General features: G+C 44.2%; 1 protein-coding gene across 1 annotated transcript; it reads left to right on the forward strand.

Moving 5' to 3' along the window:
• Window positions 1-9,226: 9,226 nt before the first annotated feature.
• On the forward strand, window positions 9,227-44,076 carry KCNJ6 (potassium inwardly rectifying channel subfamily J member 6). Its single transcript, XM_066314178.1, has 2 exons — window positions 9,227-10,175; window positions 43,662-44,076. Exons 1-2 carry the CDS (start codon window positions 9,278-9,280, stop codon window positions 43,985-43,987), a joined length of 1,224 nt encoding a protein of 407 aa, XP_066170275.1. The 5' UTR covers window positions 9,227-9,277; the 3' UTR covers window positions 43,988-44,076.
• The last annotated feature ends 16,872 nt before the right edge of the window (window positions 44,077-60,948 follow it).

Consider the following 60,948-nt stretch of genomic DNA (forward strand, 5'->3'; position numbering starts at 1 on the left):
CATGCACCAGCCTCACCACCAAGCTGACTCCATCTACAGTGTTAAATAAAACCAGGAATTGTTCTGCAGCCTTGAGACCGAGCAGTGCAGGATGTTCATGGCATGCTGCAGAACACCTGGCCCTTGTTGGAGTCCAGGACATCCCCTTGGATGGCCTGGGACCTGAGGAAAGGAGTTTGAGCCCTGGACAGGGGGGTGTGGAGACGGTCCAGGGGCTCGGAGACCTTGGCACAGAGCCCAGGAAAACACTGGGTTTGATTTTGATCCATGGGAAAAGCTTTCAACATTGCAGAAGTAATTACAAACTTCCAGGATGTGAAAATTGTAGTTTAGCACAGTAGATGATGTAGAATTTAATAGTTTTGGAATTTTTAGAATAGAAGTAAATGGGGACAAGATGGTGGAATTTGGGTGGTACCTCATGTACTTCTTCTTCCTCGTCCTCCATCTTTTGGGGTGGTGATGGCACAAAGTGGTTAGAGTGGATTGGGCAAAGTAGAATGTCACTTCTGGTGTGGGCACTGGGCATTGGCACAAAATAGTAAATAACTAGTACGTAATTATCTGTATAAATGTTAGGGGACATCCCATCTGTGGGCAGTGACCTCGTGTCCCAGCTGCTGTCCAGATCTCAGCTGGGAGCAGAGAAAATTTTGAGATACCAAATAATAAACAACACGAGAAACCTGAAAACAAACCTTGAGGACTCTGCTTTTTTACACCGACACGACTCGGGGCTTTTAGAGGGCCAAGGACTTTAAACCATCTGAGGAAACCCCCCCGACAGCCCTGAGTCTTGTGGGGACTTTCTCTTGGTTTTAAGACATAATTAGTTTATTAACAGTCATTTTTTGCCACTTCAAATTATCTGGAACGAGGTGAGGGCTGTGTTGCAGCCCAGGGGTTTAATGTTGCTTTAAGCAGGGGTGAGATGACAGCCTGTGGAGGTGTCTGAGGGAGCAAAGGTGGAGCTGTGTTGGCAGAGAAGAGTGAAAAAAACCAAATCTGATTCAATCTCATCCACACTGCTGAATGGGAGCACGTCCTGTCTCACAAAACAATCCCAGGTATTTGCTCGGAGCATTAATTGGGCCAAAGCCAAAATATCAGTTTGCTAAATTAGCGGTGCAATCACCACTGGACAGGGCAGACAAACTCCTATTTACACTTCCAGAAACAACCAGGAGAACTCCCCAGATATCAGAGATATCACATAGTGAAGAATTAAATGAGTCAGAATTATCTGTGTGAGATGTTTGGGCCAGAATTATCTCCACAAAATAGCTCAGCTGATCAGCTCATTTTTGTTCCAAGACTTTTCAGTTGGGAAAATTGTAATGGGAAAAAAAAAATCTTGAGAATCTCTTCTCACAAAAGTTGGGAATACTCTTTTTCCATGTAATCAGTACAGAGAATACATGGAGAAATCAGGATGTAACCAACCCTCGTGTAACATCTCTGGAAGGCTGAGCCCAGGTGCAAAAAAGAAGCTGCAGAGAAGATGAAGCTCTGCTCTTCTCAGAGGTGCAGTGGGAAAAACAAAGAGCAAAGGACAAAAGCTGCAGGGAAGGGAATTCCAACAGGATGCAAACAAAAGAAAAGAAGAAGAGAGAAAGTGCTGGGACAGGGCACAGAGAGGCTTTGGACGCTTCCAACCTCATCCCTGAGCAGGTTAATCCAGAATCCCTGAGGCTGGAAAAGCTTTCCCAGACCATCAAATCCCAACTGTGCCTGATGCCCACCTTGTCCCCAGCCCTGAGCACTGAGTGCCACCTCCAGACTTTCCCTGGACACCTCCAGGGATGGGCACTCCAAAGCTCCCTGGGCAGCTCTGTAGAAGTTGGTTCTGTGTTGAGCAGCACATTGAAACCTTTAGAGGTCCCTTACAACCCAGAATATTTACTGATATAAGCAGATTTTGTATAAATTTATTATTTCTAGCAGTTAAAGCATATCAACACAGTTTAAAATGAATAACAATGTCCATACAGGTGTTTCATGCTTTCTCCTTTTCCTGGTACACCCCACGGAGAAGAAAAGCCGAGTTCTTTGGAGACTTTTGAAGAAATTTGTTAACTCACAGAAAATTCTGGCATTTAGATGCCTGATAGCAGCTGGCAGAAATAATTGGGGTTGAGTAAGTGGAAAAAGAAGTCTCGGGGATCATGTAAGACAAGGACACCTTGCAGCAACTCAGGGGACACGTCAGACCCAGAGGCATCAGAAGGAAAATGTGTGGCCAGGATTTGCAGCTGCTGAGGCTTGGCAGCACCACAATCCATCAGTGATCCCTGTTATCCCTCTGGCAGCACCTAGCACTAGTTTGGCACGTGGAAATACCAAAGGAGAGCCCAGCTCTGGTGTTGCCAGGTGGCAAAACTCAGGCTGGGACACCTGGGCTGTCTCTGCTGCTGTCCTTGTGCCACTTCTGGCAGCAGCACTGACAATATTGAGCATTTTTCCAAGTGCAAGAAATGCTTTATAGTTGGAAGCCCTGCAGGCTGAGAATTTCAGGCCTTCTGTGCTAAAAGGTGCTGACCCTCAGGCAAGCATCACATTTTTTGAAGTCATGGAACAGGCTTCCAAAATTGAGTGACAGCACTGGGGTTGTGGGTGTGTGGTTTGGATAGTATTGTGTGATCTCACAGGGTGGAAAACTTAGATTTAAGAATTCAGTATATAGTAATACATGTGAGTCAAGATGGAGGGCTTTGGGCATTGTCTGAGTCCTTCTTCACCTTCTTCTTCCTTTTTCTTCACCTTCTTCTTCCTTCTTCTTCTTGGCTTTGGGTGGTTTTCTGTAACTGGTTGGAAAAGTTTTGCATTGAGGACTTTGGGTGGTCATTATTGGGCCAGAAATATAAATAATACAGGTGTCACCTCGTTATTGGGTAATTAGCACTTAAATAACCTTGGAAAGAGTTAGAAGCTCTGCATTTTACCTGTTCTCCAACTTGCTAGTTAGAGCTCACAGCTCGTGAGTCTGTAAATAGATAAGAAATAATAAATATCCAAGTCCAAACACAAGACCTACATTTCCTGTGTATTAATCCCGACCTTGGCAAGGAAAAAAATAGGCCAGAACCTTCACATTTTATCTCAGCTTTGTCACCTTCTCAGAGGGAGCAGGGCTCTGAGGAGGCAGTGGTTGTGGATAGGACAAGGATATTTTGGAATCATGGAATCACAGGATAGTTTGGGTTGGAGGGGCTTTAAAGATCATCCAGTTCCAAGGGCAGGGAACCTTCCACTAGACCAGGCCCTGGACACAGAAATACCTGCTTTGAAGCTCGAGCTTTTCTGGGAGCCAAAAACCTGCTAAAAGGCTAATCTGACAGCAAACCTCTCCTCATTCCAGAAATCTGTGCTCAGTGCCACCATTTGCTCTGGCTCTGAACAAACACTGACTCCAAGAGCTCAGATTTCAGGTAGCAAACAATTTTCATAGTCCAATTTGGGACCCACAGCCTCGTGAAAGGCTGAAAGTGTCAATAATCAACTTTGTCTGCACATCTTTGCAGGTTCACAACCTTCTTTGAAGCCAGGTGCAGCCTTCTAATACTGCCCCATAAAGGCTACCAAGCCAAGGCTCTTTGGCTCCCCCGTGATTCAAACGAAGATAAATTTAGCAAAGCAGATGTAAAAACAGCATTCTGGAGCCTTCAGTGGTAAACTCTGCAATGGAGTTGGTTAGAATCCAAGGCAAAAAACTACAAGGTCAAATGACTACCAGAAATGGAGCCGTGTGTTTTTCAATTTGAGTTGTCAGATTCATTTTTCCACCCTCCATAACGAAAGGGCCAAGAATCAGGAATGAATGGAAATGTTTGTACTGCGGAGACACAAAGTGTTACTCAGACTGATTTCTTGCAGCTGTACAGGCTTAAAAGAAATGAAAACAGTAGCACAGTATTTTTATCAAGTTGGATTAGAAGGCAGTCATGAAGCAGGTAATGTGAAAAAAACAAAATATCATCCTTACAGTCTCTTTTTTAATCATAAATATATCTCATTTCATGTCTCTTTTAGTGAAAGCTGCTGCTGAAATAAATCTCAGCCACACGCATGCTCCCTCTGAAATTAGATTTATGATTCCATGGGTGCAAAGAAGCAATTTGGGTCTTGAAGAGATTTGCCAATTCAGTGTTTATTGAGCACTCCAATATTTCAGAGTGAGACCTAGCAATGCTTCCAGCTGAGTGAAGAGACAATCTTGCATTGATTTCAACAGCACAGGACCAGATCCTAATTCCTTTCTTTTTGAGCAAAAAGGATCTGTGCTCTGTGATAATGACTGCTTACAGTTGTTAGCTGATCATAAAAGACTCCACTTTTGGTTTTTTTCTCTAAACAAGACTCTTTCTCCTCATATCGTGTGGTGATGATGGCACCTTGCACTGTGGATTATCTGGCGGGGCTCATCCCACAGACAAATCCCCCTCTATTCCCAGAACTCCTGTGCCCTCTGTGCTCATCACAAACGAGATTTTGCAGAGTTCTGAAACAAAAAGCCAGCCAGAGATGGGGCAAAGCATTCCAAAAATCTCCTCTGATTCTTCCATTGCAATCAAGAGAGAACAATGGGGATTTAGGATGTTGGAGGCTACAAGGAATTCCTTGTGCAAAGCCCAACAACCCCCAGGAATATACAAATATCCCACAGATGGATGCAGTGCCAGGGAAGCTGGAGACCCCAGCAAAGGAGAGGTAAAACACTCAAGACTTGCCAAAAGCCAAACTTGGAGATGCAAACACCTGCTTCACTTAAAAGTGGCCTCATCCCACCAGGAAAGGGGAGAAATGCAGGCAGGAATCACAGTGTCTGCTCAACACATTTCTCTACATGCATTGAAGCCCACAAGAGCAATTTCTAGACTGTAAATGATTTTAGAAATTAGGACGTTTCCAATGGATTTTGCACACAAAATGCTCACAACTGTGTTACAAGAGTTTAAAATCACTAAATTACAGTGAGGCACACACTGAACTTTCTAGGTCAGCTTCTGGCACAAAAAGGTCAGTTATAATTTGCAGCATTCTCTGTTGAAACTCCTCATTATCTGGCAAACCCTACACAACCAAAATAGGCTTAAACTGGGTTTTCAGCCCCTTCATATCCCTCCTTTTGCTTTGTGTTTGCACAGCACCGCAACAAGTTTTCTGCAGCACTACCAAAATACACCAAAAAAAAAAAATCCCACTGTGGATGATAAAATGATTGCTATGGGGTTGTATTGATGTGTCACATTCACAGCCTCAAAGGGAAAGACCATGAGAGAATGTCCTGTCCTGTTTTGTTGTTGACATCGGTTTCGTGTTGTTCTACAGGTTCTAAATAAAAGGATGAGCTTGGAAAATCAGGACTGTGCCTTTTCCAGGGCTGCTTTGGAATAGACAAGAACATGACAACAACATTTGCTGCAATTTAACTAGGAAATAAAATATTCTGAGTGCTGGCACACAAGCCCCTGCAGGGTGAAATTTCCAGAAAAGCTCCCCCTGGCATAGTTTGGACCAGTGCAGAACTGAGCACACACAATTCCTGGCTCCATCTCAGGACACAGGTTATTCCTGTTTGGCAGATTGTGTGACACTAACCTGGAAAACAATTGGGGTTCAATAATCCAACAGTGGGCTGCACCACCCTCCAAATATAAATAATAGGCTTGGGCACAATTAATTTGCTAATTTGGCCACAGCCAGGACACGAGTGAACTATTCAGGGACTTATTTAGGAGGACTCCTTGTCATTTGCTGGGAAATCAAACAAATCAATGGAATCTCATATGTCTTGTAGGTTTTGCCTAAGAGAGTAACCAAAGCAGATCATTTGAACAGAATTCTCTAAACTGGCCTGAACTGGCTCGTTACCTGGCTGTTGTGTTCAAACAAACATAATATTTACTAGGAGAGGAGGAAGAGTTCAGAAATACCATTTCTTTTCTTTTTTTTTTTTTTTTTTTTTTTTTTTTTTTTTTTTTTTTTGCAGTGCAGATTAATAATGTGGGTATATTTTTTGCCAGGGAGAAAAGCAGAGGGAGCAAAAAATAGCTCCCAAGTGAGGCTGCTGCTACTCACTCCCCTGTTCCTGGATCCAAGACAGCCATTATGTAACCGAAAGGAAAATTAGACGAAATAAACAGCAGAAGTTAATTGGGTTGATAGCGAGTAAAAATATAATTAGTCAAAGTATTTTGTGGCAAAGGCGCTGACAGTATGTGGCTGTTCCCCAGCCTCAGTGGTGAGCAGGGATCCTGCCATGTGTTTAAAACTTATTCATCAAGCATTTCCATGGAAACACACAGATGCATAACCTTTGGATCACTTATTTCGGGAATTGCTGCTCCCAAGGCTCTCTCTGGAGTGAAAACTCAGTCCAGGAGAGGGTAACAAACTGTGATACTCATCTAGAAACTTCTCCACAAAGGAATTCATTCATTGCAGGATTGGGTGAGGGAAAGAAGGAAAGGGCATCTTGCAAAAAAAAAAAAAAAAAAAAAGGAGAAAAAGACAACAAACCTGACCTTAATTTTTCCTCTCAGAGACTGAGAGTTGAGAAATGACAGCGCTGGGAAGAGCCTGGAGAGTTTATAAATGGCCAGATGCCCTCAGGAAGATTGAAATGTCTGCGAGAATGTCAAATAAATGCTGTAATGAGAGAGACCTCAGTTGAACACTGGGTTTGTTGTCCAAAGCTGCCCCCTTACAAAACCAGACAAGAATCAGCTCCACTACAACTTCTCCAGGTCAAGAAAAACCCTCCCACGTTGGAATTGTCACATCCTGACCCCACTTACTGTGACAGCAGCTCCCTGCTCCTACAAAACCTCTGGATACCTGACAAAATGTGCCCCTTCCCTCACGCTGTGAAAGACAAATCAGGCTGGTTGTGAGGCACAAATCCACTAAAAAAAAAAAAAAAAAAATTTGGAAAGAGTCAGTAAAAATTTTCTGTCTGAATAAAAGGTGCTTCACTGCTCAAAGTGCTTCCACAGCAAATGCACACTGTGTGGAAAGCAGGAGTGGTGTGGTGCCAGGGATAAAATCAGCACCTGGGTCCCCTCCCAGGATAATTTGTGTAAGAGGTGCTCAGACAGGGGTGTCTGGGACGTGATTCCTTTTAACAGCAGGGCCAGGAGTAAGGAAAATTCTCTAAACCAACAGGATTCTCCCTCTCCTGGTCTCTGCGTTCATGGCAGGCTCTGACTGGGAGGGGAAAGCAAATCATTCATAATGCCTGAAAGATAATGAACTCCATTATATCAGCATTAGTAGTTTAACATTAAGCCTCAGAAGCCAGAGCTTTCACAAGTTGTTCATAATTATTTGAGGATTCTGTTGCTGCAGTGATGGGATGACTCCTGTGGACTGGAATTTCCCCAGGCACAACGGAGAGCTGAGCATAAAGTGAAGCCTCAACTTCAGAATTTCTGGCTTTGGCTTTGCTCTGCCTCACAAGGGCCCTGCAATGCCTTTTGATTGTGTTTTGTCATGCATTCCCCAGCGTCAGGGATAATGCAAGCAGGCACACTGTCACTGTCTGGGGCAGTTCATTCAGAACTGGGGCCCTGTGACACAGCTCCCAGCGCTGCCATCAGCCCTGCTGATGCTCTCCTGAAAGACACAGCAAACTGGGAAGGTGACAGGATGGGGTGCACAGCCTTAAAACGTGGGATTTCTCTCAGATCCTGTGCCACTGTAGGGCTTTGAGGCTTTCTTTGAAAGAGGAGCAGGTCAGGAGGAGACACAACAGGGCTGCAACCCCTTTTTCACCTGAGTGTTTCAATAAAACCCTACAAGGGTCTGTGATCTTTCTCTGCAGGGAGGAACCTGCACATCTTGCAAAAGCTGCAGAGACTCCACACAGGATCTGCTGCACAGCACAGGTTTCTAAGAGTGAAAAATGCTTTTATAGTCACACTGACCCACTGAGAGCAGCGCCTTGTGCAGCACTCCATAAAGAACGGTACAAAATCACAGACTGCTGCTTTTTAGAGGGATGTTGGGAAGAAATCCTTCCCTGTAAGAGTAATGAGGCCCTGGCACAGGGTGCCCAGAGAAGCTGTGGCTGCTCCTGGATCCCTGGCAGTGTCCAAAGCCGGGCTGGAGAGGGTTTGGAGCAGCCTGGGATAGTGGAAAGTGTCCCTGACCATGGCACGAGGTGGGGACTGGGTGGCTTTTTTAAGGTCCTTTCCCACCCAAACCACTCTGATTCTGCATTCAGAGCCAAGCACCTGGACAGATCCACCAGGAGAACATTTCCCTTTACAGTCTGGCAGAAGAATGACAGCACCTAGCCAGAAGAGAAATAATTAGGAATTCAAGAGCTGAAATTCCTGCAGGAAGAAACCCCAGAGAACAGAAGGATTTCAGTTGAAAACAACAATTACCCCAGACCTCACCATGTCCTCCATGCAAAACACATTCGATTAAACCACTCTCCTCCTCAGTAAACTCTTGGTTTTTTTTTCTCTGGCACACAACCATAATAAAGCTATTTATCTTCAAGGGCTAGAAAACTAAAAAAAAAAAAAAAGCCCAGATCATTAGAGAACAAGGTACACTTGAATTAAAGGCCACAGGCACAGTGAATTCAAATGAAATCTGAAGTACCATAGGTTTTGCTTTGCTGGGAGAAGGGGACACAATTCCTTGTCTCATTATCAGCAAGACATTGATTTTCTGTGGAAGTGTGCTTGAATTGCTCTTGATAGATATTACAACTTTCCTTCAGCAAGAGTAGGATTGGTTCTTTCTAAAAACTGTTGGCTTTAAAAAAAAAAAATAAAAAAGCTCCTTGTACTTATTTAATACTTTCCCCACAGCAATGCAATTGATGGGAAAAAATAGCTCAAAAATAGCTCATTTTCTCTGCTCACCCCCAAGTGAATCCATTCCCTCATTTATATCTTTTATCTCCCTAAGATCTTTTTTGGTGCATAAAAAATTTCATTCATTAAACTGCAAAGGGGTGAGGGGGGAAAGGAATATCTGCTTAAACCCATCTCGTGGAATTTAAATATGGGCATGGATAGGATGACCTGATAAGAAACCAGAGCTGGCTTTCATTTTATTTCTGCGTGGCGATAAAACGAGGGTCCTTGGCATCATTTGATTTTTGTGTTAGCAAAGAGTGAGGGTGATCATTTTATTGATTAACACGGGAAAAGGTTGTGTATTGACTTAGAGCAACAATAAGAGGAGTAATGACTTTTCCTTGGTTGTTTTCTGTTTTGTTTTGTTTTCCGCGGCAGCCAACGTCCTGGAAGAAGACTCAATGGAGCAGGACATCGAGAGCCCTGTCACTATCCACCAACCAAAGCTGCCCAAACAAGCCAGAGAGGACCTGCCAAAAAACATCAGCAAAGAATGCGCCAAGAGGAAAATCCAGAGGTACGTTCGGAAAGACGGGAAGTGCAACGTCCACCATGGGAATGTCAGAGAGACTTACCGGTACTTGACTGACATCTTCACCACCCTGGTGGACCTCAAGTGGAGGTTCAACCTGCTGATCTTCGTCATGGTTTACACGGTCACCTGGCTCTTCTTCGGCATGATCTGGTGGCTCATTGCCTACATGCGAGGGGACATGGATCACATAGGGGACAGCACGTGGACCCCCTGCGTCAGCAACCTCAATGGGTTTGTCTCAGCCTTTTTATTCTCAATCGAGACCGAAACCACCATCGGGTACGGTTACCGGGTCATCACGGACAAGTGTCCCGAGGGAATTATCCTGCTTTTAGTGCAGTCTGTCCTAGGTTCTATCGTCAACGCCTTCATGGTTGGCTGCATGTTTGTGAAAATATCCCAACCCAAGAAGAGGGCAGAAACCTTGGTTTTTTCTACAAACGCAGTCATTTCCATGCGGGATGGGAAGCTGTGTCTGATGTTCCGAGTAGGAGACCTTAGGAATTCACACATTGTAGAGGCATCAATACGAGCCAAGTTGATCAAATCCAAACAGACAAAGGAGGGGGAATTTATACCACTCAACCAGACAGATATCAACGTAGGTTATTACACAGGGGATGATCGTCTCTTTTTGGTTTCACCACTGATCATCAGCCATGAGATTAACCAGCAGAGTCCTTTCTGGGAGATTTCCAAAGCCCAGTTGCCCAAAGAGGAGCTAGAAATTGTTGTAATCCTAGAAGGAATGGTGGAGGCAACAGGTAACATTTCTTATACTTTGTATAAGGTAAATGCTTTCATTTTAGCAAGGAAAAATCAGTGGTTTTGCTTGGTTTTAAAGGAATCACTTCCACATTCGTTGCTTTTGAAAAAGGCATCCGTTCTCTGGTGAGCTCCAAAATTAAAAGCATGCCCAGTTTAATTGTCTGTTCCGTCTTGCCTAACGGAATTAGTGTTGTTTCTGCTCCGTTTGGAAAATGGGATAGCATCTCTCATTTTCTAAATTTTTCACAGCATGTCACCCCGTTATTTGTCATTCTATTGCAGGAGCAGCTCAACCACAGGGACCTTGTGGGATAAAACTGCTTAGGGAAAAAAAAAAAAAAAAAAAAAAAAAAGAAATCAATGCAAAATTCTGTTTTGTGATTAACTTGGAAGCACCACGGTCCTGCTGCTTCCAGTCACTCGTGGGTATCTGCAGGACAACTGCCAGCCCTGTGGCATTCCAAGGCTGGATCCAGTAGGAAGTGATGATGTGTTCGGTTCTCTCTCTTTATTATTTTTTTTCCTTGCCTGCTCGTTTTCCTTTGGGTTTTGTTTTAACTTGTAACATGGGGCTTGTTCCACTTTAGCTCACAAAAGGTCTCGTCTGATTCTGTGTTTCACTGGGGCTCCCACTGGAGTGCACAGAACACTGGAAGCTGGGATGGATAAACAAGGAATGTTGTGTCACCGGAGCCTTGTGGAGATGCTGGGTGGTTGTTACCTGCAATTATGCAGCAGAACAGCAGAAATCACTTGGTGCAGAGAAAAAAAAAAAAAAAAAAAAAAAAAAAAACACAGCAAATGCACCACTAAAATAATGTTTCTTTTTTGTATTAAAGCCTGAATTATAGGAGGGTATTTTAACTGTGTTCTAGAAGCTGGAGGTGTTTTTTTTTTCCTGTTAATAACAGCATCAATGCCTGAAATAAGTAAATATAATGAAGATTTGATGTGCTTGGGGGAGGAGAAAACACTGATTGTAGAAATACAAGAATGAAATTTGCCATTTTCCCCCACGACTGCAGCAAAACCCAGGAAGGTTTGAGTGTGTGGATTCCTCAGCTCTGACAGAGGCACAACCTTTCCAGCCCTGACTCATGTTTTGCAACTGGAGCCAGGAAATAAAGAGCAGTCTCCTACTAGAACATGTGTGTGTTTCACACATCTATTATGTGGTGTCAGAAGAAAAACTGCATTTGTCACCATATAATAAACGTGTGAGACAAAAATGGAGCAGAGGGAAAAAAGAAAAAAAAAAGAAAAGAAAACACCAAAAAACCAAAACTGAAAGAAACTTGACAGGGAATTTGAAGTGGTAAGTGCAAGGCTTCCAAATTTTCCAGGAGGTAGGCGGTACTGAAGAGAAATCAAGATGAAATGTTTAGTGCTCCTGATCTGTGCAGTAGGCACCGAGATTTCAAACATCTGCATCACCTTCAGGTGAGACAATGAGGAAATTGTTGTTTGTTCCCTGAAACCATCCCAAGATCCAGGAACTGCAGCTGAAGGAACTTGACATCCCAAGGGGGTGGGGGATATTTTCAGGTTTGCTGAACACCGTGTTTCCCAGCAAAGTGATTGGCAAGTAGTGGCAGAATTAAAAAAATGTCTCAGCAAAACCACCCACAAGATCAAAAGGCAGAATATTTCTGCAGTGCAGCAAATGTAGATTTGTTGGTTTGAAGTCTCATCTCTCTCTATTTGTGACCCCCCAACCTCCCTCACCTCATTTTCTCCCCTCAGACTGCTTTGGGCTGGCAAAGTTGGAGATAAAAATCAAATCTCTCCTTATCTCCAACCTTTCCAGTTCATATCAAGAGAGAAATTGAATGCAGTGGTTTGAAAACCTGCAGAAGATATCCAGGATTAAAGAGTTTTCCCTGCACTGGGTGGGTCCATTTCCCATTTTAAATGGTTCTGTTTGGGTAGAGTCTCCTGCTGAGTGAGATATCAGCAGAGGGCATCAAATAATGCCAGAATTACCAGCACACTTTCTAAAACACACTTTCTTGTGCAGAAGTAGCTTCTTGTTTTGTGCTTTGACTCTATACATTGAGTGATTTTTGTTGAAGGCGCAATCAGGCCAAACTTCTACCAAAACTAGGAATTTTCACTCTTTCAATTTACAAATATTTACAAGTTGCATTCCTGGCAAACACTGAAGGCCGATTCAGGCAGTCAAATATTCACCTTTCCTTCTCCCAGCTGATGCAGAGTGAGAGCAGCTGGAAGTGAGAGCAAAGCCCAGCTCGGCATTCCTGCCAAGAAAGTTACAAAATACAAAATTATAAAAGCTGAAGCCAGGAAAATGTGATGGCACCCACAGCAGTGTCCTCATTTCGTGTCATTGCTGAGGGATCCAAACCAGACTGAGGTCATCACGTTGTGTCATCCATCAGAAAAGCCACTCTCGAGTTTAACCAGGGAAAACAATCCTTTCTCTGTTTTCAGAGCTTCCCCATCAGATATAGCTCCAATGAGAAATAAAATGGGAAATGATGAGGGTGAACATTTGCTAACACTTGTTATTAATTATTGATTCTGCTTAAATTTGACTGCACAGGTAAATACGTTTTAATACTTTCCGCCCTAAGTGCTCCAAAATCACATCTCTCTGTTGTGTGAAGCACAATTTTTATGGATTGTCGTGGGAATTCTGCGTCCTGTGTTAGGACAGGAAATAAGGAATAATGCCTTTTTATTATTTGACATTAAAATAACGAACCAAATTAAAATTCAGCAGAAAGTTCAAATCGAGGAGCTCTTAATTCCCCGTGGAAGCATTGCCATAACTCCCTGAGATGCAAAAAGGAGTGGCTGTGCCTTTGCTAAGGTACATAACAAAGTATTATCCCAGGGAGAATCCCTACACCTTGGTCATTCCCATCTTTTCATGGAGATCCCTTTGAGGGCACAATCCTCATTTTCCAAAAAGGCATTTTCCAAAAACATTAACTCAACCTGACTCTTTCATCCATCATCATCAGACTCTTAAAGTAAAGCTGCTTTTTAAAAAATATTTGTTATGGATCCTTCCAATAGACGTTTTTCTTTATTTATTTGCAGCAGCATTCAAAAATATCTCTTTGGATTCGAAGGATAAAATTTTTGCTAAGATTTATCTCTGTGCTTTTCCTCATGGTGGTGCACATCTCTCAAGTGCATAAAAACATCAATTTTGGGACAACAAAAGGACTTTAGGCTGCTGTGGAACCACTGAGGAGCCTTGAGGAATGGGGGGAAAAAAAAAAATCCAACCAAACTTCACTGCAGCTGGAGGACACATCCGGTATTTCCACATTTTGTAGCCCCCATTTCCCAGAGTTTAAAATGCAAAATAATCTACAGTTAGAAATATTTTTATGATAATTGGATCCTTGCCATAGGCTTAAAATTTTTAAGCCTTTTTCATCTGGTGAAAGCTATTTCTAAGGGAAGTCTTATCATCACAAGCAAAGTAGGTATTTTTAAAAAAAAATTAAGCAAGACCTGCAAATGTATAATTCTGATAAGGAAATAGACCTGGAAGAAGAAAAGGAAAGCCTTTTAAATTTGGGAGGTGCAGTGGGAAGGTCAGGTAAGGCACAATAGCAAGAGAAACTGAGAGAAAGAAACTCGAAGAGAGAGAAAGATGCAAAAAGAAAAAGAAAAAACAAAAAATGGGGGGAAGAAATGGTCAGAAAGAGGAAAATTCTGAACAAACCTTGTGAAGTTGTATCTGGCCAGTGGGGTGCATTTGGTGACACTCTGGCAATTCCCTCTGCCTAAAAATAAACACTTGAGCTCTGAACAATTCCAAGGAGAGAAAATGATCTGCACATTCGTAGCTGTCAGAAAAAAAAGGAGCAACAAAGCCAGATGGAGAACTTCAGGTTCAGAGGGATAATTTCACAAATAAACTCGGGGTAGGGTGCATTTATAATCCTGACACAGGGGCAGCTTTGAGAGCGGTGTCTGCAGAAGGTTTTACAGCTACAGAAACAACCACACTGTGGAAAACATGTTGCAAAGCAATAAAATGTTCACTTGGATGGTTATTTGTACAGCAAACGGTGCTATTGACCAGACAAATATTGTCTAAAGCTGTTTCCCTCTTCACTACAGCCCCTTTGACTGGCTGATTTATTGTGGGTTTGATTTCTCTGGGATGCATTGTCATATTTACCCCTCAGCCTTGCCCAGTCCTAGCAAACAATTTCTCCCTCTGATATGGATTGAAGCAGTTTCAACCCTTCAAAACCTCTCAGCACAATTTGCCCTCTCTCCATACAGACATTTCTGGGGTCAGAGTTTCTCACTTGAATTTTCCACTGCTCTTCAAAGAAGAAATATTTATCCTGTCCGACTGCTTCTTAGGGGGATGCAGGTGAAAGGAAGAAAAATGCCAGGAATTTCTCCCAGCTGAGTGTTTCTGCAAGGCAAAGAACAAAAGTGCATTTCATCGTGCTCTGGGATGTGACCAAAGCACATTGACTGAAATGTAGTTTCAGCAGGGTCAGAAATAAGTGGCCTGTGCTCCAAACTGGATCATCTCCATTCCAGGAATGATCAGAACACAAGGGGTCTCCAGTCTGCAGCTTTCCTCTCCATTTTATGGGTTTTAACATCTCCTGCTGCTGGGTGCTAGACTTGGACAAGGTTTAACTTCTCACACATCCCCATTTCCCTGGAGCTGCCAGCAATTCCTTTCACTCCTGTCCCATTTTAATTTTCCTGCTTCTAACAAAATGTTTCGTTGTTATTTATTCTAAGACAGAAAATGAGAGGCATTAGCAGGAGGGGAGTTCTAAATGCCAGCAGGGAAAGGCATTCCCATCCCATCGGGCTGTTTCCTTCAGGAATATTTCTCTACAGGTACAAAAGATGAGTTTTATTGCTGAAGAGGAGTGGGAGACCATAAAGGAGGCAATTACAATTTCACAATAGTCAACACTGCGAGGAACAGCAAGAAATCAGGGAGCAACGTTTGTGGGAAATAACAAAGAGATGCTGATTAGGAGTATTTCAAGTAAAATTTTGCTGTATCTCACTTTCAGGGAAAAGGGATTGCACATTTGTTTAACAGCTTTATTCTCTGGGTAGTGCTGTACTTTGCAAACCTGTTATGAATGTTTGATAATGGCTTTTTTGTCCATCTTTCACATCTTTCTCACCAATTACTTCCTCAGCTCTTCACAACTCCAGCTGCTCCCTCACCCCTAAATGTTCAAATATAATATTTGGATTCAAGCAGTAACTCATATTAAAAGGTAAGGTCTCTAAAGGACAGGTATCCAGGGATTACCTAACAGGTCAGATATTTTTAAATAACTCTGTGCTGACCACGTATCAGACTTGCACCAGAAAAGCTTCATTTTGCACATCCTGTCTTTGCAATGCCTCCAAAGTCTCTCTGGGCATGGAGAAAGGGCAGGTCCCAGTTCTTTCCACACTCCCACTGACCTCCACTGCTCCTTCCTAAGCCAAGGACAGGTACAGGGAGGTGCTCCAAAATCCTCTCTTTGCTCATCACTCCTGAGCCTACCCACATTATTCCCTGCTGGGCTCAGGATCCCCACGGCCAGAGGAATGACAGGAACCCCTAAATTTGCTTTAACTCTGGCCCTGCTCCTGTTTTCCAAGAAGAAAGGGAAGTTGGGCTGGCACCTTCTCCACTGACCAGCAGAGGCTTCCTAAAATCCTGTGATTCCAGATACTTAAACACCTCCTGAAATCCTCTGACTCCAGACACTTAAACTCTTCCCAGACACTTAAACTCTTCCTAAAATCCCATGACTCCAGACACTTAAACTCTTCCTAAAATCCCATGATTCCAGACTCCTAAACTCTTCCTAGAACCCTGTGATTCCAGAGACTTAAACTCCTCCTAAAATCCTGATTCCAGACACCTAAACTCTTCCTAAAATCCTGTGATTCCAGACACCTAAACTCTTCCTAGAACCCTGTGATTCCAGAGACTTAAACTCTTCCTAACATCTCATTATTCCAGACAGTTAAATTCTTCCTAGAATCCTGTGATTCCAGAGACTTAAACTCTTCCTGTAATCTTGTGATTCCAGACAGTTAAACTCTTCCTAAAATCCCATCATTCCAGATACTTAAACTCCTCTGCCTCCAGCATTATTTCAAGCAAGTTTCCCAGCAGTTTTTGGCAGTGCAGAGGTGTTGCTGCTGAGTCCTTGGAGCTCCAGACCCAGCTCAGATCCTAAGGAATGACAGGAGGGACCCGAGCCCGTGTCCCACACAATTCCCACCTGGAGGATCCTCTGCAAAGGGCACCTCAGCCCTCCCCAGGTCAGAGGGTTCCCCAGGCAGGATCAGCTCACTGAACATGTTCCAGCTGCTCTCCAAGTGGAGCTGTGATCCCTGAGCCTCCTGGAGACGTGCTGGGGGCCACTGAAGTGCCTTTTCCATTCCAGAGCACTTCCCAAGATGACACCAGGAACCTGAATGTGCTCAGCTTCCACTCAGGCACACTCAGCTGGCTCCAGGAATGGTGTGAGAAAAGGGTCAGCACTGAAATCTTCTCCTGGAAAAGGAAATATTTTGTGGTTATTTCTAATTTTAGACTTTTCCTTTGGGCCATCCAGGGGTGTTACCTGCCTGGAGATGAGGGTGGTGAAATCCCAGGCACAGATTTGAGTCAGGGCAGAGCCTCACCCCTGGAATTCTGCTGGAATGAACTGATTCTTTCATGCTGATTACCTTGTTTGCTCCGTTTGATTTCCAGAGATGAAGTCTGTCTGGGTAGCCTGCAGTTCAAAATCCTATTTTTTGAAAACTCTGTTCCCTCCCATATTTCTAAAAGATCTTTTCACCTCTCCCCCTGCTGCTTATTTACTTCCAGCTCTATAATATTGTTTTCTCCTTTCTCCCTGAACTGTAATGAAGGATAAATACTTTGCATTACGCTCCCTGATAACCAGAAGGCCCCTCTAAAATTACAAATATTTGCATCTGTTTCTAAAGAACGTGAGCAGAAAGATTATTCACCTTCAGCAGAAAGTTTTCACAAAATTGAATAGAGCAGCAACTGTAAAGCCAGAAGTGAGCTGAAAGTTTAAAGAATGAGCAAAGTTGTGAGTTAAACCAGAAATTAAAACTCAGCAGTTGATAGATTAAAAAAAGAACAAGACTGTGGACTGCAGAAACACCACTGGCTGTGCAAAGGACACGAAAAAATACAGAAAATTTATGAGTTTCCATTTTTTTATCCTAGAAAGCAGCTGCCAGCACTAAAAACTCCCATCGTGGCACAGTTCCTGGGGTTCCCAAGGCCACTGAAAAAACTCAAGGAATTTAAGGAAAACCAAATCACAAAGAATTGCAGTGATGTCAGTGGTCTCAATCACAGCATTCCAAGGAAAATCAGACAAAGTTTGGAGTCACTGCCGTGCTCTTGCTCTCTCACTCCATCTCCTTCATTCCCAATATTCCCAAGAATGATTTAAAGAAAGTCACAAGGCTCTCCAAGATTTCTTTTCTTTGTAATTTTGGCATTTTTCCTTAGCTGTGATTTCTGTAGAATGACATAAAATAAACCTTTAGTTTAAAAAAAAAACCCAAAAAGGGATTTTAATAATACAGGATTGTTCCATTCTTACACCTTAGACCAGAAACAAACCTGATTTAAAGAAACATTCGAAACAAAGCAAAAAGGAAGGAGATCTCCAAAACCAAATTTCCAGTGGTTATGAGGAACATGTCTGAGGTATCTGAGGAATTCTAAAATTTGATTTAGAAAAATGAATTCAGAGGGAATATTTGGCTGAATTCCATTAGCTTTTCAGAAATGAGTAGTGGGGAGAGTAACTCACACTCAGATATGCTCCTGCCAAGCTTCTCCCAGCAGTTTGAATTTACAAAGTGATGAACAGGACAAATAATTTGCCCTGGCAGCTCTGATCAGGATTTATCTCCCAGCAGGAGCAAAGTGAGGCCAGAGCAGTCAAAACCTCTTCTGGAAAAATCAAAATCTCTCTGGAAAAGCCAAAATCTCCATGGCAGTGGCCAAGGCTTAAAGGGGGAGCCAAAGCCCCAGGGATTTGTCAGGGAATTCAGAGATGTAACAGAGTTGGGAGACAGTGAGGATATCCAAGGATGTGCCAGATATCACAGAAGTGGATAGAAACCCCCTCCAGCCTAAATTTCCCTGTGATTATAAAACTCCAAGCTGGCTCCTCCTTGGTTTTTTTTTTATAGCTGTGAAGAATTGAATGGTTTTGAAAAAATTAAAAGCTCAACTCAGAGCTTTTATTGTTCTCTGTCACCATTGAAGGAATTGTGGTTTATGCATCTTTGGCATCTTTTTGGCTCTCTGGAGGTTGAGATGAGTGTCCAGCATGGATTGGCCATGGATTGCCTGCTCCTCTCTCCTTGGGACAGGTTCCCAGCTGCCAGCAAAAAACCCAGCTACAAACAACTGCTGAATTGTCATTCTTATCATAATTATCATTCTTATTATCATCATCATCATAACTCATGTCTAACAAGGCATTCCAGACTTTTTGGGGGGAGCCTTAAGCAGCATCAAGGTTGGCAACTTTAATTCCACATTTCTGACTGGTGCAGACCAGTGTGAACTGGAGAGAGAGAGAGAGAGAGAGAGAGAGAGAGAGAGAGAGAGAGGCTTCCCCTAAAAAAAAAAGATTAAAAGATTTATGAGTCAGCCACTCCAATTAAATTGTGCTGGCACTTTTTTTAACCAGCCATTAACTTCTTCTATTTTTTTTTTCTTTTTCCTTTTTTTTTGTTTTTGTAACCTTGCATAAGAAGTATTAATTTATTACACCCAGATCTCCAGAGTGGGAAAACCTCCCCATCCATTTTCCAATTGTTTTCCAATTTTTTTTCCATTAATCTCCTTTTCCAGTGGGAAGACAACAAATTAGCCCCTTTTTTCAGATATTAAGTGCAGCAATGAGTCTCTAACTGCCAACAGGGCTGTGACAGATGCCATGAAAAAGTGTTGAAGAGTCCAAAGCCAAAGGTTTTGAGGCAGTCAGAGGTTCTTCTCTGGCCAAAAATCTGCTTCTAAAGCAGCAGCCACAAGTCCGCAGCTGTGAAGGGGAGGAGGTTTTGCTTTGCATTTTTAGGAAAATGCTCTTCTCTTACCATGAGTCAAGGGCTAAATCTCCTCCTTAAGACACTCCCATCAGTGCTTGATAACACCAGGATTTTAAAACCCTCATAATTGGTCAACATCCAAGGCTTAAGACATAAAACATGAATTTTAACCTTGCTACATCTTCCTCTTCCCTCCAAAGGGATATAAAACACCCATCAAGCGTTGAAAAGACACCAGTGATAGAAATCCAGTCCAAAACCATCCCCTCTCGATGTCCATCCAAGGTTTAATGTGCACTTTTGATCCAAAGCCCTCCCAAACCTGTGGAGCAGGACTCAGTCTCTGGTGGCCTCTGAATTAAGACCCTAAAGGATTGAATTGAGTTGTGAAGGATCTGTCAGCTCCTTGATGGTCTCAGAGGAGAAGCAATTAAGGCTCTAATTAAGAGGCAAATGGAAGATTAGAAGCAGATGAATGTTTGTAATCTAGATAAAGCGCCCACACTGGAAGTTTTGGCTTTACAACCTCATTGGCATGGGAGGAAGGGGGGATCCACACAGGGTGTCCTTCCCTCAGGAAATCTGAGTTTTCTCCTCTCTGCAGCCACTGTCCCTTCTGCAGATGGGTGGGAAGAGCCATTCCACAAGGAGAGACCCAATAAACCTGGAATATTTCATTGTACAAATTGCCCATGGCAAATGGAGACACTGGAATGGACAAAACTTCTCAGTCCATGGAAATTCTCCTTCCTCTTGCCTCCCTTCCTTGAGTTCATCCCTCCCACCACATTTTCCATCTGGCACCTGTGGTTTGATGTGTTACAAAGAAAGGAACCAAAAGCCAAAATTCCAGCAGGTACAGGCAGGTCCATTACAAACATGGGCTAAAAATTCCATCAGATTTTTTATAAGATAACAGGGCTGGGGCAGAGAATCCTGAAAACACAGATCTCAGGGCTGATTCTCTTGATGGCAGCCGAGGCAGAGATCACGTCTCTCCTAAACCTCTTTTCATTATATTGTGTAAATATCACACCCAGCAGAACAGAACAATAACAGAATCTGGATTTTTGTGTAAGAAAAACAATTAAAACATCTCCAGGAGTTCCCCTGGAGTTTTGGTTTTTTTGGGGTTTTTTTTGTGCAGATGAAGCTCTTTCACTTCTTGCTAGCAAGACCCAGCAGATAGAGAATCCTAACATTTCAAAGTAGTCTTCTGAACAGCCTCTGATGCTGGAAAGGACTCTGATGCTGAAAAGACACCAGTCAAGCTTTACTGAAGTCTACAAAATCACCAGAATCAAATGCACAGAAAGCTTTAAATAATCAGAGAAATTTCTGTCCAGCACCTTCCCCCCAAGGTCTGCACCACAGCCAGGGCACCATGAGTTAAACCCTCTCTCTTCAACCAGTCCTGAGTTGCAGCTTTATCCACTGGGACTTGGAAACCAGAATGAGGGGAGCACCAAATGAACCTGCTCATCTTTTGGGGGATGAAACAAATCCCCAGGGATGCCAAGACAGAGGTGAAAATTGTTGGCTGATTTGCACTGAGAGTCAAGGGGATCTGTGTGACTGGGGAAAAAGGTGAAAGAATTAAAAAAAAAAAAAAAAAAAAAAAAAAAAAAAAAAAAAAAGGAGAGAGTAGAGTTGGATGGGATTTTGGGCAGGAATTGTTCCCTGGGAGAGTGGGGAGGTGCTGGAATGAGATTCCCAGATTTGCTGTGGCTGCCCCTGGATCCCTGGCAGTGCCCAAGGCCAGGTTGGACATCGGGGCTTGGAGCAGCCTGGGACAGTGGGAGGTGTCCCTGCCCATGGATGGGGTGGGATTGGATGATTTTTTATGTCCCTTCCAACCCAAACCATTCTGTGATTCTGTGATTCTGTGATTCTGTGATTCTGTGATTCTGTGATTCTGTGAAATGCATTTGGCCTTGAAAAAAGGATTGAACTTTTTTTTTTGTGCAGGAACTCTTCCAAGATTCCTCGTTCAAGGAATGTGCCTGGAGAGTCAATCTCCCCTTGCCAGGGGGTGGCACTGGGTGATTTTTAAGGCCTCTTCCAACCCAAACCATTCCGTGATTGTGCAATATTTTGTCCCTACCATCCCTGTCAGGTAACCAAGCCCCTCTCTCCTCCTTCAGCACAGCCTCAGTTTCCCCCCAGGCGCCTCAGGGGACGTGAGGACACCAAAATCTGTGCACTGGCCTTCAGGTATGCAGGAGGAGTCCCACATCCCTCCTGTGGGACCCCATGGAATCCTCAGAACTCCAGGCAGTGCTGAGGCAGCTGGAGCAGCATCCTTCAGCCTCATTCCCCCCAAAAAAAGCCAGCACAGGGAGAGCAGGACCCTTCAGCCAGACACCTTCCAGGTGAAAAGAGCAGCACAGGAAACTTTATCTGCATTATTCTACTAACTAAAGAGCTGGAGAAGATAAGGAAAAATCCATTTTAAAGCTATTTCATAGAGGATGACCATAACTTACTTCAATGGACAAAACACACAACGTATCTGTAGGTTGTTTGGACAAAAGGAGAAGAAAACAGCAGGAGGAAAAGGTGTAGTGGCACAAAAAATGACACTTAGTTTGTAACTGGGGCTGTGAAAGCCCAGAAAATGCAGGTTGTGCCATTAATCCATGCTGGTGTTTATAATATGTGTTATAAAGCCTTCATCATGAGACCCCGTGGCATCACACTGCAAGGAAATGATGAAACCATGCTGATATAAAGAGGATATTCCAAGCAGGTGGTGGCATTAGGCAGCAACTGTGTTTTTCCATAGATGTCATGTAATTACAGTCAGCTCAGGCTGGGAAATCTTGTAAAAAAAGTATTATTTGTGCTGGGGTATTTTCCTTCTGTTCTGCAGGCTGTAAAATCTTGGCTTTTTTTGGTTTTTTTTCATTATTGTGAGCCCGAAGGCCTGGTGTTAAAGAGACCCTGGGAACAGTTGGAGTTTGTCAAGGAAGAAAAGTAATTTTCTCAGCGAGTTTTGAACCACAGATTGCTGGAAAACCTCTGAGTTCATGAGATTGCAATAAACACCAGAAAGAGCTCAAGGCTGGGGGCACTCAAATGCACATGGTCACTCAAATCCCAGGCAAAATGAGTAACAGGGTCCTCTAACTCTTTTTTGTGGGTGTGTGGGAAGAAAGGTTGGAGAAGGGCAGGAGGGATTGATATAAATCAAAATTCACTTGCTAGCACAGAGCATCTTGTGGCTGTCATTTGGGTTATGGTTTGAGGTCAGCCAGGTCCTCTGCTGCAGAGTCAGAGACCAATAATTGTGCTGAGAAAGGAAATATCTGCTCTCTGTAAAGCATTTTGAGCACAGATTATGATTTATCTTCTTTTCCTACCAGTTAAAAAGTTGTACAAGTCTGTCAAGGAGGAGAAAAGGAAATTTTCTGGTGGAGAAGGAGCTTTTAGTGGTAAAACAAGAGGTATTGCTGCAACTTTTAGTCTCAAGATGCCAAGATCCTGAGTTGGAGCAGTTTTCAGGGCATGTGAGAGCACTTGAGTTCCCTAAATCAGCAGAAAGATTTGTTGCTCTGAGTCAAGTCTAACCACGTCATCACCAGGGATTTTGCATAATCGCTGCACTGAGATTTTACATCCAGACCAAAAGATATCCCACCAGATCTATCTCAGATATTCTGTAGATTAGGGGTTGGTGCAGGTTTTCCTCCCCTCTGTCTCATGTTAGAACAATGGAATTCAAGAGCATTGGATAAGGTAAAAATAAAAAACACCAACTGAGTAATGCTTCAAGTTCTGAGTCTGAACACCCAAATTTTGCACAATGCACTTTTCTTCCACATTGTAATAAGATTTTGAGGTGGGGGGGAAATGCTCAGATCAAAGTTTTTTGGCCTCATTTGGCTGTGGGCTGATCCCAAAGAGAGAAAACAGGGACAGGCCAAGTGCTGGTGCCATGTTCCATAAAAGGAGGATGAGCAGGAAAGAGGGGAGATGCTGCAAAAAAGCAGGATGGACAGGAAAAAGAGGAGCAGAGGGGCTGTGGATTTAGAGGTGGATCCTGTTTTCAACAAGAACAGAAACTTTCAGCATCAACCCAACATTGCTGCCCTCCAGACAGACAGAAAAGAGAGGAGATGCTGCAAAAAGCAGGATGGGCAGGAAAGAAAGGAGATGCTGCAAAAAGCAGGATGGGCAGAAGAGAGAGGGGCTGAGGGGCTGTGGATTTAGAGGTGGATCCTGCTTCAAACAAGAATAGAACCTTTCAGCATCAAGTCAACATTGCTGCCTCTGCCCTCGGAATTGAAAAAAAAGAGAGGAGACACTGCAAAAAGCAGGAGGGGCAAGAAAGAAAGGAGATGCTGCAAAAAGCAGGATGGGCAGGAAAGAAAGGAGATTATGCAAAAAGCAGGATGGGCAGAAGAGAGAGGGGCAGAGGGGCTGTGGATTTAGAGGTGGATCCTGCTTCAAACAAGAATAGAACCTTTCAGCATCAACCCAACACGGCTGCCTGTGCCCTCGGGATGCTCCAGCTCCTCCAGAGCCAGCTTTGGGCATGTGCTGAGTTACTCTTGGTGGAGCAGCAATATCTGCCCAAAAAATAAGGGAGCAGCATCGCACAGCCTTGGGATAAAACTCAGAAGGGGCCAGAGGAATGAGACACTTTCTGACAGGACAGAAGTGCATCCCTGGTGTGACACAGACACTGGTGTGGCCCAAGTGGACAGAGCAGACCCCTCCCTCCCATCCCACCCTCTGCCTTGTTGTTCCTACACCTGAGAAAGTGAGCCCACAGCTCCCCCAGCCTTCAGCTGCACAGCTCAGGGATAACTGAGACTCATTTTTAGGCAATTTGCATGGATGGGAGCAATTACAGCCAAGGCACATCAACAGAGAATCAAGCCCTGCATCTAATGTTGGTAATGCTCTTAATAATAACAACCCCACTTCCCTGGAAGAGAACATTAAACCTGTTCAAAATACAGTATTATTTTTTTTTTCCCCAAATGATAGTATTTCTCCCCTCCTACACCACATCTACCTTAATCATCTGACTCCCACATAGCTGGCTCGACTTCAATGACAGTCTCCTCTACTTGTTTAAAAGTCATGTTATTTCCACTGCCATCAAAAAGGCAGGATTTTCAAGTGAAGTTATTAAAGTTTCCAACACAAGGAACGGTGCGTGGGCGCTGCTGAAGTCGACTCTCAGGGATGAAAAAGAGATTCCTTCCCTTCTACCAGAGGATTGAGTCTCCCTTCTCTCTGGGGCTAGGAGATACCTGTATTTATGATGATGTTTTGTCTGCCTGAAAAGCATCCCCAAAAGTTTTGTCTGTTCCACAGCGATCCAAACCTGAATTTCCATCAGAAAAAAAAAAAAAAAAAATCCAAAAAACAACTAGGGACCAGTCTTTTCCTAGTGCTGGATGAATGGAAAAATACGTGGGTATTAATGTGTTCGAAGTCTTCTAGCCAAAATACTGAAGGCAAATGGGCAATGGATGATCCAAATGTCCCCCTGGAGGCTCCAAAGGCCATCCCATCTCCTTATCTGCCATCCAGAGGCCTGATTTATTACAGCCAGGAGTAATTAGATCTAATCCACTGCCTGATTCCCACCCAGCCGCTAAGCCCCTCGTCCTGGACACAGAAGAAGGAAATTTTAATACTTTAATTGGGGAAAAATCCCTTCGATGCTGACCTACAGCTGTTCACCATGAGCTCTGTGTCTGTGCTGACACATCGTGGGCTTTAATCAACTTTCCTGAGCTTCAACAAGTTTTTTGCAGCAGCTCCCTGTGCAGGCACAGGCTTTGTCAAGGGACAGTGGTTTATTCGTTTTGTCCCACTGCTCTGAGCTGAGAGGAATTAATCTCAAAGCGATTCAGTGGGTTTTTTTGGAGAGTTTCAGCTCCTTTTCCACACAGCTTTCTCAGCAGCTGTCAGATCACTGCAGGGCTTCGTTTGCTGAATCCACCTCCCTGAATTTTCACCTCATTAGCTGCCCTGTCACAAGCCCTGCTCAGTCCCTCTGAATTCAGCAGGATGGGGAGGTGGAGGGATGTCCCAGCTGCTGCAGCAGGAAAGGTTTGTGAAAACTGCATTATTATACAGCACCTACACTTGCAATGAATTCAATCCTCCGGGTTCATTCATGCATTGTTTCAAAACCTGTCAGAGCCCCTTAATCAAATGAACAGCCTTCACTCAGCTCAGGATTACACCTGATGGTGTGTCAGTCTGACATTCTGCCATCCTTCGATGAGGAAAGAGAAAAAAAGAGACAAAAAGGAAAAGGAAAGAAAGTTTTTTATATCAGAAGTGGTCCATCATTTCCCTTCATCAGGAGAATTTTATGCTAGTTGTGATGGCTTTTTTTTTTTTTTTTAGCTTTGATCCATTCTATTTTGTGTTTGCATTAAAAAGACAAGGTCAAAAATATCTGGCACTTCTGATGGCGACTATTGAGTTTGAGTTGTCCTAGGGGTTTATTCCTCAGTCTCACCCCTGCACAAACAGAAAAGTTCTATTTCAACCACCTCACCCCAAGATGGAAACAATCCACAGTTATTTGGGTCTGACAGAACGATCACCTTGAAAACAAGCACAGGCTTTAATTCTCTCTGGAGACGAAATTCCAGGTGAGGTGTTTGGCATCCAGCATGGATTGCACCCATGGAAGATTCATGGCCTCTTTGCCTTGCTCAGGTAGGAGGTGAAGAAGGTCCCAAAGTCTGTTGATTCACATGAAATGCAAGGGGAACCCCCAGCTGGTCTTGAAACCAAAATCTTTCATTCTGGATTAATTCCAACGAAATCCTTCCTTCAGTAGAAATCCAGCAACACTCACCTTAAACTCCTGTGTGGAAAACATCCAGTGTGACTCTGGAGAGCAGATGGCCTCTGTGGAATCTGGATGGTGGCAGGATCCAGCTGCAGGATGTTGGACCCATTTCTGTGTGTAATGACTGTCAATTCACTGCTGGTCCTGATTTTAGCTGCTGTGCTCAGGTTGGTTTGTATCCTCATGGGAAGGGTGAGCCAAAGAGACAGAGAGCAGCATTTGGGCTCTCCCAGTCCCTCTTGCAGTGTCTCTCCCTGGCTTGGAGTCTGACTTAGAGCAGCAGATTGAAATTAAAATTAAAATTAAAATTAAAATTAAAATTAAAGTTGTCCGGTTGAAGCTGTCACAGTGGATGGGGCAGTGCCCTGCTCAGCACCGACCACAGCCACCAAAAAACAACACAAAAAAGAGGTAATTGTCTGTTTAACCAGCACAACTGAGAGAACCAGCAGCAAGGGATTTATCCCTCACTGTTTTTCATGCCTCTTTCTGAGTGTGCAGCCCGAAGCAGCAGGGACCTGCTTTGGGTGGAGGAGTGCTGGTGATGCCAAACTTGGACTCTCCCAATGCTCTTCCAGTCCTGGGAATATTTGTTCCATCAGGAGCTTGTAAAATCATTTTTGCCCTCAGCCTACAGCCCCAAAGCAGCAGCCACTGACAATCAGAGGGGGTGGTGACACCTCTCACCTTCCCCAGAAGGATTTGCTCCAGACTCTGGGCTTTTGGTTGATCCCTTCTGGCTGATCCAAATTTCCTGGGACAGGGGGAGAGCTGCAGGAGCAGGAACAGGCTGCTTTAATGCTGTTTACCCCTCTGAAGCAGCACAGTGCAGCATTAGCACAGGCAAGGATCTGGTCCATTAATTTTTGAAATGAGCTTATCTAGAGAGATGGCAGCGCTGGTGGGAAAACAAGACATTCAGAGCGCCTCGCAAACCCAAACTCTCCTCCTCTAAAGCATCACACCTCATCAGCTGTGCTCGTAGCTCTCTCTCCTACAGATGACAGGGTAAAAAAAAAAAAAGCTGCAAAGTGGATTTTCTCCTGCGGTTGTCATCTTAATCTCCATCTTTCTCCTGTTAGCAACAAGCTCCAGCATTATCCCCGAGTTTTGCAGTGTCAGGGCTCTGACTGTGCTCCCTCTTTGGAGAGAAATGTTCACAGCAATTTAGTTCAAGGTGCCACACAACAGCAGCAGGCCAGGCTTGGCTTGGCTTGAACACGGCACAGAAGAGAGTGGAAAGCCGTAGGATTGTTGCCACATTATTCCCGAGGTGAATTAAACCTTCTAGAGGTGAATAGCACCAGTCATGGCATCCTCATCTTGAGGTTATTTCCTCTGAAAGGCTCTTTCCGTTGTCACTCTGACACATTTGCATTCAGGAACATCCATGTGATTAAGAAGCTGCATGAAAAACTGGAGGAATTCCCCCGAGATGCCAAATGGGATCCTGAGGAGTGATTCCATTCCTGTGGAGAGCTTTGCTACCTGCTGTCATCCAGAGTGAATCCGCTTCCTTCTGAAAGCCAGAAGTGCAGCAAGAAGATGCTTTGGGCTTTCGTGAAGCTTGGATTGGGTCATTGCCTTGTTGGAAACTCTGGAGCCTTTGGCTGGCTGATGGAATCACTGCTGGGCTCAGAAAGCACCAGCAGCTTGTTCCCAGGGGAATCCCAGCTCAAAGCACGGGGAAACACAACTCACAGAGCCACAGGATGGTTTGGGTTGGAAGGGACATTAAAAATCATCCAGTGTCACCCCTGCCATGGCAGGGGTGACACCTCCCACTGTCCCAGGCTGCTCCAACCCCAGTGTCCAACCTGGCCTTGGGCACTGCCAGGGATCCAGGGGCAGCCACAGCAAATCTGAGAATTCCAGCCCAGCCTCTCCTCACCCTCCCAGGGAAGGATTTTTTTCCCAACATCCCACCTGAACTTGTCATTTCTCAGGCTGAAGCCATTCCCTGTGTCCTGTCCCTGCAGCCCTTGGGAATTGTCTCTCTCCAGGTTTCCTGGGGCTCCTTCAGGCCCTGCAAGGCCACCCTGAGCTCAGCCCAAAGCTTCTCCTGTCCAGGCTGAACAATCCCAGCTGTGGCAGCCTTTCCTCCCAGCAGAGCTGCTCCAGCCCTCTGCTCATCCTGGAGCCTCCTCTGAACTGGCTCAAACAGTTTATTATCAGTCAGGACAGTGAACATTCATCACCTCCTCTTTCAGTGACAAACACTCCCATGGACACACAAACAACCTGTCCACATTCCCAAGGGGATTTATGAAGTGAAAGCTGACCAAATTTTGAGGGATGCTCCCTGAAATGCTGGCCTTGAGTTCTGTGTCCAATGATGCTTAGTTGATCATTAAAATCACAGGCTTTTATCCCTGTGCTGCCACCCGAGAGAATTCCAGGAGGTTACATTGATATTGCTGGTGAGAGCAGACCAAACCCTTTGCTCTGTGATTAATAATGTGTTAAGCCACAATTCCAAATTATTTCCACTTTTCAATGGTTATGGGAGCATTCACAAGACTGATGGCTGGGCCTTGCACTGCCAAGAGGCTGAAAGAGCTGTCATTTATTACGGGGATTTCTTGTAGCCAAATTGTGTAACACTACCCTGCTAAACTGCAGAGAAGGAATTATGAGCTTTGCCACAGCGTCTTTCCCAAATTAGAAATGCAGTGAAGCTTTCAGCACTACAAATGTTTTTTGTGAGTGGGGAGAGGGAGGAAGTGAGGAAATGCCATTAGACTCCACCAGAAACACAAAACCCCCAAACATTTCTGTGCTCTGGTGGTGAAGCAGAGATTCACTCCTTGGGTTGGCTGAATTAATCCTGTCACACCACGGGGTTTTGTGGTGATATTTTTTTTTTCTTCAGTTTCACCACGTGAAATGTAATCATGGACTCCCAGAATGCTTTGGCGACTTAAAAATCATTTTGTTCCAGCCTCTTTTATGGGTAGGGACAACTTCCACTGCCCCAGGTGGTTCAGAGCTCCATCCAGTCTGGCCTTGGGCACTGCCAGGGATCCAGAGGCAGCCACAGCAAATCTGGGAATTCTATTCCAGGGCCTGCCCACCCTGCCAGGGAACAATTCCTGCCCAACATCCCACTGAAACTCACGTTCTGTCAGTTTGAAGCCATTCCCTGTTGTCCTGCCACTCCAGGACATCATGAAAAGTAACTCTCCATCCTTCTTGCAGGCTCCCTTTGTCAGTATTATCAATTTTAGATAGAATTTTTGGGAAGCAAGGGCTCATTTCAGCTGGGTGTGCCTGGGTGGTTTCATAATGCTGCATCCTTTTAGGTGGGCTGGGACAAGCCACACGTGGGTGGGTGGAACTTGAGTTTAGAAGAGAAAACTTGAAGAAATCAGCTCTTCTAAAGATACCCCGTGTTCAGAGATGGTATTTTTGACTTGTGTTTCACCTGAAAGAGCAGCAAGAGGACTGAGGGAAGAGGAGCTCCATGGTTTGCAGAAGAGAACTCTAAAAATCCCAAGTCCTGGGAGGAGGAGGAAAATCTGGGCTGGTTTTTGTTGCTATTTTTAAGTGATGGCCTTGGGTAGTAGATCTTATCCCCTTTAATTTTCTTAGTGGGAGGGAATTTAACCAACCCCACCTTCCAGAGTAGGATTTCTCCCTAATATCCCATGTAACCCCACTTTCTGTCAGCCTGAAGCCGTTCCCCCTTGTCCTGTCTAAAGACTTGGGAAGTTTTCAGAGACACCACAGCAAATTTTATTTCTCTTTCCCAGCCTGGATGTCAAACACACCCTGGGAGCCCAGCAGGAGCCAGGGGATGCTGCCCCAAGAGCAGACCTCTGTTAGGTTCCTTGGGATTTAGCCAGGATGCCATGGAGGTGTAAAACTGTGGAGATCTGAGTCAGGTCTGCAGTGTGGAGCAACAAAACCCCCGTGGAAGATGCTGCTGGTTTGAGCTGCTGCTGACTGGGGCCACGTGAGGTTTTTATCTTCTTTATCTTCCAGTTACAGAAAACCACCCAAAGCCATGAAGAAGGTGAAAAAAGAACAACTAAGCTCCACCCTGAAGTCTCCATCACACTCCATATATATTATTATATACTAAAAGCTAAATTTTCAGCTTCTAGGATTCCAACATCGCCAGAATCAGGAGATTTTAAAATTTCTCATAAAACACTGACATGAAATGTTAGAGATGGATGGTTTTAGCCAGAAATATCCGGGTTTAGTTTTTTCCCTGTTTACCTCTGAGCCTGGGAGTCTTGATTTTGGTGAGACAGGACACGTGGGACTGGGGGATGTCCAAATGCTCCTCGGATAAAGTCTGGATCAAGGAAGGGTTCCAAGGCAGCAGGGCTCTGGCAGCAGCAATAAAAGCTGCAGCAGAGAGGCTGTGGCATGGTGCTCTTCATGCAGGAGAATATGGGCTGTAGCTGGTGTCACGACTCCTCAAATCCATGTGGGAAATCAGAAATAAATCAGGGAGAGCACCATCCTGTAGCTCAGACATAGTTCAGCAAGGTACATCCTTCAAATAATCCATTCCTGCCTCAACCACACGACACCCTCCTGATCCCTCACGGCCTCCCCCTGCCCAGACATTCCAAAAAAGCAACTTTTGCAATAATCCCTCGACGATATTTTCCAGGCATTGCTTTTTTTCTTTTTTTTTTTTTGTCCTTAGACACACACTGGCTTCCAAGGCATCTCTGCTGGGAGAAGAGTGCCACCTCATGACTGATGCTGAGGATGGAACCAGCCCCAGCAGGGAAGCTGGGATTGTGCAGGACAGGGACAGCTCCTGCCCTGGGCTCCCAGCAGCTTTTCCTCCACCACCACAACACCCTGAGACCATCATCTCCCTCCAAACCTCGTGTTTTGTGCTGTGCTGAGCACAACCCCCAGGGCTGAGCATGAATTCATTCATCACTCAGGAGAGCTGACACGATGGAGGCTTTTATACAAAGTTTTTTCCTGCTTTGGAAGCCCCCTCCTTTAATTTCTGACTCTTTTCCATCATCTTACACGCCTATCCTCTGGGAATTCTGCAATCTGGATGTGAGCACCCTCACCTTGCTTCTCTTTCCCCACACGCTCTTCTCAATTTCTTTTTATTTTTTGCCTTACTAAAATCAACAATTTTTTTCACAAATTTTTTCATCTGAGATAATTATTGTTACGCTAAGGAGAATTAACAAGCCCTAATGACTCTTTGTTGCTTCCACAAGTGAGGTGCAGGTGTCAAAGAAACTCAAAGAATTTCTCTGCTCCATCAACAGCTTGGAGTTTTTTGAGGAAAATCTGACACATTTTGTCACAGGTTGATTTGTCTGTGCTCCTCCAGAAAGAATTAGTTTAAATATTATCAGTTCAAATATGAAGGAATAGGAAAAAAATAGCTTTTTGCTGGGTTTTGCTGGTTTTTGATCCTCTTTCTCCCTACTTTAAATGAATTCAGGCATTGAGGAAAGTGCCAGAGTGAAAAGCCCAGAGCCTGAAGTGTGTTGCTCCTATTTTTTCCCAGAATAGAAAAATCAGGAGAGTAGAACTGAAGCTTTCCTAAAATCCCAACCCTATTCCTGCTCTTCTCCTTTATTGGACCCCGTTGCTAAATGTGGGCAGTAATTAAAGATCCCAATCAGCTTCTTCCACACCACCTCCAACAAAACCAAAGTCAATTAAAACCAAGTGAATATTAATTTTTCCAAACTGGTCATTGATCTACCAGCAGGTGCATTAATAGCTCCTACTCTTGGACAGGATGCCAAGCAGATAAATATGGCTACAAAACTTGACATAACTCAAATGTTAAACAGCGTTTCAGAAGTGAAAGATTTTGCATCTCATTCCCCCAGGCAGCCACTTTCTGCTCCCTCCTGCATCTCATAAATATGCTGCTCAAGTTGTCAGATAGCCAAATATTATTAACCTGAAAGCATCAACTTAATAAGTCTCATCCCATGAACACACACACACAAAAAAAAAAAAAAAAAAAAAAAAAAAAAACCTCAGAATAAAAATCAAAACCCACTTGCTACTCAGTGGGAGGATTTTACAGCACAGATGATTTTCTGTGCAGAACTGCAAGAAGGCCTGCAAAAGTTCATCAAAAATCAGAGCTGCAGGGAGCCTGGCATTGGCTGAGTCTTTTGTTATGATCAAGATATCAATAAGCCCTCATTTAAATTTTAATTAAAGACCAATTGTTGTGTCAGATGAACTAGGAGCTTAACGTGTTTAATGGTTCCCCTAAAAGAGATTTTTATAAAGGGCTTGATCAATCACATTAAATAATGACATGAACAAACGTTTGGTTGCTTAAATTCTCTCCCACTAAGAAAATCAAAGGGGATAAGATCTACTATCCAAGCTCATCACTTAAAAATAGCAACAAAAACCAGCCCAGATTTTCCTCCTCCTCCCAGAGCTTGGGATTTTAGAGTTTTCTTCTGCAAACCACGGAGCTCCTCTTCCCCCAGTCCTCTTGCTGCTCTTTCAGGTGAAACACAAGTCAAAAATACCATCTCTGAACACGGGGTATCTTTAGAAGAGCTGATTTCTTCAAGTTTTCTCTTCTAAACTCAAGTTCCACCCACCCACGTGTGGCTTGTCCCAGCCCACCTAAAAGGATGCAGCATAATGAAATTCCAGAGATTTGGGGACCTTCAAACCCCATTGAACTGGGCTGTTGTTTCCCAAAAATTCCAGTGATTTCTAGAACCTTTGAACCCAACTGAACTGGGTTGCTGCTTCCCCAAAATTCCAGAGATTTTGAGACCTTCAAACCCCACTGAACTGGGCTGTTGTTTCCCAAAAATTCCAGAGATTTCAGAACCTTCAAACCCCACTCAACTGGGCCAGTACCTCCCAAAAATTCCAGTGATTTCCAGAACCTTTGAACCCCACTGAACTGGGCTGTTGCTTCACAAAAATTCCAGAAATTTCAGAACCTTTGAACTCTGCTGAACTGGGCCAGTACCTCCCAAAAGTTCCAGTGATTTCCAGAACCTTTGAACCCAACTGAACTGGGCTGTTGCTTCCCAAAAATTCCAGAGATTTTGAGACCTTCAAACCCCACTGAACTGGGCTGTTGCTTCCCAAAAATTCCAGAGATTTCAGAATCTTTGAACTCTGCTGAACTAGGCCAGTACCTCCCAAAAATTCCAGAGATTGTGGAACCTTTGAACCCCACTGAACTGGGCTGTTGCTTCCCAAAAGTCCAGTGATTTCCAGAACCTTTGAATGAACCCCACTGAACTGGGCTGTGGCTTCCCAAAAATTCCAGAGATTTTGAGACCTTCAAACCCCACTGAACTGGGCTGTTGCTTCCAAAAAAATTCCAGGGATTTTGGGACCTTTGCTTGTGCTGCTTTTCCAAAACATCACTTCTCACCTGCACCTGCCTGTCAGGAGCAAGTGCTTTACCCTTGAGCTCTCTCTCATCTCCCCCTCTGCTCTCACAGCAGCCAGGCTTCAGCCACAAACCTCAAAACAACCCCCAGAATATCTGGTGGGTGATTCACAGATTTTGCTGTCAAAAAGCTCCCGATCCTGCCTTATTTCCTGGAATTTTGCAGCATGCCCAAGCTGCGTGTTCACACTGTTTTGTCTTTAATCCTGGCGTGGCAAACGTTTCCACAGGAAAATATGACTCTTTTTGTAAAAAGCTCTAAGTTTATAATAGAGCCAGCCTTGAATGTTCAGCATTTTAAGGAGAGGAACAAAAGCCATCCATGTAGAGTGGAATTAGGTGTGGAAGGAGTGGTGGAATTGATCACACCTCTATTTTCATGGAACATTTATTAGACAATGTGCAGCAGGCACAGAGTGTCACAGAAAACGCTCCTTTTGCAGCAAACACCATTCCAAGGAAAGGGGTTTGTTCCCCCAGCCATCCCTTGGAATTAATTCCCATGACTGGGAATTCAGCACTGCCCAAACCCGCCTTGTGTTGGTGTCAGTCCCATTGCACTGGGTGCTCAGTGCCTGTTCCCCAAGAGAGGGGCAGATGTTGAGGATTGTGTTTATTTTCCCACAAAAGATTGGCTCTCCAGGCAAATTCCTTGAAGGAGGTCATCTTGGAAGAGCTCCTGCACAAAAAAATTGTTCAATCCTTTTTCAAGGCCAAATGCATTTCACAGGATCTCCGAATCCTGGAATGGTTTGGGTTGGAAGGGACATTAAAAATCATCTCATCCTAACCCCTGCCATGGCAGGGACACCTCCCACTGTCCCCAATGTCCAACCTGGCCTTGGGCACTGCCAGGGATCCAGGGGCAGCCACAGCAAATCTGGGAATTCCAGCCCAGCCTCTCCTCACCCTCCCAGGGAAGGATTTTTTTCCCAACATCCCACCTGAACTTGTCATTTCTCAGGCTGAAGCCATTCCCTGTGTCCTGTCCCTGCAGCCCTTGGGAATTGTCTCTCTCCAGGTTTCCTGGGGCTCCTTCAGGCCCTGCAAGGCCACCCTGAGCTCAGCCCAAAGCTTCTCCTGTCCAGGCTGAACAATCCCAGCTGTGGCAGCCTTTCCTCCCAGCAGAGCTGCTCCAGCCCTCTGCTCATCCTGGAGCCTCCTCTGGGCTCTCTGCAGCAGCTCCACGTCCTCCCTGTGCTGGGAATTCCAGGGCTGGGGCAGCTCTGCAGGTGGCTCTCACCTGAGGGGACACAGGGACACAATCCCAATCCCTTTCCTGCTGCCCACCTGCTTTGGATGCAGCCCAGGACACATTTGCCTTTCTGGGATGCACATGCACATTTCTGGATCAGGCATTTTCTATTCTTCACTTCCTACTTGTATTTTATACATGTCCAGTTCCCATCTTCTGCCTCCCCAGCAAGGAGTGGAGAGAGAGGAAATTCTGATCCACCCACGGTCCTCTCAGCTCCATCCTGATCCACCCAGGATCATCTCAGCTCCATCCACATCCACGCAGGATCATCTTAGCTCCATCCTGATCCACCCAGGATCATCTCAACTCCAACCAGATCCTTTCATGATCATGTCAGCTCCATCCTGATCCACCCAGAGTCCTCTCAGCTCCATGCAGATCCATCCAGGATCATCTCAGCTCCATCCATATCCACCCAGGGTCCTCTCAGCTCCATCCTGATCCATCCAGGGTCCTCTCAGCTCCAACCAGATCCACCCAGGATCATCTCAGCTCCATCCTGATCCACCCAGGATCATCTCAGCTCCAACCAGATCCATTCATGATCATGTCAGCTCCATCCTGATCCACCCAGAGTCCTCTCAGCTCCATGCAGATCCATCCAGGATCATCTCAGCTCCATCCTGATCCACCCAGGATCATCTCAGCTCCATCTAGATCCATTCATGATCATGTCAGCTCCATCCTCATCCACCCAGAGTCCTCTCAGCTCCATGCAGATCCATCCAGGATCATCTCAGCTCCATGCAGATCCACCTAGGGTCCTCTCAGCTCCATCCTGATCCACCCAGAGTCCTCTCAGCTCCAACCAGATCCATCCAGGATCATCTCAGTTCCATCCTGATCCACCCAGGATCATCTCAGCTCCAATCAGATCCATTCATGATCATGTCAGCTCCATCCTGATCCACCCAGAGTCCTCTCAGCTCCATGCAGATCCATCCAGGATCATCTCAGCTCCATCCATATCCACCCAGGGTCCTCTCAGCTCCATCCATATCCACTCAGGGTCCTCTCAGCTCCAACCAGATCCACCCAGGATCATCTCAGCTCCAACCAGATCCACCCAGGATCATCTCAGCTCCATCTAGATCCATTCATGATCATGTCAGGTCCATCCTCATCCACCCAGAGTCCTCTCAGCTCCATGCAGATCCACCCAGGATCATCTCAGCTCCAACCAGATCCACCCAGGATCATCTTAGCTCCATCCAGATCCCCCCAAGGTCCTCTCAGCTCCAACCAGATCCACCCAGGATCATCTCAGTTCCATCCTGATCCACCCAGGATCATCTCAGTTCCATCCTGATCCACCCAGGATCCTCTCAGCTCCATGCAGATCCACCCAGGATCATCTTAGCTCCATCCAGATCCCCCCAAGGTCCTCTCAGCTCCACCCAGATCCCCCCGAGGTCCTCTCAGCCCCTCACTCTGGTGGCTCAGCCCCCAGTGCTCAGTGAAGATCCCCCCAGGACCCTTCTGCAGGGAGGCAGCAGCTGGACTCAGAGCCTTGCTGCCTGTTGTGGAATTGTGGAACAGGATGCCCATGACAGGGGAGAACATCCCCTCTCCCCTTGGATTAGTGGCAGTGTGTTTTTAAAAGGTCAGGACAGCTCTTGTCCTTACTCAGCACTTTGGAAAGCAGAGCTGCAGCTTCTTTTAACCAAAATTCCCATAAATCCCCCCGTGGTGGGCACCCAGGAGGAAAAACAAAGCTTTTGTGTGGTGCTGATCCAATATCTGGGGAAGCTCTGAGTGTATAAATGTATCCCAAGAGTCAAACACAAAAATCCTGGCATTCCATGTTCCAGCTGCTCTGAACTGAGCTCCCCGTTCCCAAGGACTCCCAAGTGCCAGTTCTGGAACCAGCTTCTCTCTCTCTCTGGGCAGACATTATTGGATTTAATACATTTCCCAGTTCTAGGTGACAGAAAAATGTCATCATCATCCATTGAGAGAAAATGATCAGCTGAAAAACAACATCAAAATTCAAACACATCAGGATTTGCTGGGCACGGGCTGAATGTGAGGCGAAGTGGAAGTTAAATATTGGCTGAATTGTAAATTTATAGAAAAACTGCAATTTATTTTTGGTGAAATGACCATCTCTTTACAAGAATTTTATTGAGAATATGTCAGTACAGTTTGCTAAAAGTGGCAGCACGTTTGAGGCTGGATCAGACAAACTCTCCTGCCTCAGTAGGTAGCACTTGCCAGAGAGCAAAAAATTAGGCACAAATTACCCAGCGTTTAATTCCTGATAGGAGAAACAGTAACCAAATAAATCAAACATTTCTAATTCAGCATCTTTCCACTGGAAAATATCATTTCACTGGCACTGAAATCTCCTGCTGGGGGGAAAAAAATGCATTTTAACAGTTTGTATAAGACTAAAGCATGTCCATTTTTTTTTTCTTATTTAGGTGTTGCATTACACCTAAATAAAATTACACCTTCTTCAAATATCACATTTGAAGAAGTCAGAATGAAACCAGAATGTTTTGATTGATTCAATTTAGATTTTGTTTAGAATTTAACTGAAGAACAACCACTTTTTTTTTTATTTTTTTTTCCTGTGCCTGTTATTTGTTTTAGCAAAAAATAGAATTCGGAGCGTCAGAAAGTTCAATCGACTTGAAATTATGGCTTCAATTTCCTTTGCATGTTCATCTCTGTGCAAAAGGGAGCTGATAATCTGCGTGTTCTCCTGCAGAGCTGTGATTTTTCCTATGGGTTGGGGTGGTCAGAGCAGCTGCTCCAGCCCACTCACTCCATGGCAATTTGGATTTTTTGGATGGAGCTGGTCCCTGCTCCTTCCTCAGCGACCACAGAGACCCCTGAGCAGCATCCACAGATGGTGTCAGCAAATAAAAGCTCAAATACACTGGTCTGCTCCTCAGGTGAAAATAGAAATATCAAATTACACGAATCATTTTGCAAGGGAAAAAAAAAAAAAAAAAAGATAAAAAAAAAACACCTCAAGCTGATTTTAATATTATAAAAGGGAAAAGAAAACAAACAAAACCCAGCAAAAGTTAACTCCTTATATTCTTATAAGAATAAAAAAATCTGTCCTCACTCCCTTCCTCTCCTGCTCAACTCACACCCCCACGACACAAGGGTTTCACACCAAATATGCTGAAGCAAAGATATTTAAATTATTTTAAAATTATTTTAATTTTTATTTTATTTATGATTTTATTTAAATTATTTTAAAATAATTTAAATAAAAATATAAATTAATAAATTAAATTATTCAATTTAAATTATTAAATTTAATTTTAACAGGCACCTGGGCAGTTTTGATTTCTTTCAGGAGGTTTTGACATTTCTCAGGGTGAGATAAACCTCCAAATTCCAGGTGTGCTCTGAACTGAGTTATCAGAACCCCTGAGGATTCCCCTTTGCTACATCTGAATAACAGATATTATATATATATATTTATATAAAATGTATATTTTGGGGGTGTTTACTCATATAAACTGAAACTACCACATTGTACCACTACTTCATTGTCAGCTGCACCTAAATTCTACAGTTTTATGCTTCCAGCTTGAAAATACTGCAGTGAATTCAGCAGAGTTTTTTGCTTCCATCTTTTTAGCTTGATCAAGGAGGACCAATTAACTTAATTAACTTCCATGGAATGTTTCTGACACAGACACAGACTTGGTGGCACTCTGGAAATTTTATTTATTCCAAATCTCTGTCTTTTTTTTTTTTTTTTTTTTTTTTTTTTTTTTTTTTTTTTTTTTTTTTTTTTTTGGTGAGGCAATCATTTTCACACCAGGGAGAGCTGTTTAGTACAAATTTGGCAAGAAAAAAAAATATATATATATAAATATTCTAGAAGAGGAAGAGAATCTACTGCCAGCACTTCTCCTGCTTTCTTTTCCGTCTCAGCGTGTTCCTGGTGGCACAGCAGTGAAGCAGAGCCAGCAAAACTGGGGAATTTGCCAAAACCCACACAAATGTCTGCAGGAGAAGCAGAGGATCAAGCAGGGGGTCTTGACTCCCAGCCTTTGGCTTGTTTTGAATAGCCCACACTGCTTTCTCCTGCTCCTGAACAGCCAAAAATAACCAAGTGACAAATCCTTCACCAGATGTATTGGAGTGCAAAAGGTCACCAGGGCAGAGGGCACAGCCCTGGAGAGAATCCTGGGAATCCAAGTGGGTTTCCTGGAGACACCAGAGAGGTTCAGCCAATGCCCTCAATATTGGTGTCATTGGAGAGGGAATTTTGTGCACAGGGACTTTTCACACCAACCTGGAGGGACCGGGAATGGTTCCCAGTGCCAGAGGGAAGGGCTGGATGGGACATTGGGAATTAGGAATTGCTCCCTGGCAGGGTGGGAAAAGGCTGGAATGGATTTCCCAGAGAAATTATGGATTTCCCAGAGAAATTCCGAATTTCCCTGTGGCTGCCCCTGGATCCCTGGCAGTGCCCAAGGCCAGGTTGGACACTGGGGTTGGAGCAGCCTGGGACAGTGGGAGGTGTCCCTGCCTGGGACATCCAGGATCACTGGATGATCTTTGATTTCCCTTCCAACCCAAACCAATTTGGGATTCTTTGATCACAGCAATGAGGTCGAACTCTCCCATCTTCTCCTCCTGGCTCCAGACAAGGTGCAAAGCTCAGCTCTAAAGCCTCTGCAGCTTCCTGATTCCCTCAGCTCCATCACGAGCACATGGAGGAATTCATTCAGGAATTCATCTTGAGGGGTCAGGAACTTCCTCCATGTTCAGTTTTGGTCTGAAGACATTCCCATGATCCGAATGAACCTTTTGACAAAATAGATCAAAACTTCTGCAGGGATACCCCAGCAAAGGAAGTTTAGGGAGGACGTTGAGACATTTGAGCACATCCAGAGGAGGCACCAAGGCTGGGAGCATCACAACAATCTTGTGAGGAATGGCTGAGGGAGCTGGGGGGGTTTATCCTGGAGAAAAGGAGACTCTGAGGTGACCTTATCACTCTCCACAGCTCCCTGGCAGGTGGCTGTGCTCAGGTGGGGTTGGTCTTTCTCCAGGCAGCACTGACAGAACCAGAGGACACAGGCTCAGGCTGCTCCAAGGGAGATATAGGCTGGATATCAGGAAAAAGTTTTTTACAGAAAAGGTAATAAAGTTCTGGAATGGTCTGCCTGGAGAGGTGGTGGAGTCACCATCCCTGGATGTGTTTAAACAAAGAATGGATGTGGCACTGGGGCCAGGGTTTAGTTGAGGTTAGGGTTGGGTTGATGATGATCTCAGAGGTTTCTTCCAACCCAGAGATTCTGATTCTGAAAGTCTGTTATGGATACAGAGAGAGTGAAAGGAATCCAACCAGAGCATCATAGGCCCATGGAAGCCTCAGCTCCCAAATGGAGACCCCAGACCAAATGTTGTCCTCCTGCACAGGAGTGAAACCCCTGCCCAGAAATGGGGACATCCCTGTCCCCAGCCCAGAAATGGGGACACCCCTGTGCTCCACACACGGTTTGCTGCCAAGTTTTACTCCAGACTGACCTGTGAAGCAGAATTCCCAAGATATGATTGAAAACAGCCACTCTTGTGGAATACCCTGGATAATTTAGTGCAGCAGGAGCACTGCCTGGTCCTGCCAAGTGGCAGCAGGGAATTTCTGAACCTCGAGGTTGCTGTGACTGTCAGAGAGGTGCAGCCAGTCGTGGGCCATAATTCTCAGCTCCTTATTTCACTGAGAGCCCTTTTTTAAATCCCAGAAACGGAATTTGAGAAGAAAAGGTGCTGTTCTAAAGAGGGCCTGTCTTGAGGAAAACAAAAGCTGAATGAGGCTGTCACTGTGTGGAAATGGCAGGGTTGGAAAATCACTGTATTTCAGCCCAAACATGGATTTGATACCTTGGTTCTGAACCTTTTCCCCCGATGTATTTTAGAGCGTTTTATTTCTGGTGGCTCCCACCCCAAAGGGAAATATTGCATGGTACAAGTGCCTGACACAACATTTGATTGTCTAAGCTACCATCAAATCTTCAATTAAGTGCTTCTTGTAAAAGCAAAAAAAACCTTTTCTTGGTCCCATTTAAAAGCAAACCAAAATTTTAATAATAATAAATAGTAATAAAACAACAAAAAGCCAAGGTAGCTTGGCTGCCTAAAATTAAAAGTCTCCTTCACCTAATCCCCAGAATTTAGTTTAACTGACTTGAAAAATCCTAACTTCCATTCTAGCACTGAAAATGTTTCATCCAGCTGTGGAAAAGGAACGAGAATTGAATCATTGCTGAACGGGAGCCTAAATTAAAAATGGAGATCAACATTTCAGAGGAGGGTTTGTTTTAAATGAGCCGTAACTTTCACATAGTTCAATTACTCTTCTTGATTTCTGCAGAAAATTGTCCCTCCTCTTTCCCACCAGGAAGAACAATTTTTCCTAATCAAATCAGCAGGATCCCTGAGTACTTGTTTTCCTTGTAATGAAAATTCCAAATTTCCCACTCTACTTCCAAGCTGAATTTCAGCAGTAAAGGGATTAGGAAGAGATGACTCTTAGGAATGGCACCTTCCTTTGGGGAAACCCATCCAGGGCTCTCTGGTCAGATCAGGGAACCAGAGAATCATGGAATCATTTAGGCTGGAGAAGAACTTTCAGATCATCGAGCCCAACCATCAACCAGCACCACCGCCATTGTCCCCAGGTGCCACATCCACAGAGGTTTTGGGGATTTCCAGGTGTGGTGACTGCAGCACTTCCCTGGGCAGTGCCAAGGCCTGAGCACCCTTTCCATGGGGAAATTCCTGCTGCTGGCCGAGCTGAGCCTCCCCTGGGCCAGCCTGAGGCCATTCCCTCTGCTCCTGTCCCTGTGCCCTGGGAGCAGAGCCCGACCCCCCCGGCTGTCCCCTCCTGGCAGGGACTTGTGCAGAGCCACCAGCTCCCCCCTGAGCCTCCTTTTCTCCAGGCTCAGCCCCTTCCCAGCTCCCTCAGCCCCTCCTGGGGCTCCAGCCCCTTCCCCAGCTCCTGCCCTGGACACGCTCCAGCCCCTCCAGGGCTCTCCTGCAGGAGCCACAACTGGACACAGCCCTGGAGCACAGAGGGACAATCCCTGCCCTGCTCCTGCTGGACACACAATTCCTCACCCAGCCCAGGGGCCTCTTGCCCACCTGGGCACCCCTGGGCTCGTGTCCAGCCCCTGGCACCAGCACCCCCAGGGCCTTTTCCAGCTTTTCCAGCCCCTCTGCCCAGCCTGGAGCTCCATGGATTTGTTGTGTGCCCTGTGAGCTGCCACGTTCCTCACTCTCCATCATTTTGAGGGAAATAAAACATCCTTCAGAACTCAAAATCACACGGGAAATGTCACAAGAGGTGATTTTGTCCTCCCACCTGTGAAAAGAGCAGGAGAACGGGAAGATCTTTGTATTTGAACGTGCATTTGAACGCGTGCATTTGCTTGAGAACTGAATGCAAACTTGTTCTGGAATAACAAAGAGACAAATGAAGGCTTCAATATTTGTGTCAATCCAAAAGAAAGAGAACCGAGGTGGTGTTCCTGCCTGGCTGCAGCTGGGAGTGCAGAGCAGCAGCTTTCCCACATTTTTCTCTGGGAATCATCACTCCACAGGGTCCAAGGTGCTGCAGGAAGGGCAGGGAAACACTGGAGCAATGTCACAGTGTGGTGACAGCGGGTAAATGTCTTTCTAAAGGTGATGTTATAACTGAGAAATACAGAGAAACAGCAGTTTTCAGCCATCAGAAGGAAGAAATGAGACCTTGGGAGAGAAGGCTTTAAAGATTGAGGGGCAGAATTACCCAGAACAGTAATCACAGCCCTGAAAAATATTTGGGATAAATGTTAATAATAAATTAAACTCCCAATTCTGGCTCTTCACAGGACTCTCCAAGTGACTTTCCATGATGCCACCAGCACAGAGACAATGTGCATTTCTGCAGTCTGCCATTTGTGCTCTCTAGATTTATTATTTTTAGCTTTTTAATTTTAATTTAACTGATGTGTGGCTTAAATAATGTGCAGGGCTTAAATAATTTTATTTACTAAATATTCCATATAATGCTGTTCAGCTTAGTCGTACAATGCCAATAATGTGCAGTAATCAAAGCTGGCATCATTTTTGGCCTCTTAAATTCACTTCTCCTGATATTTTTGCCTGGGCAACCAGATTTCCCACATTTCCTGGGCAGTTGGGTTTTTCCCTTCCACTCCTGAGCATCAACATTTTATTGCAGTTGAGCTGTGGGTCTGGGATGGAGCAGGTTCCAAGTCACAGGTCCCTGCCATTCCCGGGGATTTCCTCACCCAGAGAACACTCTGGAATGTGAACTGAGCTTGGATCAGCACCTGGTTTTGTGCCTCTGGACAGAGCACAGCTTTTTTTGCCCTGCAGGGTGAGGGTCAGCAGAGCTGTGAAGAGAAGGTAACGAAGAAATTAATCCCGGTTATCCCAGTTCCACACCAGACACTATCCCAACATCTTTCAGGAGGTTTATTGACATTTAAGCGTTGCCCACCAGCCCAACTCTCAGATGAGGGTAACTAAAAGGTGACTCCCACCTTTTAGGGGACCAAGGGAGCCCCTTGGATCATGGGATCAGGGTGGGCTCCAGCAGGGAGGAGCTTTGGGGCCAATTCCTCTTATTACCCCGGGTTTGTGACAGCCAGGGGACAGAGGATGGCACAGTGCCCCGCTCCTGAGGCCCAGCAGCAGGTGAGTTGGTGAAACACAAGGAGAGGAGCAGAGTCTAATAAAGAAATCATTATTAAAACCTCCTCTGACAGACTGAGCCCTTCTCACTCTGCACAGTCCATGCTCCCCAAAACTGAGCTCCGCCTCGCGGGATGCCAAACCTCCTTCTGTCCCGGCATCTTGCAGACAGAAAAAAAAAAAAAAAAAAAGACTAAATTAAAGACCTGGGGAAGCAGTGGGTCCTGATGACAGCCCTTGTTCCTTGTGTGTTGTTGCAGGGATGACCTGCCAGGCTCGCAGCTCCTACATCACCAGCGAGATCCTCTGGGGCTATCGCTTCACGCCCGTTCTCACGCTGGAGGACGGCTTCTACGAGGTCGACTACAACAGTTTTCATGAAACCTACGAGACCAACACCCCCGTTTACAGTGCCAAAGAGCTGGCAGAGATGGCCAGCCGAGCAGAACTGCCCCTGACGTGGTCTGTTTCCAGCAAGCTGGACCAACACGCCGAGCTGGAAACAGAGGAGGAGGAAAAGAACCAAGAAGACCAAAACGAAAGGAACGGAGACGTGGCCAACTTGGAGAACGAGTCCAAAGTGTAGGACCAGAGGAGGAGTCAAGGCCACGCCACCTCCTCTGGCTCCTCCCTCTCTGCTCCCTGTTTCTTTCTGCGACACGCCTTTAATTTTTTTTTTCTCTTCCTGTTACTGGTAACTCACGGGAGAATAAACGCTTCAGATGAGAAATCCCAACCCAAGAGATTCCCAGACTAAGCAAAGGCGTGGGTTAAAGCTGCAGCACCCATCAGGGATGGTGGGATCTCCTCCTGGCAGTGACTGAGGGCACCTCTCCAGCGCAGACCTCCAGATTTTTCCACATCAACAACACAAAAACCAATCCCTGAACGCAAAGGGGAATGTACTGCAAGGGATTTGAAAGGAAAGACTAATTAATGCTCATCAAAGCAATGGGCCTTGACTGAGGTTTTTATGTGTTTCAGGACAGTTTCACAGACTGGGCCTTGCAGCTTTAAGAGGAAGGTGAGCAGAGGGACCTGCAATCCCACACGACCCTGTACATATGCCTTATGTAACTATTTCTCTCTACATTTAGTAATAAACGCCGCATGTACAAAAGTACTGTAGTAAAGAACTTCTAAATAATGTACACAGCCGTGTAATTACTGTAGGTTTAGAAACAGAGCTCTAGAAATATCGGGATGCAAAAACCAACTACCCGACGTCGAGCAGGCATTTCTCTTCAAATATTTCCAGTGTAAAATCGATTTTAGTTTGTCTTTTTATTTTTTTTCTCCTCCTCCCCCAACCCGTGACTCTTCTAGTGCATAATATTTTCTTCAGTGTACCAGACTGGCAGCTATTTAGAGTACCTCACTGTTGGCCAAACAGATCGTTTCACTCACTCTAAAAAGCCATAAGTCTGGGAGAGGGCAGGGTGGAGAATTGTACTCCTGACATACTGTGAAAATGTTTACAAACAAGGCAAAACCCTTCCTTGGCTACTCTTTTTTTGGGGGGGCAGTTCGACCGAGGAATTGAGGCTGTGGCAAACTCATGGATGACCAGAATTCCCTGTACTCTGCACACAACGAGCGTGTGTCACGTGGAGGTGTTATCCTTAACGTGCAATATCCAGGGAATCTGCTCCCTCCTCCCCACCCAAACCGTGGGATTTCAGCGGAGCGGTTTGCTAAACACACACACAAAAAAAAATCACACACAAGCCATTGAAAAAATGAATGTTGCACCTCAGCCAGTAGATTTCAGCTGGGAGAGAAACATCTGGATTTCGCGCAGAGACGGAATCCGCAAAATTCCCAATTTGCTGGCGCTGGGGCACGGGGGGCACAGAATTCCCAGGGGTGTCCTTGCACCAGGATTCCCAGGAGGACACAAGGATCCTGCCACCCACAGTCAGGGGAGCAGTTCCTCAGTGAGGTTCTCCACCTTGGGTAGTTCCCTGGTCGTTGTAAATCCCTGGAAAAACCTGGACATTCCATCCACGGGGCAGAGAGAACTCACATCGCTTCCAGGGCAGTGGGGGAGCTCAGCCCCACCAAGAGCAGCATTTCTGCCAGCAAAGGAGGAGAAGCTGTAGCCTTAATTTCTTCATTTTGTTGGTTGTTTTTTTTTTTTTTCGTGCCTGTCTACTCCAGGAAGGAAGAAAACACTGAAGAGAACCCAAAGCTTTTTTTTTTATCTTTCTTTCTTTCTTTTTCTTTTGTACAGACAAATTTACGCTTAAATAAAAGAAAAAAAAAAAAAAAAAAAAAAAGAAAAAAAGAAAAAAAAAATAAAAATAAAAAGAAACCTCAGGAGAAACTTGGGCAGGTGGAAAATTTGCACTGTGATATAGCTTTGGCATTAAATTCACGCCTCTTTTCCTTTCTTTTTTAAAAATTTTTATTATTATTATTATTATTTTTTGCTGGTGCAACTGCGCTGTGCTAATTTTCAGAGAGGGTGGCTGGTCTGGGGGTGCCTCCAGGTGAGCAGGGCCTGGGGAAGGGAAGATCAGGCTGGATGAGAAGAGGGATTTTTTTGATTTCAAGGCTGACCATTTCCCCCCTTAAAAGGCTTTCCCAGGATGCAAGGGATGGCGCAGGATGAGGATTTTGATCCCTCCACTCGGGCTGGATGATTCTGGATGCTCAGTGAAGGTTGGGGGCATCTTTGGCAGACACCACAGCCCATCCCAAAGCCATCCTCCTGCCCCAGCATCATTAGCTGCCCCCTTCTCCAGCCCATCCATCACCATCCCCACGGCTCCCCAACCAGGTGGGATGAGGGTTTTTAGGGAAAAGTTGACTCCACAGCCCCTCTGGAAGCGGAGCTGCCCTCCAAAGGTGCATGAGCTGGAAGCAAAGCTTCCCCTCCAAGGATCAATCTGCTTTTCGCTCTCAGAACTCACCGGGGCCACTCTGGAAGTCGAGGAAATTCCCTGTTGGAATTTCTCACAGCTCAGGGCCCTGATGAAACCTTTCTTTTGTATCCTTCAGCACGGAAAAAAAAAAAAAAAAAAGAGACTTTTCCCCCATCACTGGGGCATGCGCATGTGTAAGCTTTATTTTTGTGAATAGAGCACTTACAGCTTAAGGTATGTGTGTTTTGTCTCCTTCTCTCTCTCTCTCTCCCTCTCTCCCTGTATTTTCCTGTCTTTGGTATCCATGTAGACTGTAAAGTTTATGAAATATCTCTCTCTTTTTTTTTTTTTTTTGTTTTTTTTTTTGTTTTGGTTTTTTTTGGGTTTTTTTTGTAACATAAGCTTTAAAGAGAAAAAAAAATAATATATATATATAAATATAGAAGCCTCCAAAGCTTTCAACGGGGAAGCTTCACGGAAACTTTGTACTAGAATGTCCCTATCAAACACCTCTATTTTTCTACAATGATTGATTAAGCAGTTTAACAATGTATTTTGTGTCAATGATTTCGACTGAATTGGTACGAAGACAATTAAGAATTGAATGCTGTTAATTAACAATGGATTTTCAAGCCGTATGTCCTGAGTGGTGTTTTCATTGAGAGTGAATCATTTAACCCAGGAACTTCAGATCCTGAACAATGTTGGAGGAAAGCTCAGTTCCCTGTGGGAATATTTGTGGCAAATGGCATTTAAGGGGTGTGAATAATGTAACATCTTCATGTAATTGGCTGGAGAATTAATCCAGACCTACTACACCTTCATTTCATTCACTATTATATTTTGATGGAATTTTTTTTTTCTTGGAATATCTTGTGATTTCTAGGAGGAGAAGGATTTCCAGAGGTAAATGGGAGCTCTCAGTAATCTCCTGGAGCTCTCAGTTCCTTTCTTCACTGACCAGAAACGCTGCTGAGTGAGAATGTGACCTTCAGCAAATACTCCAAGCTCAGGTTTATAATCTCCCAACAAATACCACCTTAAAATTAAAATAAATCACCAAAATTAAAATAAATCACCAAAATTATTTTAAAGTATCACCCCAAAAAAATGCAGATGTGTCCTGGTAGGTGTCTCTAGCTGTTCTGATCTGCATCTTTGCCCTACAACACCAAAGCCATGGGAGTCATCCCAGCAAATCCAGCAGCTGCCAAACCCAGGAGGGAAAAGCTGCTGGAAAATCCAAGAGCATCAACAGATGGTTTGAAGTTCACTTCAAGTGTTTGGTTTCAAGTCTGGGTTGCTCATGTTCCTCTGCTGGGGTTAAAGAGGTCGCTCAGGCCTCCCAAAAGCAGGCAAGAATGAAATTCCTGAAATCCCTGCTCTGTTTCCAGCCACAGGGCACCACTTGGGGCTCTTTGGGAGGGGGAATGTTGGATTATGCTCTTTTCTGACCCAGAGATGGGAAAACTGAGAGGCCTTTTATAAAAACTTTTTATTTTATTTTCAGTCTCATGTGGCCTGGAATCGGAGCTCTCTTCAGGCCAGAGATGTCCAAAGTCACATCCCACTTCTCCCAAAAAAACAAACCCTGCCAGAAGAGCATCCACAGCTCCAGCCCCTCTGCCAAGGGCTGGCTTGCTCTGAAACTCTCCCAACAGCCCAAATTCCACCTTTGAGTGTGGAAGGATCCCTGCCCCTGGCAGAGAGGGTGGACCTGGATGATCTTTGAGATGCCTTCAACCCCAAAACCATTCTAGGATGTTACAATTCCATAACTCTAGGATTCCGTGGAAACCTTTGGAGTTTTTAATGGAAAATCCCTCATTCCCTGGGCCCAGCCTATATCCACCAAGGTTATTTTCCAGCTAAGTGGCAGCCCTCAGGCTGAGGCAGGAAAAATGTCCAGGTTTTTCACCTCTTCAGCTGGAGCTGTTTGATCTTCACGGCCCTGGGAGGATGCACTGTGTTATTCCCAGAAAACCTGGGATATCTGCTCCTCCTGCTTTTTTGTAGATTTGAAGTGGTGAATTTATACCATTTCCTCCAGTTCTTTGATGTGGGTGTCCATGAGAGGATCAACACAATTTGTCTCCTATGCTCCGGGCACCTCAGACATCCCTCAGCAGCCACCAACTTTTGGCTTTCAAACATAAAATTCTTACCCTTGTGGTACTCTCTTCCCACCAAAACATCTTTCTTTTCAGAACATCAGCCTCCTGAGCACCAGGTTACCTCACTCAGGCACTTCTTAGGCCACAAATCAAATCTAAAATATGAGGAGCTGGCTTCTGTCCCACTCATGTTCCCTCAGCTCCCAAAGACCTCCTTGGAAAAAAGCACATGGAGAACAGGCACAAATGTGGGCTTTGAGCTGGAAATAATTCTTAAAGACAAGACCTGAAAGCTGTTATTTGTTAATCATCTCCTGAGTGGATTTTAAGCTTCTAAGGTTTGGCATTTTGGAAGAGAGAGGTGGTGTCAGACATTCACTGTTCTTTTTGTGAGTTTAGCTCAAGCTTCTTTCTCCTGATTTATTCTCAGTTTTTATTAGGTCCTCTGGATTTCCTGAAATTACAATCCAGTGGCAACTCCAGGGCAAAGGTGCAGTTATTTCACCACTCCCACTGCCCCATTTGCTGCCTGTTGGTTCTCCAGGAGTTTCCCATGGGGAGCCCACAGACATCATATCCAAAAACAGAGTTCCAGAGGAGCTGGGATCTTCCTGTTTCACCTCAGGAGTGAAACCTGGTTTGTATTCCAAGGAAATTCAAAACTACAAACCACAGCTCGTCCCTCCTTCTCCCCAGCTCACATGTCATCCACACAGAGTAAAAAATTTCAGCATTTCTGATAACATCAGCTGCTTTTAGGGGTTTTTTTGGGTTTTTTCAAGAGGACTGGAATGGTCAGAGCTCTCCCTATTATTTTTCTTTTTTTTCTTTTTCTTTTTTTTTTTTTAAATCAAAGGCAGCAGCTCCAAACTCACAGCTGAAGCTGTTTTCCCTCAAATGATTACAGGCAATATCCATTTGCACTGATTTTCCTGGAGAGTTTAAACTATGAGAACTGCTGGAGAACTGTCATCCCACCAAATTTTCCTCCACGTCTTGGAGTCTTCTGGACTGTCCCAAATCCCTCACGGGAGCATCACGTCCCTACAACAGCTCTTTAATCTTCCCAAATGTTCCCAAAATGTAACTCTGATCCAACTAAAAATGACATTTTTTTTCCAAGAAGATGGTGCTGTCACAACGAGAAGTCTCTAATCTGAGACCATCAGTGGGATTTGGGCTGGGGAACCCAAAGTGTCCCACTTGGGAATGTCCCACATTCCCAAGGAATCTTGCTCAGGTGGTGGTGGAAGTCACTTCCTTTTCACAGAACATTTTTGGTTTGGGATGATGGAGCTGCCTCCTGAACCTCTGCTCGTGCTCCTCAGGAATGCTGGACATGGACCAGCTCTTCCCAAAATCACTTGGAATTGCTTGGAAGGAAATTTAAATCCCATCCAGTGTCACCCCAGCCATGGGCAGGGACACCTCCCACTGTCCCAGGCTGCTCCAACCCAATGTCCAACCTGGCCTTGGGCACTGCCAGGGATGGAAATACAAAAGATTCCTGGAAAGAAGGAATAAAAACAAGTGCAAAAGTCCACAGATGGAGCCAACAAAATTCCTGGACACAGGGCAGGCATGGTGGAATCAGGAGTTTGGAGCTCAGCCATGCTGAGCTTCATTTTTTACAGCTTAATGTCTCATTTCTCTGACATGCAGAAAATTCCTATTAATAAACACATCAAATAAAGCACGACCAAAATTATTCTTTAAAAAATGTTGGCCGGAAAAATCATCACCACAAAATTCCTATTAAGAAATATATCAAATAAAGCACGACCAAAATTATTGCGTGACAAATCGCCACCGTGAAATCTCCACGATGAGGACAGACAAAGGAGAAAATTCACCATTTCAACCCCACAAAGAATTTTTATTTTCCCCTTGTGAAATGCAGGAAAGTAACTCCAAGAGAGGTGCCGTCGTCTCCAAACTCCCAGGATTCAAAAGAAAGAGGGATTTCTTCAATGCACAAAAATCACTGGGCTTCTTCAAGACTCCAACTTCCTTTTGTCACCAAAAAGGACACTGAGATTTCCCAGGAAGCTGGCAGAGAAAAGTGTGGCTTTACTTCATAAATTTAAATAACGAATTAATTTTTTCTCTTTTAGGGAGTGTTTGTTCTCTGTGTCAGCTCTGACTGATTTGCCAAAAATCTGAAAACACGAGCTTCCAAGAGTATTTCTAGTTTTATTTAAAAAGTCATTTATTTTAGGTCTTCAGTTATTAATTACTGAGGAATCTGTGGACTCGAACTGATAATTACAACAAGATCAATCCAGTGAACTGTCTCAGAGAAAAAAAAAAAAAAAATCCCATAAATTAAATCCCAGCACTTCACAGATCAGAACAGAATCTTCCATTCACATGTTTTTGGGTTTTTTTCCCCTTTCACATTTCCAAAATAAATTAATGAAGCATTCTGCTATGAGAACAAATGTTTTGTTCATCTGGAGACTCGCTTGAAATAAGCTGAAAAAAAACCCCATTTTTGCTCAACTTTGCAGATAATGAACAAACTCAGGCATCAAATTAAATCAGTTTTCCCACTGCAAAACGAAATTGGCATTAATTTTTTTGTAATTTAAATAAAATACACTGCTGGAGATATCTGGAAACGAAGAAATCTGCCCTTACAATGAGTCAGTCAGTCTCAGATCACAGATAAAATTAAACTATTCCAAATCTGACATTTCGTGCATTTTCATCCCAAAATAATGGATTTTGGGAAGGGTTTGGACCAAAATGTCAAGGACCCACTGGGGATTTAGGAAGTGGAGGCTCAACTTCCTGCTGGAACTGACTCAGGGAAGAGTTTTTTAGTCTTAGATTATCTGAAATAGGGAATTGCAGATGCTCAGACCACGTCTCCTCCCTCTCCTGGCAGGTTCTGCCCAGCAGGGTACAAATTATCAAAGGGGAGGAGGAAAAAGGAGAAAAGAAGGAAAAATGTGGTAAGGGGTAAGATGAAAAAAGAAAGAGGAAATGAAAAGGACAGGAAAAAAAGGAGGAGAATTTTAAAAGGGAGAACATCAAAAAGGGGGAAAAAAAGGTGGAGGGTGGGAAAGAGGAGGGGAAAAAAAAGAGAAAATGAAAGAAGAGAAAAAGCAAAAAACAAAAAATTGCAAAAAAAAAGGAAAGGGAAAATGAGGAAAAGTGGAAAGAGGGGGGGAAAGAAAAAGGGAAATAAGGGAAGGGGGAAGTAGGAAAAAAAAGAAAAAAGAAAAGGGAATAAGGGTTAAAGGGGAGGAAGGGAGAAAGGGGAAAAAGGAAAATATGCAAAAAAAGGGAAACGCACGAGAAGACAAAAAAAATCTCACTCCCAGAAGAGTAAGAAATAATAATGTATAACCAAATATCAAACTCATTTTCCTGCTTTTCTGTGAGAATCCCAGAGGTTGAATATTACCAGGACTGGGTTAGAAACTTAGGAAATTGTATCTGCCTTAAAACGCTCACAGAGAAGTTTAGGAATAAAACAACAGAACAACATTTGCTCAAATCATCTCAGTAAATAAACAGGAATCAGCAAAATCCTTCCAGGGAAGGTGAGGTCACCTCCTGCCCGTGTCCCTGGCACTGTCCTGCCAGGTAAGAGCAGAGAGAGGGCAGAAATAATTCTAATACACCTGGCAGTGGGTAAAGATCAGAATATTCCATTTTAAAAGCGCGTAAAAATAATGTATTTAGAGAACCAACAAAAGAAAAAAGAAAAAAAAACATGAAAATGTGTTCTAGGAAAATAATTTACTTTAAAATGAGCTGATCTCAGTCTCTGGGACGTCTTGAAAGCTGCTTTTCCACAGTCTCAGGGAGCTTTTTCTCACATTGTGTCAATGTTTATTTCTCTTTATACCTTCTCTAAATGTTGCACCACCAGATTATCATGTAAGACTCCAATCAGCTTTCAAATGACAAAATATTTCTTTAAACGTGCTTTAGAATTGGGAAAATTTTAATTTTAATTTATCAGAGCTCAATTTCTCAACGAGAACCCAGCCTTTTATTCTATCCCTTGTTTCTCTGGTCCTACACTAAATCCTGCCCATCCTTTGGGCCACATCCCTGCTCCTCATCGCTCAAATCCTCTAGAATTTACCCCTGAAAAGCCCATTAGAACGAACTCTAAACCTCATTTGATCATTATTTGGAGTGGAATAAACTGAATCGAAGACGTTAAAATTTTGAGTGAAGTGCCACAAACTGATTCTGTGCAATCAAACAAATCCACTTCAAATTACTCCAGCAGCAAATTTAGATAAATTTCCTAAGCAGGCAAATCTCAGCTACAAAGAGAGACAGAGATAACAGAGCGATATGAAAAGGCAGTAATGCAGAATTTTTGTTACATTAGTTATGGCTTCAATATCAGTGAATACAATTATTAAGGGTTTTGTAACAGTCACCAAAAAGGTAGAAATTTCAAGGAGGAAAATTAAAGCTATAGATAAAACTATAATGTTTATTATTCATGGAGAGTGACTCTCCTATGCAGAAGAGAAACGGGAGGAAGAAAATAAGACCTTTGATAATTTGCACTTTTAATTTATAATGTAGAAGAAGAATTGCATTTAAATATAAATCCCATTTAAATTGTGAGGCTGAAAGTCTGAGTGGAGCTGTAGGAACAGACAAGGAGGAGAGGGATTTGAGTTTTCCCCATGTCAAAAGATGGGATGGGGCAGAAGTGGGGACAGGTGGGGAGGAGAGAAAGGATTCAGGAGAACAAAGAAGTTCCCACAGCACACTCTGGACAGAAACCCTTTGCAGAAAAGCTGAACAAGTTGCAGAGGGAAGATCTCCAGGAGGTGCCACTGCAGAAATCCAGAGGGAGGGACAATCCAGGAGGTTCCAAAGGCTCCAGCACAAAGCTGGGGCACACGCAGGACCATTCCAGGATTTTCCTGCAGGGAAAGTTCCCCCATCCCTTCTGCTCCAGGGACAAGGGGCACTGCTGGGGGAGGAACAGCAGGAGGGAGACATGGAGAATGCTCCTGCTGGGATAAAACGTCACCAAACCCACACAGCTCCGGAGAAAAGGAGAGACAGAACCAAAACGTGGCTGAGGGATCAGGCAGGAGCCCTTCCAGGGGCAGGGATGGAAGGGAACCAAAGTGCCTTGGTTTCGAAAGACAGGTGTCTGCTGAGGAAGGAAGGCAGGAGCCTCCCTTGGAATGGAGAATGTAAATCCCCTCCCTCAAATTATCATAATTTTGAAATTAAAGAGGTCTCAGGCAAAGAAATGGGGATAGGAATAACAGTTCTTTATTAGGAATATTAAAAATAAAAATGCAGTAGTACAAAAAAAACAACCAAACAAAAAGAAAACCCTGCCAGGGTCAGAGCACAGCCTGAGCCCTGTTGCTGTTCAGGGTGTTGGTGCCAGCCCAGCCCAGTCCTCCTGCAGTGACAGATGTGGTTCTGTTGGAGCAGAGATGATCCTGTCCCAGGGTGGAGTTTCCCTCTGAAGCTCCAGTGGTGCTGAGCTGGGGCTGGTCTCCTCTGGGAATCCAGTGCACACAGGCTGTGCTGGGTTCTGAACCCCAGGGCTGATCCAGGGGGGAATGCTGGGCTCCTCCCCTGGGTGGAGCCTCTCCCCGTGGGATGCTGGAATTGTCTGAGCCCTGCAGTGAGCCTGGATGGCCCATGGACAGCAGATACCCCTGGGGGAGGATGGGGCCTGGCAGGGATAAAGAACTCTGCCCCAGCTGGTTTTAACCAGCTTCGAATAGAATTTAACCAATAGAATACATACTTTTGGTTACATCTTGCATTGCAACCTAAGACACAAAGGAAAAAAAAAAATAAAAGTCCTTTTCCTTTTCCATGAGCTGTTTCTTCTGTTCTCCAAAATTCTGGCTTTTTTTCAGCTTTTCCCAAATTTGAAAATTGTACGTTATTTGAAAGTTTGCTTGACATAGGAATTGCCAGGGCAGAGGTTGAACTTTTTGTGAACCACAGGGGAGCGTTGGACAAGGCAAAGATGGACTGGAGAGAAACCTGGAGCTGACAGCCTGATGATCAATAATTGCCAGGGCAGACAAAGCTGGGGGCTTAAATAATATTAAAAAAATTAATAACTGGAGGGAGTTGGAACTGGATGACCTTAAAGGTCTTTTCCAATCCAAACCATTCTGTGGTTCCGTAGGAGTAGAGGTCAAACTCCTGCACAGCATCACATCCCCTCTGCACTGAATATTCAGATTGAATGATTGGATTCAAACTATTCTTCATAAAAATCAGGAAAAATAGGGAAGAATTTCAGCAAATTCTACGTGCCAAAAAAATGCTTCAATCCTGGGATTATGCATCATTAAAACATAAACCAAGCCCCACATCTGAGGTCTAATATATTTAAAATAAAAATAACTGAAAACCAGGATCTGAGGTGGGTTTTTTTTTTTGTTTTTTGGGTTGTTTTTTTTTTTTTGGTTGTTTTTTTTTTTTTTGGTAGGTTTTTTTTGTTTTGTTTTGTTGGGTTTTTTTTGGGTTTTTTTGTGGGGCTTTTCTGTTGTGTTTTGTTTTGTTTTGTGGGGTTTTTTTGGTGGAAAAAGAGGAGAAACAGCATTTTCTATTATTCAGTCCCCTGCTGGTATTAAAGAACCAAGTGCACTCAGATATAGTTTTATATGGTGTCAACAGATTATTAATCCCTTCACACCGAATTTTAAATCACAAAGCTTAACTCCTGGAAAAGGGACAAAGACGGCAAAAAGAAAGAATCACTAACTTTTCATGGAAAATCATCATGTTGCACCAAACTCAGGGAAAAGTTGCTTTTATACAAAGAGATCACAAACCCACGCCCTCCAAACAACAGGAATGTGTTATTTGCATTAACACACTGATGCTGCTGTTAAAATGTTTTGCTAAAATGTGCTGGAAGAAGAACAAGAAAGCAACATTTTTTATCAGAATTTGAATTCTGTTTGGTTGGTTGGTTTTGGTTTTTTTGGGGGGTGGTTGTTTGTTTTGGGGGGGTTGAGGTTTTTTTAATGGGGGTTTTTTTGGTTCATTTGTTTGTTTTTGTGGGGGTTTTTTGTGGGTTTTGTGGGGATTTTTTGTTGAGTTGTTTTGTTTTGGTTTTTTTTCTTCTCTGGGAATTGAAGTTGTTGCCACACCAAATCAGGAAATTTGGTGCTCAGGAGCGGAGTCGTGCGTTGAGGTCAGGGGGGTGCAGAGATTCCTTTCCCGAATTAGAGCCTGGGAGTGGCACCAGAGCTGCTCAGCACGTTGTGGGACGGCCTCAAACCCATCTGGTTTGGTGAATGACACATCCCTGGATTCCGTGGAGCTGGGTGGGCTGCAGAGCTGCCAGTTTGATCCCCACTGAGCAATTCCAGCCTCATTCCAGGGCCACACTGCTCCCTGTGCCCACGGGATCAGCCCACGAGGGAGGAGGTTATGAAAGGAGCAGGAGCCACCAGCAGAGCTGGCTGAAATCATTCCGGGTAAATTTGGTTTATTCGGAGCAACAACAACAAAAATAAAGAAAATTCTGGTGGTTTGGAGAGTTCTCAGTGAACAGCAGGAAATACAAGGAGATTTTAAGTGAAACAATTCATTTCTAGGGGGTTTTTTTCTGTTTGGTCTTGTTCTGATCCATGAAAATTGATGTTTTCCTCTAAATGTCTTAAGATTTGGAGTACTTGGAAGTGTCCATGTTACCACTGGTTCACAATTTACAATTTTCACATGGAATCCCCAAGGTGGGAAGAGCCCCTCAAGATCCCCCAGGGCCACCCCAGTGCCACCAGCATCAGCCCAAGGCCTGTCCCCAAGGGCCACCTCCAGGCTCCTCCTGAACACTCCACAGACAGTGACTCCAAACCTCCATGACATCCTGGATTTTTTATACTAATACTTAAAAAGGAAAGTGGATTTTTTTTGGTAAATGTTTCTCCTGTAAAGCGCAAATCAGTCAGAGAGGCTCAAACCAAGCAAAGAAATTTAATTCTGACTGAGGAGAGAAGAGGGAACTCTCAGCCAGATTCTTCCTTCTGCTGCACTTCATGGAAAAATCCCTGTTTCCACCCAGGCCTGCCAGGTGCTCCCTTTTCCACTCTTTTTTTTTTTTTTTTTTCCCCTCCATATTCTCATCCTGTCTCAAAAGCTGGGCAAACCCCTGTCCTTGCCTATTAAAAATCACAATTGCACGAGAAAGGTGGACGGATTTCAGAAGGGTTTTACCCCTTTCTTTTTTGTGGCTCCCTTAAATTCTTCACTCTCTTTGAGCTTTATCCCCCTCCACTCTCCTCCTGTCACGTTCCACTCTTGACTGACATGCCCAAGTGCTCCTGCTCTCCACCCTGGATCAAATCCAGCCACCTGATACAGCAGCTCAGCTGTTTCCCCGAGGTTTTCCCTCTGCTCTGGGCTTGGTCAGCTCCAGAAATCTTTTTAAGGGACCCTCCAGCTCTAGAAAAGTTGGGTTTTGTATGCCATTCCTGCAGTGGCACGAGGGAGAAGCATCCCCTGCGAAGATGCCTTCGCTATTTTTACAAATCCTTCCAGCAGCATTTGTGCTCTCAGGTTTCCCTCCCCTGGGGCGGCTGCGGGATTTTTTCGATGTCTCCTCATTATTAATAGCTGCTCCTCCTTCGGATCCCTTACCTCAAATCCACTCTCAGTTATTTCTGTGTTGACAGTTGCAGCCTTTGCACTTTATCTGATCCATCAAGTGTGGCTCCTTCCCCTCCTGGAATGATGTTCTGCTGATGGATCGTGGCCTGAGTTAAGAGCTTTTGCCTTCCTGCCCCCAGAAACAGCACAAAATTCCACTTCTGCTGCACTGGAGGTTTTGAAATTCCCTCAATAAGCACCAAAACATCTTTTTTGGTTTTCCCAAGTTGTGGAATTCAGCCTTGTGAAATTTCTCTGCTCATGGTGCAGCCAGATGAAGTCCAGAACTGCTGCTCTCTGGGTTTTTTGTTCCTTCAGCAGAGTCTGGTGAGCTTTTCCTTTGTCTCTTTTACCTGAGATAAGGCACAAACTCCTCAGTACATTCCCTATTTCCACAGGGAAGCAGCAGGGACACCCATCCAGCAGAACTATAATAATTCGCCTTATTTGCTGGGTCAGTTTGTGCCCCAAAGAGAAATTACTCCAGCAGAACCAAAAAGATGCAAGACTGAAAGTATATTTTATGAAAAGCTCCCTTATCACAGATTTTTGCAGAATGGTTTGTAAGTCAGAAAAAAAAGGAGTTTGTTGGAAGCTTCATTGTCAAGAATCAGCTCAGAGCCTTGAACCTCCTCCCACACACAGAAATAAAAATCAGGGGCCACCATCACTCTGGAGCAGAGGGAAGGGGCTGCACACACTGAATTTACTCTCCTCACAAGGAGGGGATGTGCCCAAAGACATTTCTTTTCACAGAATCCTGGAATGGTTTGGGTTGGAAGATTGGTTAAAGCTCATCCAGTGCCACCCCTGCCATGGGCAGGGACACCTCCCACTGTCCCAGGGCTCCAACCCCAATGTCCAACCTGGCCTTGGGCACTGGACATCTATCCCAGCCCCTCCTCATCCTCCCAGAGAAGTATTTTCCCAACATAAACTTGTCATTTCTCAATGTGAAGCCATTCCCTGTGTCCTGTCCCTGCAGCCCTTGGGAATTGTCTCTCTCCAGGTTTCCTGGGGCTCCTTCAGGCCCTGCAAGGCCACCCTGAGCTCAGCCCAAAGCTTCTCCTGTCCAGGCTGAACAATCCCAGCTGTGGCAGCCTTTCCTCCCAGCAGAGCTGCTCCAGCCCTCTGCTCATCCTGGAGCCTCCTCTGGGCTCTCTGCAGCAGCTCCATGTCCTCCCTGGGCTGGGAATTCCAGGGCTGGGGCAGCTCTGCAGGTGGCTCTCACCTGAGGGGACACAGGGACACAATCCCAATCTCTTTTCCTGCTGCTCACATTGCTCTGGATGGAGGCACAGGTAAGAAATATTCTCCCTTTCTCCTAAATGAACACTTGAGGGGAAATCCCAGGAGGTGTGTGTGGGATTAAACATCACCCTAGTCAATAAACGCACTGTCAATGTCCCAGCCCAAACCAGATTTCATTCAGATTTTCCCTTCAGAGAAAAAAACCTTGAAGTTAACCCAACTAAAAGTGAGCAGAACTGAATGTTGAGGCACTTGCTTTAATTGGCTTGAACTTCTGCAGTCCATTAGCCTTTGGAAGGCTGCTGCTTCTAAACATAGGCTCAGAATTTGGGAGTGATGAGGGCTGGCAGAGCAGCAGCTAAAATTAGACCTGGACAGACCATGTCAGATGTGTCAGGAACTCATTGAGATTTAAATACTTGTCGTGTTTTTCAAGCCCTTCCACCCAGCCAGAGGGAAGTTTAATTCAGATGATGATGGAGAGTTACTGGTCAGAATTTTTCCAAACTCGAGGAAAAACCAGTCAGGAGAAATAGGCCCTGCTCAAATCTGCTTTTTCCTCCTTTTCCTGTTACCCCTCCAAAATCCTTGGTTGGATTTTAAAACACGCCTGCTCCAGCTCCCAGCTGGGAGAGTTTGGCCAATATTCAAGAATAAAGAAGGAAAAGGAGCTTTTCCTGTGATGCAGCTGAGGCTGGACCTGGATTTGGGATGAAGGAGCCCTTGGGAATCCATTCCATGGCCACAGGACAGGATCTCCAGTGGGATCTTCTCCCTAGGACAGCAGGACCCGAATTCCAAAGGCAGGAAAGATGGTTTCAGCAGCTTTCTGTGCACTTTCTGTGCCTGGAAGTAGCCAGGAAGGTTTTCCTAACCTTCATTAGGATTAACCTAGGGCTGAGGGTTAATTATGTTAATTGTGATTAACCATTATCCATCAGCTCTTCGGTGCTTTTCCAGTGGATCCAGTGGGACTCACGGCAGCGAGTGACATCACACGGAAAAGTTTGGATTTTCCCACTCTCAAATTTGATTCCAATCTCAACTTTTCAAGCAAATTCGATTCAATTTTTCAAGCCAAACAATTTCACCTCACAAAGACAAAGCTGTGCAGGAAGTCTGACTACACCACACCAGGTGGATTTTTAGTTTTTTTACAGTTTTTTTGTCTTTTCTAATTAAATAATCAGCCTGAGTCTTTCCAGTCTCCGTTCCCTTCAGCCTTTTTTCTCTGAGTCCTTCCCTCCCTGGGCCTTTCCATGGAGCTGCAGATATCCCACGTGCCATTCCCTGGATTCCAGCCTCGGGGAGGTGGCTCAGGTTTCTCACAGCTTTCATGAACTTTGTCCCAGTTTGCCGCGTCATCCATGGGATTTGCCATCCCCCTCTTCCCAAGTGTCTGGTGAGGATACAGAAAATGAGAAAAGTCTGGATTTCAGCACTTCCCAGGAGGGAAATTTTACAGCTCTGCTTTGCGCCAGGACAGGTTGTGACTCTCCAGTTTTTTTCCCCCTGGGGAACCCTTTTTCCTTAGGAAATTTCCAATTTAGGGAGAAAAGTTCTCTCACCTATTTTCACACCTGTAAAAGAAAAGGTTATAAAGACAAGGAACTAAGCAGAAAATGGGGAAATAATTGAAAGAAAACTGAAAAGTATTAATGGAGCATTAACCAGTGGAATTTAATTAGAATTATACAGGGGGAAAAAAGCATTAAAAAAAGGATGTTCCTTCTTTCCTCAGAAGTGAGAATAAAGGAAAGGATAGGGGGAGAAAAAAGACCTGCAAGGGAGTAAAAATAAGTAGTTGGAGTTAAAAGGATTGAAAAGAGAAGGGAAAGGAGAAGGAGGAGAAGGAAAAGAGAAAAAAGAAAAAAAAAAGAAAAAGAAAAAGAAAAAAAGAAAAAGAAAAAAGAAAAAGAAAAAGAAAAAAGAAAAAGAAAAAGAAAAAGAAAAAGAAAAAGAAAAGAAAAAGAAAAAGAAAAAGAAAAGAAAAAAGAAAAAGAAAAAGAAAAGAAAAAAGAAAAAGAAAAAGAAAAAGAAAAAGGAAAAGGAAAAGAAAAAGGAAAAGAAAAAGGAAAAGAAAAAGAAAAAGGAAAAGAAGAAAAATAAAAAGGAAAAGGAAAAGGAAAAGAAGAAGGAAAAGGAAAAGAAAAAGGAAAAGGAAAAGGAAAAAGAAAAAGAGAAAAATAAAAAGAAAAAGAAAAAGAAGAAGAAGAAGAAAAAGAAAAAGAAAAAGAAAAAGAAAAGAAAAAGAAAAAGAAAAAGAAAAAAGAAAAAGAAAAAGAAAAAGAAAAAGAAAAAGAAAAAGAAAAAGAAAAAGAAAAAGAAAAAGAAAAAGAAAAAGAAAAAGAAAAAGAAAAAGAAAAAGAAAAAGAAAAAGAAAAAGGAAAAAAGAAAAAAGGAAAAGAAAAAAAGAGAAAAGGAAAATATCAAGAAGGGAATCAAGAGGGTTAAAATGAATCTTTTCATGGAGGGAGAAGAAAGAATACCTGAAATATCAGTGAAATTAAGTAAAAGCAATGCAGGCAGTGGGAATGGGAAAGGAAAAGTAGGGGAAAGGGAAGGGAAAAGCAAGGAAAGGACTTGAAAAGCAGAGAAAAGTCATCTTAAGTATTGAAAAGGATTGAGAGTGGGAATAACATCACGAAAAGAAAGGAAAATACAAGAATAGAGAAGCAAAGAAAAGGCAA

The sequence above is a fragment of the Sylvia atricapilla genome, chromosome 2 (genome assembly GCF_009819655.1).
Source record: "Sylvia atricapilla isolate bSylAtr1 chromosome 2, bSylAtr1.pri, whole genome shotgun sequence".
NCBI lineage: Eukaryota > Metazoa > Chordata > Aves > Passeriformes > Sylviidae > Sylvia > Sylvia atricapilla.

Excerpts from the sequence above, each read along its gene's own strand:
- KCNJ6 (XM_066314178.1), top strand. The coding sequence starts at position 9,278 with ATGGAGCAGGACATCGAGAGCCCTGTCACTATCCACCAACCAAAGCTG. Across the intron at positions 10,176-43,661 it reads AGGAATGGTGGAGGCAACAG|GGATGACCTGCCAGGCTCGC; the intron begins GTAACATTTCTT and ends GTGTTGTTGCAG.